General features: G+C 34.5%; 1 protein-coding gene across 2 annotated transcripts; it reads left to right on the forward strand.

Moving 5' to 3' along the window:
• Nucleotides 1-11,731: 11,731 nt before the first annotated feature.
• BCHE (butyrylcholinesterase) lies at nt 11,732-59,765 on the forward strand. Of its 2 annotated transcripts, XM_037002770.2 has the most exons (5): nt 11,748-11,860; nt 16,957-17,137; nt 17,548-19,069; nt 51,095-51,261; nt 59,380-59,765. In XM_037002770.2, the coding sequence occupies exons 3-5, from the start codon at nt 17,556-17,558 to the stop codon at nt 59,502-59,504; spliced, it is 1,806 nt and encodes a 601-aa protein (XP_036858665.2). In that variant the 5' UTR covers nt 11,748-11,860; nt 16,957-17,137; nt 17,548-17,555; the 3' UTR covers nt 59,505-59,765. The 2 variants fall into 2 exon arrangements, with proteins under 2 accessions (XP_017526660.3, XP_036858665.2); XM_017671171.3 differs by lacking the exon at nt 16,957-17,137 and having other exon boundaries at nt 11,732-11,860.
• The last annotated feature ends 12,324 nt before the right edge of the window (nt 59,766-72,089 follow it).

The following is a 72,089-nucleotide window of genomic DNA, read 5'->3' on the forward strand; positions in this document are numbered from 1 at the left end:
TTTAAAAACTGCAGCCCTAAATCTATTTAAAGTGCTTCTTCATTCAGGCCTGCAAACACAGCATTGTCTGTGTCGATTTGTCTGTTGTCCGTTCTGGTAGGTGACATTGTTCTTGAGTACTAATCAATTGATGTCTCTGTGCCATCTGGCATTCTGCTGCTAAGCACAGCTGTAACACTGTAAGGTGAAGTGTGAGTGGCAAGAAGCAGGGTCTGGTTCATCACGATGTCACAATCCAGAATACACAGTCAATAAATCCTTTGTATGCCACTCTGATTCTATTAGGTGAAGAAATGTCTTGGCAACGCATTGAAGAAAATATGATGCAGATTAATCACTCCAATGGGATTCTGAAGATCTCACTTTGTTTATAGAGTGACCTCTTAAGAGTATTGTTCTTTACTTTGATTGAATATATATGTTGTTAACAGCTGTATCATTACATAAAAATATTGTTACTGAAACTGTAAGTTAACATTTGTTCATCACTTATATGTGTATATTTCTCGTTGACTCATTTTCACCTATCAGTAGGGGCCTATATAATTTGTCTTTAAGTTTCCAAAAGGGAAAGCAGCATTATTAATAATTATGTATAGAAAACAGGTATATAACTGAAGTATCCCAGACAAATACAGTACAATCTGCAATTGGAGACAGCTGAGTCCCATTATATATTGGGTAATTCAAGTAAAAACTTAAGTTCTCATTAGAATGTTCTCAAAATATTACTAGTGGTTTGCGTTCAAAACATCATAAATGATCAGTTATTGTTAAGCTTGGATATGGTGAAATTCTATACAAGTCGTCCTCAAAAGCAAGAGTAGCAAATTGTTGATTTCAGTTACAGTTATTAATGCATAAGAGCTATAATCACGGTGTACCTATGCATTCCAAGAAGTCTCTCTTTGCCACTGTATCTCACGACTACCACAGTCAGCATAACCCACCTTACAATGTGCATGACTAGTTCAAGAGTTTCATCTGGAATTTGATATTCCAGATCTTCTATTACATTCCTTAGACAAAAGAGGCATGTCTAACCTTCAAGTAAATTGCTTCACTGAGTGTATCCAGCTGGAATCAAATTGGTCCTGAAAACACCTTGGGGAAATGCACTGACAAATCCCTGTAGTAGACAATCACCTCTAACAGATGAATGGTTTCAAAAGCTATCCCCAGTCATAAGAAATATTTCTTATTTTTTAAAAAAGGGTACTTTCTCTTTTTCAAAATGAAACTCTTAGAGAAACAGGTACAGTGTACATTCAAAACAGTGGTGAGAAAAATGATCTTTATGTTTTATACATTCATTTATACACTGAATCATTTACCAAATTTTTGTACAGTATCTACTATGTGTCAGGGAATTTACAAGGCTGTGAATAGAAAGATAAACAAAATGACTTACATTTTATAAACTCAGATACAAGAGGGTAACACAAGAAAGTTAATACTTCAGGAACTATGGTAAGGTGTTCATGCTAAAGTCACCCCATCTCTTTTATCTCCACTTAGCCTAGTGTATTCACAGGCTTAAACTGAAGTAATCACTGAGTACAACACTCACTTAAAAATGACTATGTGAATGATGCAGATCAAAAGGAGGAGAAATAGAAACAGGGCTGGCCATCCATCCTTCTGTTTTCAAATCCTTGCTTCAAAAGTAATGCATTCTTCTGATAGGGCCATCCTTCCTCAGGATTGCTGTCAGTGCCCCAACAGTGCTTTTGTTTACTCTTGTACGGTGACATTGCTCCTTTTAAAAATCCTCCACTGACAGGCTGTTATAGCAGAAGCAGGGGCATTTGTCACTTTAAGACCAAGTGAGAAGAAATGGGAGCCTAATCATTATTGCACTACAATTTATTGTGCTTTGGGAAACATATCAAAATATTTCCTGGTTATTTAAAAACTATAAAATAGAGCTACATTAAGAATAAGATACTTTATTACATGCTTTTCCATATATTAATTCAGGTGATTTTTCCCAAAATTTAATAAAGTACACAACATAGAAATACATATTCTCTCTAGAGGGCCCTTCATGTTTTTTCTATGTCTGCTGATACAGATGTACATACAGTTCTATATCCATAGTTTTAACAATTACTGTATCTAAAAAATTAGATTACATATTATCTATTTGTAGAAGAATACTTTGTAAGGTCTACAGATAGATCATCCTTTCAAGTCATGTGTCTTGGAATTTGTAGCACTAATCTACATCTTATGTCATGTTGCTCATTTAAACAGAGCCAGAAAACTGACATCAGAAGATTGAGTATACAGGAAAGGATTAAAGTACCATCTGATGTGTTTAAGGAGGAAGTCAAAGGTAGAACCATTACTTGGAGGCAGCAAATTATCATAATATAAGGTTTCTCACAGTCATCAAAATAAACTTCTCCATATTTCAAAATATGCTCTGAATAAATTTTCTTTGGTTGGTAAAATCATTCTGTGAATGTAATCACCAAATATGAACAAGCTAAAAAACTGTATTGAGATACAGACTGTACTAAGACCCAGCAAGATTAATTAATAGGTTCCTGATTATATTTAGTAAGTGCAGTAATGCACCAGGAATCCAATGCTTAGCTAAATGTCAGACTATTTTGGCATTACATTTGTGTTCCAGTTGCAAAACAGAGATGAATCTCAGCAGTTCATAATTTTTGTATTGTAGTTTTTAACTCTATTTCTCCCTTCTCTCCCCAGAAATAAGATTTAAATGTTGGCATTTGCAAAGTCATCCTGATGTAATAAAAAGAAAGCTTCAAAGAAAAAGCAGACAAAGTGGTATTTGATAATATTGCAAAGAGGATAAAAGGAAAGAAGACCTGGATGACAGAAGATTGTTAAAGGTTGAAAAGATAAAAAGCTGTGGAGAGATTACTGTGGGAACAAAGTCAAGATCCTGCTGGGGAAAGTACCACTGGTTGCTCTTCTTAGCTCTTGTCTCAGAAGTAACTGTGTGACTCCAAAATGTAAATTAGAAAACTTTTCAAATCATAGAACAGAAAAAGAAAGATGTTACATTTTCCCACCTCACAAATACAGTAACATAACTATTTTATTTTATACTACATAAATGTACATATCTCTGACATTTTTTTCCCATCTTGGGCTGCATATTTTTGCAGCCAGTGTCTCTCTAACACACATGCACACACACACACACACACACTTGCTTCAGAATCATTGAAAACAGTGTAAATTGACCCAAAAAATGTCCTTTGTGATATTCAAACCCATTCATAGTCAGTATCATGCACTGCATAAGATTATGTCCCTTATATAATTTAGTTGTCCAGTTTTGCACAAAATTTTTCTTTGCTGACCAGGCCAGAATGTTCCACTTTCCAGAGTTGTCTGGTTACTTCATTGTGATAAAATTGAGCTTTTTCATTTGTTTTCTTTATTTCACAGAAAGTGTAAGTCATATCTTAAAGATTGATTGTAAAAGATTAAATTTAATTTTTTTCAGGTAGACTTTGTGCTGCTGTGTGCCTGATATTCCATCGATCTCCACCATCCACTATGCTAAATCTGACATTCTGCTTAAGTTATGAAATTCTCAATGCAATCTTATGGCATTTCAAGGGAATGTCAAATATTCAGTTCGCCATCAATTACATACCTAATGATTTTAATACCAATTATTAATTTTTATCTGACTCACTATTTTAATCAGGGTGAGAACTTTTTGTTTCAAATATTATTCCTTCAACATACATTAGTTGTCCTTTAGACAATAGCCCCTTGATAACAGGCTGTTTAGTTTTTTTAATTTATCAAACTTCTGATTGAAATAAGTGGTCAAATTCACTTATTTCTATAGCCAGAGAGAAGGTAGATTTCCATAATCTTATGGGAAGAGTGTTTCTGGTCAAAGGAGCATGTTGCCTGCAAGTAACACTAAAATAATTCAGAAAAGAAAAATAGGCAAATATAGGTACATACATATATGTTACCATATACACATATGCAAGGAAATAGAGAATAATATTGAAAATGGATCAAAATATTAACATGTGGTGAATCTGGGTAAAGGTATATGAGAGTTCTTTGCACTGGTTTGAAACTTTCTCATAAATTTGAAATTATATCTATAAAAGAAGTTACATTTCTAGAAACTAATACATGTAGGAAAATATGGTTGATCATAGTAATAATCAAATGAATTAAACATAAGGTCATATTTTATCAAGTGAAACAGAAAAATGGGAAATATATAATAATGAATTGTCTTTTTAGCATAAAGGAGACATTTCTTGGATTGTCAGTAGGGGTACATAAATTGTTAATACTTTGTGGAGGTGGTTGGTTATATGTGTCTTAGCCATAAAGGGTAAATTCCTTTTGAGCCATTCTGATTTAAGTAATTATTCTATGAAAAATAAATGTATACAGATATTTACAATTGTTATGTTCATTTTTATATTGCTATTCCTATGATAAATTTGAAACAATCTACTACAAAAGTCAGTTAGATAAATTATAGTACATGCATAAAAATGGTTAATATACAGGCAATAAAATAAAGCTGGAGAAAAATATTTGATAGCATCAGGTATATGAAAATAGATTACAAAATATTATACTTGACACATTTCCAGATTAGCTTAAAACTAAAAATGTAATAGCACACAAACAAATAGGAGAAAAGAGATAAACCATACACATGAAGGAAACGTTATCTGAGGAACCAGGACCAAGATACATAGTGTGGTGTGTGAGCGTCCCTGATCAATCTCACACCAGAGGTTAGTTTAAAACCTCCCACCCCAGGTTTACTACAGCCAAAGTCCAAGGATTTGGCTCAGGAACTAGATTTTAAAGTGCACTCAGACTGATTTGGTGGCATGTTAGTGTACTGTTTTCTAAAAGTAGACCTCCAAGATTAATCGCATGTTTGGTCAGAGTGAATTTAAGCCAGTTCACAAAGTCTGATTATAAACAAAGGAGGATGCTGCTTCTCTTGCTCTCTTTCTTCGTGTTTAAAAAAGTGAGTTTTTCTTTCTTTGCTCAAGTCCTGTGTAATTTAGCTTCAGAGTTTATTTCCTTACTTTGGTCCTGTATTTGCAGCTTTCATGAAAATTGACTTGAGACCACGTTTCCTTAGAAGCTGTGGCTTTGTCTTAATTTCAATCATCTTCTTAGAGTCTAGACTCTAACCACATTGTTGATGCCTGTAAACCTCTTTGCAGAACCTCTTCCCAGAAACTTCCTATATCCCCATATAAATAGCACAGGGATTTTTCAGCTCCCCATCACTCTCTCTCCCTTAATTCCAAAAGATATTTGTTTTACCTCTTATGATACCATAAGAAGTGTTATGCAGAAAGACAGATTTGAGCAGAATGAAAAGAGGGTAGGGCTCACCAAGAACTCAGGGAGTTAATCAGATAAGACCAGAAAGCCAGAGATTAACTCAGAGGATTGATTAAATGAAGTCACTGGGACCAAGAGTGACTTGAAGGGCTAAGGTACTGCCCAGATGACAAAAATTCCCCAGATAAAAATGTCAGAGAAGCCCATGTCTTCAATCCTCCAATTTTATCAAACCCCCAAGGCCTAAGAAAGTCTATCAAGGACTGCTCTACCTTGTCAAAAACCCCGTAGAAAAGAAACCTCACAGTAAGGAGCCTGCCTTTGTCTACCTTGTCTCTGGCCCACTCCTCCCTTGGAGTGTATTCAAATAAACCTGCCTTTATCTACCTTGACTAGACCACTCCTCCTTTAGTGTGTATTCAAATAAAACTTTCACCCTTCACTACTGTGTCTCTGCCTTCCAATTCTTTGTTGGGGTGGGGACAAGAACTTAGGAGAACAAACTCAGCCCCCAACAGAAGTCCCTGCAGACACATTATATCAGCTTCCACCATACTCTCAAAGAAGTGTAGTGCCTTCAAGTCTGGGCCCATTTCTAAAATCTGTCAAGAAATATACCTTTTCAACACATGGCACATCTAGGTATGAATGTCTAGTCTCAGCTCTAGAGACCTGTTCAGAGTTATTCTGATCAATAAATGTTGCTTCTTTGACAGAATTGTTGGAATCTAATTCTTATTCAATAGTCTATGGAGGGTTTCAAAAGATTGCCAAAAGAAAAGAAACTACTTTGTACTAGTCACATTCAATTGTACCACTTCTAGGAAGATAAATTAAGAAAATAAACAAAAGTGGCACATAAAAATCCATATAAAAAAATACCAATTGTAATAGTGTTTGTAAAAAAGCTATTAGAAAATATTTTTATTACTTTAGGCAAAAGTGTTTTCAAATGGTAGTTATTAGCTAAATTATTGTCATTATATAAACAACAAATGCTGTAATAAATTATGGTATAATCATTGATAATATAGCACTCAGTTATTAAAATATTTAATGAAAATTAATACCATGAAATGTAAAAAACAGAAACAAAATTAAAACAACCTATTCAACTATTGTTATATATAAATTTGTAACTGTAATAACTATGCATGTAGTGAAAAAACAACTTGAATACATCAAATGATGTTTTTTATCTCTGTGATATGTAAAAAATAGAAATATACTTTTTTGTAGTCCATGTTTTCTTTAGAGAAGACATTGCTCCTGTAAAAAAAGGTATTAATAAAAGGTTAGGGCATTTTTGTAGCATCAATATGCCTAAGGAATAATAATGTATAATATAGGATTACTGTGTCCCATTGTTTCAAATCTCCCTGAATGCTGCTGTCTAGAAAACAATTAGCCCAGTGGTAACTAAGTTATAATACACCTTTAAATCAAAAAGTCACTATGATAGGTTAACTGAAACTAGTCTTAGACAAGAGTCAAGACTAAGGTTGTCTTGCCCAAGATTCAGCATATATGGTTACAAAAAATGAGCAATATTAATACTGTGTCAAGTACCTTGTGACATTTCAGTGTCACTTACAGGACATACTCAACATTTAACATCATGATCATTAACCATCAAATATATGTCATGTAACAGGAAACAGGTACCTAATCCTGAAAAGCTCATTGTGTGAGCCCTACTGTTATGGGTTGCATTTGTTCTCCTTGGTTCTTTTCTCTTCCACAACAAAAAATTGAAAGGCAGTAGTGAAGAACAGTTTAAGTTTTATTTGAATACACTCCAAGGGCGGAGTGGGCCAGAGTTAAGGCAGACAAAGGCCGGGCCTATATATTACCACCTAGTTGAGAAGCACTTCCTTTGATTGATGGGGTAAGGTTATTTGATTGACAGCTCTAATACTACACCCATTCCTCTTGGTGCACGTATATTTTCCCAAAATGCACACTGAGAAGCCCATGAGGGCAGAGGGAGCAAAACCACAATTTTATTTTAATGAGATTATGAGGGGTTGTGGTTTGGGCAGTTTTTAGTTTTGTCCAATTGTGCCTGCTTTGGGACATGGTTGGGACCAGTTTGGCTTGTCTGGATAGGCATGAAGTTATCTCCCTGTAAAGCGTTTGTTGTCTTTATGTGGAACCCCCTATCTGGGCAGACATTAGGCAGTTTTTTTCCTTGAATGCCATCTTCCCCTTCCCCATCTGCTCATGTCTATCTTTCTATGTAACATTGCCATCCTCTCAGTGAATATATGTGAAAAAATGCTGACATCTGTTGAGTAAATGGAAATTTTCAACCAGAATTTCTCTCCTGGCCTTGATAGCAATATGCACATAAGGGCCTGTCTGCACATCAGTAGGATGTTCACCATAGCAGAGCTGCCAGTCCATCCACAGTAAGGGGTGTAGAGTAATGGCCATTCTCTCCTCGCCTCTGTTCCTGGTACATAATTGATCAGGCACCCACCAGTCACCAGGGACCTACCCATGGAGTTCCTCTCCGGGCAAGGAGCAGGGAGAAGTGGAGCACATGCCTTGGTGGAAGGGTCAGAATTTGAGGAGCAGAGCTAAGCTACAGGAGATGGAGAATACCCCACAGCTGGAGAGAGAGGACTTAGGAGCACGCCAAGAGCTGTGAGAAATAAAAACCCTTTCACCAAAATCTCACCCTTGTTTTCTTTCAGTCTCAGTGGATTCGTAGAGAGCTTGCCCTGGGCAGGGAATTGCCTTCCTGCTGGAGCCATAACATTACGGAAGTAGAACAGTGGCTGTATTTTGAGCCCCAAAAGAAGAAACCCTCAAATAAGACAGAAATAAGAAATGCACTGAAATAATGCATCAAATAATGTGGAATAGAAATGAGAGAAAATGATCTAAAGAGGCAAAAGCTAATGGTCATGCTTCACTGAAGCAAAAATACAGAGCAGAAGAAAAATTGCCAGGTTTTATAATCAGTTGAGGTTGCTAGTCAGCCAATTTAAATGTGCTAAAAACAAAAATCCTCTTGTAACTGATTATTTTATTGTTTAGCTTCCTGTCTAAAGATCTAAATGAAATGCATGTCTATATGTGATATATTTTACATAGTGGTGAGTGGCAATGAAGAGTATGCAAATGGTCTGTTGAATATGTTAACATCAAAAACATCCCTCAACAATAGCAGGGTTTGAGAATAAGACCAACCACATGGTGGCACAGAAAACAATGCAGTGAAACTATGGTGATGAGAAGAATTTTGACATTTTAATAAAACATCACATATGTTTAACCAGTGAAACCTCTTTCAAGTGGAATGATTAGATTTTAAATAGGAATGCCATTACTTTACAAACCATTGCAAAAATTTCCAGTGTACTTACCTTTTAAAAAGCCTTTTCTTTTGGGTTTTTTTTTTATTGATGTATAGTTGGTATACAACTTTATATTGATTTGAGGTATATGACCTAGTGATTCAACAAATTATGTGTATTATAAAATGCTCACCATGATAAGTGTGGTCACCATATGACATCACCACAATATTGTTGACTATATTCCCTTTGCTGTACTTTTCATCTCCATGACCTAATTTGTTTACAATTCAAAGTCTGCACATCTTTATTAGTACCTTCCACTTATTTCTCCCTTCCCTGACCCACTCCCCTAGAGCAACCACCAGTTTGTTCTCTGTATTTATTAGAATATTTCTACCTTTGTTAGGCAGGAAATAGATATTAACAAGTAGAGGGACAAAAAGACCAGTAAATCCTACTAAATGGGACTCAAAGAGTTAATCAGATAAAACCAGAGAACCAGAAAGGACTCAGAGTTAATGAGTCCTCCCTGGACCCAAGCCCTCTGCAATGTGAGTTCATTTCATATGCTCTGAATCTGGGCTGACCTTGAGAATTGTTCTAGCCAGTGGAACACAGGTGAGATAGGGCAGAGACATGGGACAAGTATCATAATTAATTTTCCTAAAACTGCCAAGATATAAATAGCATAGTAAGAACAGGAGGGACTTATCTTAAGGCTAAGATTACATTTTAAAAGCAGAGAGTTGGGAAGTTATATTCCTAACATATTCTTTGGTAATCAGCCAATAGCCTATCTTAAGGCAAGGCAAGCAGTCTTAACTGATAGGTTCCTGATGCTTCAGGGTAACTACTCTCTTGGAGAGGAACAAGATCAATAAACTCCTTGTGTTAAGCTTATCTTACAGAATTATCTGGAGGCCTGGCTACAGATGATGATACAGTGTCTCTCACTGAAGATAGGTATCATGAGACCACATGACAAGCCTACACCCTCCTGTCCCTGACTCTTTATCCCATTTTTGGAAGCCTTAAAAGACAGAATCCTAAGCCCTTAAGGGCACCTCCTCTCTGAGTTTGCCCGTAATCTCCTTTTTTGACTGGGCACCTTTTTGCCTTAAATAAACTTCTCACTGTTCACCTAATTATGTTTTATCTCTGTGCTCTTCCAGTGGTGTCTTTGTTACTTTGCTATGTCATTCTATTTTCCAGGCTTAAGCACAAGTCTTCACTCTGTATCCGTCCTACTTCAGATAAGTGAATGAGCTGCTGAGAGCTCTGATTTGGGCTGGCAAGTTCCCGTCGCCAGAGTGACCTGGGTTGAGCTGCAGCTATACGATCTTGCTCCTCAATAGCCTGCCTGAAAATCTCCTTTATTTGTTTTTCAAAGTTCTCAGAAGATAATCTCACTCCATCCAATGCTCTGCAGCTCTCCCAAATCCTGAGGTGGTAGGGACTTAGTTCCCACGCCATGCAGATCCAAGCAGACACTGGATTCCAGGTGACACTGTCCTCAGAAGTTGACAGGGGATGTGCCCTATGCTGAGTAGGCATTCAATGAGCTTTCCTTTTCTTTCTCTGTTTTTCCTTGCTCTCTGCTGCCTGCAAGGCAGCTGCCATTCCCTGCTCCTCTCACTTTAATGAATTCCTCCCTCATCTTGCACACTGATTTCCCTGCATCTATGAACCGAATTCCTCCCCAACACCTTTTTTGTTCATTTGTTTTCTTCCTTTTAGATAGACTATGTATTCTGTAACTTTTGTGTAACTAAGTTTTCATTACATAAGTTATTCTAAATACTTTACAAATCATTGTGAGGTTTATTACCTAATAAACAGGTTCTAAGTGGCAATTTTTACAGAAAAGATAATTTTGAAAGACCAAAATGGCTGTAATCTTGGAAATAATTGACATGAAATGACATCAGACAAATTTAGGTTGAAATTCAGATTCCCACAGCTGGTAATGAGAGTAAGTTTCTGATCTTTATTAAACCTTGGCTTCCTCATCTGGAGAAGTGGTTAATAATATTTAGCTCATGTATTTTTGCAATAAAATAATGTATGTGAATTGTCAACTATACTGACCGGCACAATGAAGTATCAATAACAAATAAAAGGTCTTACATGTGCATGTTTGAAATTTTAACACAATATTCAGAACAAAAGTGGGCTTACATATGATTACACACTTCTATAGCAAGCCTAATAGTGAGAGACTTACAAGTGAAAGTTCTCGTTTGCAAGAGATAAAGAATGTAATTGCATTGAGAAGCCTGGTATTAAGCAGTTCATTAAGGTGTTTTTTTTTCATTTTGCCAGTTACACATTTCAAGGACTATACTCTGAAAGACATAAACTTCCTCACACTCTTCCAGCTGACAAATGTGACTTTTCTATAGAGTTTGGTGAAGATTGTTTACTATATTTTCCTTGTTTTGACCAAAAAATTGTGACTTCTCATTACACTTAACTGCCTGTGGATCCTCTAAATAGGAAATTGCCAGCTTGAGGTTGGTATGACTTAGTATTGGAGTGTGGAGGTTAGACGGACGTATGTACAAAGCAGACATCTATTCAGTTAATATACTAACCCTTTGATTTGCAGAGCTTTACTTACAGAGTAATTGCATTGTTTCCTATTTTATCTTTTGCATTCCCTATTTACCTATTGCATCTTTGGCATTCCAATTTTTATCTTTATAACTACGTAACCGGCAGGATTGAAAGTATACAGTATTTCAACCACACTTCCTTAGAACAATGTGTACATCTTTAAGTCTTAAAATGAGTATATGAAATCTGTACATTCTATAAAAGAGGAAAAAAACTTAAATTTCTGGTAGTGTTAAAAAAAACGTGCATTATCTGTTCAATTTCAGCTTCTGTGAATTAAAGAAACTTCTTCATCCTTTTTCTTCATTGTTAAATGAGCGCCTGCAACCGTAAAGCATGAATCCAGTAATACTTTTGTAAATGAATCACTACCACATTCATACAATTAGCCTCTGAACAGATGTCAGAAAGTAAAGATTGGCTGCTTCTAGATCAAGTTGCTGCTGCCAACTCTCGCGAGCTTTGTCAGTAACAGTTGATTGTAATGTCAGTGCAGTCCAATTTACAGGCTGGAGCAGCCGCTGCTTACTGCATTTCCCTGAAGTATTACATTATTTCCACTCCTTGCAAACTTTATCATCTTTGTTGCCGTGAGTCCGGTAAGTTGTTCTCAATTTACATCTTCGTGTAGTGATGGAAGTTACTGTGAAGCTCATTCTGTGGGACTGTTATCCCTTCACTTGTTTGCTCTGCCCCTTGGGTGCTCTGTGGAGGACAGTTACAGCAAAAGGGAACGATGAAGCAAATGAGAGGGCACATGCATTAAATATGCCTATTATTCAGGGAACACAGGGTGAGTCCATTGAACTGCTGAGGATATAATGAATGCATTCAACTTTGTATAAAGGATCGTAGCACTTGTGGAATCACATGCGATGTATGTTCTTAGTGCCTTCCCTAAGGGAAAACATTCTATGCTGTTTTACTAAACGCATGGGTTAGTGAATCTTCGCTTAGAAGAAGAACAAAAATAGTCTTTGACTACTCTTACTCTATTTTTCTTTCCTTTTTTCTTTTTTTAAGTGCTGTGAAATAGTTCTCTTATTGTCTAGCTTGACAGGGTACTTTTCTTAATCAAACATTTTGTCGTCTGAAACTTTAACAATATCAATTGGCAAAGAATCAGGTCTAAGTTTCTTTTATCTAAAAGGAAATCTATTTCCTAATTTGATTAAAAAACTTTTTTCCTTTTTGCCTTGTTTGTCCCCTTTTAATATTCACTTGTGTTCAAATAATAGCAAAATATTTTATGTTTGCTGTTACTTTATTATTATAGAAACAATAAGCAAATACAGACTTCATGCTCATCCTATAATCTTGCAACCCTACCTTTATTTTGATATCAGCTCCTGTTTAACCAGAGGATTGAGCATTGAGTATAAAATGCATGAATGATTAAATGAAACTGAAATGCAAACAAAATTATTTCATTATTTATGATTTCAATCGTAATTATTTTTTAATTTTAAGGGTATGGCATCCAAATTTTTATGAATATTTTGCTTGATAATAAACTCAAGTAAGAGATACTATCACTAGTCTTTATAATGCCTTCCACAATATAAACTAACTCATACTTATGATAAATATGATTATTTCACTTATGTACATACTTAAGGAGATGTCTGAGCTCTTAAAGAGTTGCTTTATATTTTAAATGAAAATCTTTACAATTCTCTGTGAATTTGAAAGAACATGGCATTTGTTTGCCAAGTAAAATTTCTAATTGGATTTGCAAAGTTCTGTTTTATTCTCCTAAATTTGTTGGTTATTGTTAGTTTTTAATGTCCTGCTTTTTAAAGAACTATTTGGGATGCACCCCACAATTCAGGTTTTAAAACATGAGTAAATAGTATCTTACCAAGTCGTCGTATTTATAAGTTCAGTTTATGCTTTGATTCATTTCTTAGTAACAATTAATGATACATATTTAAATTGTATGTTGTCTTTAATGTTTTCATGCCAAAATCTGCTCACTCTTATCAAAACTGAACTGTCCCAAATGTTGGAGAATTATAAATGAATAAACATCAACCTAAGAACTGAGTCAACTTTCAAGGCCTAAGATATCCCTCTAATTTTAAATGTTAAATTATTCACACAATGAAAAATCTGTGGATATTCTTCCTGCTTGAGGAGAGACGGATCTTATGCTACTCGTACTTCATAATGTATATAGTGTCTTCCATCTGTACATATCCTTTTAGTGCCCAGTGGGCATCTGAAGGATCCCTGAAAAATAGTACTATAGTCTATTTATAAACAGACTTCCTCAATTCCCCACTTCACTTAGACTGCAACAAAAAAAGCATTTTAGGTTTGGTATAAAGGCTTAGTTGTTTAAGTTTGACCAAATACATTTTAGTGGCATTTGTTCTACACTGTATTGTCTAGATGGCTCTTTCCCCAACATTTTAAAAGACTTTATTTTTCCATAGAAATATTATGTTTCTTATAAATTTTTAAAAGACAGGAAAATTAATTCTACACTCAGAAAACACTATTAAGAATATTTGACCATCTTTAAGAAGTCCTTGGGTGGCCAATTATTTTGAAAATTTGGTTGATATCAAATTATGGCAAATATGTGTCAAGGAAATAGCTCTTTATATCAATCATTTAATTGCACTCATATCTTATAGAATAACATTACATATTCCTTAAAATTGGTCAAGAAATTTTGATACTACATTCAAAATTTAATTAAAAATACAAAATGAAGGAAATTTTTTTCCCTCTTTTTTTTAATTTTGAGAGTTATATTATTAAAAGTTTAGAGTATTTTCCAAAACTTGCCAGTAGATTTTGATTTTCTGGAGAAGAATTTGATAAACTTGGAACGTAATATTCTTTATCTCTCAGGTTTTTCACTTTCCCACTCCCATCATTCATTTTCTTTTGCATTTCCAAACAAAACCTAAACCTCCTGCTTTTATTTCAAATACTATGACAATAAATTAATTGATCTAAATTCACATACTCAGTTGTATTTGATATAAAAGTTTTCCTCATTCTTTATGATAAACATGTTATGTAGTCTCAGAATTTAAATTGTTTATTTAATGCAGTAGTAGCCAATTTGCACCAGAATTTATAGACGGAAAAACAATGAAGTTTTCTTGATTATTATAATTATTAATAAAGATTTAGAGATATAGACTAGTATTTTCTTAGTTTCTTGTGTTTCTCTTTTACTTGTTTAATCATGTGACAACATATCTTAAAAATGTAAACATCTCTTAATGGTACAACTACAGAGTACTATGTAGGATTAGAGAATAACAGGTCATGAAAAGAACAAAATAATGCTTGTTTAAATAAAATATTGCAGCTAAATATAAAAACACTAGCCTACACAAACAGAGAGTATGTGAGCAAATGCATATTTTTGCATTTAAGTTTTGCTTTAAATATGACATAGCATTAACCAACACGTAGCACGTTGGTGAGTTGGAATTATATTGCCATTTTTTGGGTGAATGCATGTTTATGATGATTTTTTTAAATGTTACTAATTGTGCTATTTACAAAGTGATGACTATAGGTTACTGATGAGAAAACAAAATTATTATTCCTTTAAGTCACACTGTATAACATTAATATAAAAACATTAATATAAAAAATAATTATGTAAATCAAACTGATATGGGAATGACATTACAACTTTTTAGGTGTTAATAGTAGCTATTTATTAACATATGCAATGAAAATTATTACATTTATGAATTACATAAGAAAACAAAATATTTTGGTAGTAATTATACTTGCTGTGCAATAAAATGAATAAATTGTAGAACAAAACTTTTAAAATTATCAGCAACAAACAATTATTAGGGTTTAGTGTTCAGTTTATGAAGACAAAATAATATTTACATAAAACCAAGAAAAAAGTAGATGATCTTTACATCTTAGACTCAGAAGAACATTGGCTGAGCTAGGCCAAAAGGGAGGATGAATACTGTCAGGGATTTGTGACCAATCTGCTAAAACACAGCTGAGAGTAAGCCAGCTTTTATCTTAATTCCTTTTTCCTTTCCAAAGCAGGTTTTTAAAAATGAAAAAAAATAAATAAATCACAACATTTTGTTCTTCTCCAAATGTCGAGCTCCAATTATTTACAAGAAAGGGATTAGAAATTATCAAAAAAAAATGTGTATTAGCACTGCTTTTAAAACTCCTTAAATTCAGAAATACTAAGTTTCATTAGTGTCAAGTCTATAGGACTCTTGACAGAATTATTAAATTTTGTTTGCTTATTAGTACCTATAACAAATTACATTTATTATGATTATAATAATACCCAAGCATCACAATAGTACAGAAATAGTATTAAAATATTATATGCTTCAGTACTATATTTTGTTGGTCTTAGTACAAATTCAATTGTATCACAATTGAGAACATTAAAAAATACCTAGTTTGCTTTTTTAGAATCTTATTCTTACAGCAATCATAATATATAGATGTATATATATATATATATATGTGTGTGTGTGTGTGGTATGTGTGTGTGTGTGTGTGTATATTATATATGCACATACCTATAGACATCAATAAAATTAGATATATATAGACATAGACACAGGCATAAACAAAAATAGAGACAGTGACAGAGAGGGAAATAGAGATACAACCGTAAGACTGCATACTGGACAAAATACTGTACACAATGGATTAGATTTTTCAGATATTTTGGGGGCATCAAAAAATACTTGTTGATCGCTAGCATATCATGAGCGGTGGTGACTAAAGCTGATTTAAAATCTGAGCGTCCTAGATGTCAGACAGCTATCAGGGTGGGGTCTTGTTCTCTAAGTTCTAAGACAATCTGAATTTCAAAGAATACAAACGTTCAGTGCTCACAGGATTAGCTCCTTGGATACATAGGTTGGATTTACAATTATAGTATCAACAAATAATAAAGGACAGACTTTGTACTTTTATGTACCTTTGTCATTACTGTGTAGATGAGAATCATTATTTATATTTAACTATTTTAATGTTTTCTTTCAATTGTTTAAAGATGTTCATTCATTTAAATGATACCTTCATTAAATTTTTCTGTCCCTCTATCACATGGAGTTTCAGAATCTGATTTTTAGATTTTTTTTAAAGAAACTCAGGTGTGCATTATAAATTTTTAATAAAATTTTAACCTCCCCAATTAGTCTCTTTATGTCATCAAATAAATATTATTTAATAAAATGTCAAGTAATTAAGATTTTGTAGGCCTCAAAGATTACTTTTCCTCCTTCATTTTTCCCAGTAATTTCCCAGCTTTTGTCCTCTTATTTCACCCAATTTTTCCACCTTCAAACTGCAAGTAAATCTGAGCATATTAACACTTAACTTCACTTGTGCTTATACTCGAATCAGTTATCAAATTAACAGATGTGCCTTGAGTAATCCCTCAGTGTGAAATTCTTCCAAATTCACTGTGTTCTTTCATATATCACATTATCAGCCACTGTTTCCCTCCACTGTCATTGTAATTCAGGAAGAGAAACCCTTCTTGATTATTCAATTTCAGAGAAATTATCAGATAGATATCTATAACCCTACCTTTCCAGTTTTTCCCAGAGGTCTTTATAGTGGTGGCAGATATGTTAGTTTTCATAATTTGTAGGATGAATGCACAACTACCATTTACTTAACATTCTGTGAATAGATTGTCCAAATTCTTTTCTGCCCAAAGACTAAGATCCAACAGAGGAACAAAGCACTAAGCAAAAAAGGACCACAGAAGGGACCATGGGAACAGAAAAAAGGCAGTAACAGAAGTCTAAAGATCCTTGAAGGTCCTTCACCTACTTCACAGCTCTGTCAAGAGCCAGTCAGCCATGAATAGAATGGTACATATTTTAGAGAATACGTGGGTATGTATTTCATTCTCTAACCAAAGAAGAAATTATATATGTGATAAGCTGACTACCACTGAATGCCACTTTTGGTGGAGCTATGTATGGTAGAGAAGTACATATATATACGCCTAGGAAAAACTTCCTCTTTAGAATACTGAATTTTCCTTTCAGAGACTCATTAATGAATCTTCCCAAACTGAAATAAGTGGAATTTCTATTTTTCCATTTCACTGATTTCTAAATTGAGTACTAAAATATCTCCATTTTCTGTTCTTTTTTTTTTACACACGCCTCTAAAGTGTTAGCAGATTTATTATTCATAATTTTTAGGATTAATAAAACTATATTTTAGTTAACTATCATGAATAAAATATAATACTAGATGCATGAGACTGTTAAAATTTCCTAACTTACCTCTCTTTCAGAAATCAATATGCAGAGCAAGGGCACAATCACATGCACCCAATTGCTCTTGCAGTTTCTTCTGCTCTGGGTGCTTAACGGGAAGTCACGCACTGAAGAGGACATCATAATCACAACCAAGAATGGAAAAGTCAGAGGGAAGAACTTGCCAGTTCTTGGTGGCACCGTAACAGCCTTTCTTGGAATTCCATATGCACAGCCACCTCTCGGTAGACTTCGATTCAAAAAGCCGCAATTCTTGACCAAGTGGTCTGATGTGTGGAATGCCACAAAATATGCGAATTCTTGCTATCAGAACATAGATCAAGGTTTCCCAGGCTTCCCTGGATCAGAGATGTGGAACCCAAATACTGATCTCAGTGAGGACTGTTTATATCTGAATGTGTGGATTCCAGCACCTAAACCAAAAAATGCTACAGTAATGATTTGGATCTATGGTGGTGGTTTTCAAACTGGAACATCATCTTTACCTGTTTATGACGGCAAGTTTCTGGCTCGAGTTGAAAAAGTTATTGTGGTTTCAATGAACTATAGAGTGGGTGCCCTAGGATTCTTAGCTTTACCAGGAAATCCTGAGGCACCAGGGAACATGGGCTTATTTGATCAACAGCTGGCACTTCAGTGGGTCCAAAAAAATATAGCAGCTTTTGGTGGAAATCCTAAAAGTGTGACTCTCTTTGGAGAAAGTGCAGGAGCCGCTTCAGTTAGCTTTCATTTGTTTTCTCCTAGAAGCTACCCATTGTTTACCAGAGCAATTCTGCAAAGCGGGTCCTCTAATGCCCCTTGGGCAGTAAAATCTCCTGATGAAGCTAGGAACAGAACATTGGTTTTAGCTAAATTTATTGGTTGCTCTAGAGAAAGTGAGACTGAGATAATCAAATGCCTTCGAAATAAAGATCCCCAGGAAATTCTTCAGAATGAAGTATTGGTTGTCCCTTCTGATACTCTCCTGTCCATCAACTTTGGTCCAACTGTGGATGGTGATTTTCTCACTGACATGCCAGACACACTACTCCAACTTGGACAGTTCAAAAAAACCCAGATCTTGGTGGGTGTCAATAAAGATGAAGGGACAGCGTTTTTAGTATATGGTGCTCCTGGTTTCAGCAAAGACAACAACAGTATCATAACTAGGAAAGAATTTCAAGAAGGTTTAAAAATGTTTTTTCCAGGAGTGAATGAATTTGGAAGGGAATCAATCCTTTTCTATTACATAGACTTATTAGATGATCAGAGAGCTGAAAACTACCGTGAGGCCTTGGATGATGTTCTTGGGGATCACAATATCATATGCCCTGCCTTGGAGTTCACCAAAAAGTTCTCAGAATTGGGAAATAATGCCTTTCTCTATTATTTTGAACACCAATCCTCCCAACTTCCTTGGCCAAAATGGATGGGAGTGATGCATGGTTATGAAATTGAATTTGTCTTTGGTTTACCTCTCGAAATACTTAATTACACAAAAGCTGAGGAGATTTTGAGTAGATCGATGATGAAACGCTGGGCAAACTTTGCAAAATATGGGTAAGTGTCAATTATTGTCATTGTTCTCTTTTGGTTTGGTTTAGTTTGGTTTTACTTAGCTTTGCTGTGTCTCTGGCATAGAATTCAGTGAGAACACACAAAGTCTCAACTATTTATTCTCTTTTTACCTTAAACTGGTTCTGTTTTTTATTATATAGTGAATTTCAATTCCTTGTGTGAGGGTACTTAAAAGCTATCATCAAATAACTTTAATGAAAAACATTTTCTGGTTTCCTTTCCAAAACACTGCAAAATACTTTAGCAGTGTTTGACAAAGTTTGTATGTCTGTAGATGTTTACCTTGAGACCCAAAATTACCATGACCACACATTTTTATCTTAAAATTATAGTGGTCACATGGTTAGTAAAGAGTAGGAATGTATCTTCTCATGCTTTTAAGCAATGGGACATGATACATGAAGAAACACGTGCCTGCTCAGGAAAATCGAAGGGCAAGATAGTGATGGAGTTGGCCCTCAGATTACCCAAAATAAAAAATTTTCCATTTTATCAATTTTTTTTTTAGCTAGTAAGTTTGTTCAGATCCTTCAGGTGACCAGTGTTGGACAGGAGGTGTAAGGATCTTCACGTAGCTAAACTGTTTTCCACTTGAGCAGTCATAGGGCTGATGTTGGGTAATCAGGGACATTATAAAATAACATTTTCTCTCATATTATATCATAATATGTTATAAATATTGTGATATTACACCAAGAATCAGAAGAAAAAATCTATTTGAATACATTCTCTAATCCATATATTTTCTAAATATACAAATTCATGTGTATAGAACATACATTTGGGGAACCCCAAAATGAATTTTATACATTGGAATAATTTGTATCAGTGAGAATAACAAAAGAAATAGAAATTTGAGAATCTATTTTTCAAGGGAGTTTTTAAAAAAACTCACAAATTGATTGATGCATTAACCCAATCAATCTCGTGTACTGTCTTTTATAATTGAAAAAATGTTATAGTGTTATTGTATTTCTGTTTGCCATTCTTCATTTAGAATTCCTGTAAATTCCATGTTACTGTATGTGTCTCTCTACAAGGTATTCATATGATATAATCTAAAAATGTTTGATATTTATCCACTGTGTATAAAGCCAAAATTCTTTCATCTGTCATTAAGAGGCATCGATAATCTTATTGTCACCTGTATTTCCCAACAACACCTGGCTGCTTGGTAGGCCAGTGATCTCATGAATACCAAAGATTTCAAGCTTTACTATGCATTAGAGCCTTGTTCTTGCTGTGTCTTGCTTTAGAACATCTACCCCTCTTTTTAATGACATAAGTGCTGCTATGTTTTTTAAGGTCCTGAGTACCTACATGTTTCATCTAGCATATTTTTAGTTCTTAGAGTTATAATTGCTTCAGACCTTTTTGTTACTCTCAAAAGAAGTTATTAACTGTAACTTGTATAAATGCTATCTTTCATTGTATGCTCATCCTCCTAAACTACACTAAGCTAGCTTCTTGACAGAGAAACTATGATTTTAAAGAATATTCATTAAAGTACTGACATGGGTATATATAATACTTAATAATAGTTAATGATTGAGAACAAATAGGGGTTAATTATGAGTAAAAATATATATTTTTTTCAAGATATGTAGGCTATTATATTATCTGTAGCTGTGCATTGCCTTATGCTTTCTCGACATCAACCTAAATTTCTACTGAAGGACGTCTTATTACCAAAGATGCACTAGAATTACTTATATCTCATTCTGTCCTCTCCCTAAAAGCCATATCCATATTACATAATTTGAATATGTTTTTAATTCTTTCTTATAATTCTGAAGATAATAAATAATTTAAGACAAAATATTTCATAAAGTTACTGTATTGATGACTCTAAGTTTTAAAGGACTTCATATTTTGTATGTTGAAATCATAAGGCAATTTCTATTTTCTTGTATCACTATTAGAATCCCCAATTTCCTGGGGATTCTAGTTTTCATCTGTTATTTACCTTCATGCTGAAGTCCTTTAGGCAAGATTGCCTTGTGCAGATTGGCAAGTTACAAATTCTGTTAGCCTTATTTTATCTGAAAATGCCTTTATTTTATTACAATTGAAGCATTTCTTTAAGTATATAGAATTCTGAGTAGTTCTTTTTCTTCTTCTTTCACCAGTTGAAAGATGTATTCCATTATTCTTCATCTCTTCTGTCCTGACGTGAAGTGAGCCTTTATTCGTATGATTTTCCCCCTGTATTGTGATATCTTTTTTCCCCATCTGATTGATTTCAGAATTTCCTCTTTATCTTTGGTTTGCAATAGTTTGTCCATAATGTTGCCAAGCATAATTTTTTTGTTCTTTGTTTCTGGGGGCATTTTTTGGGGTCTGAGTTTTACTAAGGTTCTTACTGATTTTTAGTGTCACAATTGAGATATTTGGGGTCAGTATTTCATCAAATATTCTTTCTGTCTCATTCACATTCTCAACTCCTTTTGAAATAAAATTATGCAGACACCAGGCTTTCACAATGGTTCCACAGGTCACTAATGTTCTGGTCCTTTTTCTTCAGTTTTGCTTCTATTTTTCAAATTAAACACTATGCATTAATTTCTCTACAATTTCATGAACTATTCTACCTTCTCCAATTTTTAGTTGAACCATCCAGTGATTTTTTATTTCACTTATTTTAGCTTTCATATCAAAAATTTCCTTTTCTAAATAGTTTCATTTCTTTGCTAAGAGTTCTTCCCTGTTCCCTATTTTAAAAAGTATTATTATCTAAGTTCTTGAACATATTAAAAATACCTTTGAGGTTTTGTTTGCTCACCCAATATCTGGTTCATGGGTTCAGTTTTTATTTTCCTACTTTTTTGCATTCCACTTCTTCCTAGACTTTGTGGATGTGCTGTGGACATCCCATACTATTTTATCATCCTCTGAAGAATGTATATTTCCACTGAATAATGTTTTTTTTAAAATTTTATCAGGAAGTTCAATTAAGGGATGTGTATAGACTTGAATTTGTCTCAAATGTGTAATAGGCTGTGTTTGATATTTTATTAGAGAGGATCCATGGATGGTCCATGGTACTTACTTTATAGACCTTCCAACTTGGCAGGACTTAAAGCACAGAAGTTTGTATTGTAAGGATTTGCAGGTACTTAGCTAAGAGTCTGTTAGGGCAGGATTATGCTAGATCTAATAGGATTCCTTACTTCTAATGTATGGTCTTCCAGGCTGCTGAACATTGAGTATTAAAGAGGTATTAATGAGATGGAAATAAATGAGGTGTTGACAATGTTATGAGAGTTATTCACTCCACCATTTCCCATCTCGTTTCTGCTCTCATCCCTGCAGCGTCTTCTCTCTAGTCGTCCTGTTACAGCATACCCTGCCTGTATTCAGCCCGAGCCTCAGCCAGAGATCTGTAGGCAACACCTGTAGAGAATTCTAGCCCACCTCCTTTGCCTACCTCTCTCCTGTCTGGACTCCTATCCCACAGGTCCCAGGTGCTCCTGTATCCCAGAACTCTTATTTCTGTCTCTTAACATCAGTGGAGCTACCCTACTCTGCTTAGGCTCAAACTCCCTGAATCTTAGACAAAAACTTATTCTCATGTGATCAACTATGGTAAAGGTGGACTCTGCCTTCTTCAAATGACACAGAATTGTGCTACTTACTATTCAGTTTCTAAAACTCTTTGCCTTGTTTGGTTCTTTGGTTGTTTGTTTTGGGAGGGCTTATTGTTGTTTTGGCTTTTTTGTCCAGTGTTCTAATTTTTTATGATGGGAAGGCTCTCCACTTTCATCCACTCCACCGTGAATGGAGATGAAAGTCCAACTTGTCCCCCCATCTGTATTTTAAGACAATTTTAACCTTTGTAGTTCTCATTCAATTACATGAAATTTATTCTTTCAGTTACTTTAAGACATCTTATCAATTTCCAAGATACACAAAATCCTTTTTAATTGGACATGTTGGCAAAAATAAAGGAAACATTATTTTGTGGTAATAAAAATTGTATTCAAATTGGTATCTTTAAATGCAGTGTTTGAGATTCCTTACAAAACAGAAACCACAGTATCATCTCAGCCTTTGCTAATTGGAATTACCACCTATAAATACTTTGCTTTCTCTTGTTTTTCCCTCAATCCCATCTCTAAAAAAGAACTTAAAAATCTTTTACAAATAGCACACAGGTCCATTTATGCATTACACCCATTATCTTACACTAATATATGTTGAAATATCAACACAACCTACATATATACCCATTGATCATTCATCCAAGCAGTAACTTGATAGCCAAGAAATTAAATAAGCAGCACTCCATGACATCCTTTCAGCACTACCTCATTGATACAGGAAATTGGTCAAATCAAACTTGATTTATCAGAGAGACCAGAACAGCTAAAGAAGGAAAATAAGCCAAAACACAATTAGTAGCACAATGTAAGATAGAGGAGGATCATTATTCCAGGACCCCTCTAGTTGCTTCCTATCCTTGCAGAGCATCTTCATTTACTATATTCTCTCTTGGTGCTATATTCAGAGATCCTCCAGTACATAAGGCAAGAGAGCCATTCATGATGTAGTTACACAGTTTTCTCAATTATATGCTACAGTCCTGCTCTGCCCAGCATTAATGCTTCTACAGATACTATGTATGTATAACATTAGGGAGGTAACTTAAAATTCCCTACTGTTTTTCCTTATCTGTAGAATGGAAATTCGAAAATACCTCCCTTCTCACATGGTGAAATATACATTATAATTGCATTCTTCTTTTCCATTAAAAAATAATAATTTTTCCCCAGCAGGCATAAATTACTTCAATCTATTCTTATCTGAGACTAAACTTGCTTCCCCCCAAAAATGTACAATTGTTTAACTTTCTGGTTCAACATTAATTAATCAATTAGGTTTTCAAAGAAATAAAGAGAAACTGCAAAATTTAAGCAAGTTACTTGCTTCTGTCTTTTCATTTATTTAAAGATCACTTATTCAAAGGTGCTGTAAAGCGGTTAACGTTCTTAATGCATGTTTCACCAGAAATACACATTCTGACTCAAGTCACTTTTCTTTTGTCCTATTTTGATATCATGAAGCCAAGAAATTTACTTAAAAAGTATTTGTAAGTAACTTCATAGCAGAATAACTGCTGCTATTCTCATGTATTCTATTTATTTATTATTTAGTCCCTCATGTTATAAGGAAGTTTATCACAAAAAGAACAATTTATTAAATGGGAAAAAATGTATTACTAAACTGCCAATCTCTTGGTTCACTATCTATAAAAAATAAATATGAATAGTTCCTGATTTTTGTACTGGGACTTAGGTGCAATTAAATTAAATGCTAAGCCAACCAAAGATTAACTGTGACTCAAGAATATTAACTTTCATTTCCTTGTATTATCCATTCACCAAGCTGCCTTCACCATGAATGACTGAAAGCAGTCATTAAATATGCTTAATAAATGCATTTGGTTGCAAACTTACAATTTTAACATGTTACCACCCTGATACCAGCCTGGTTAATGATACATGGGTAAGGACAGAAAACAGACTAAAATTAGACATCATGAGATATAGAGACATGTTTAAGTTTGTGAAATACTCTCATCTGGCCATCTAGTGCAATTACTATCAGGCTTATAATTAGGTTTTCTGACAGATAATAGTTCATGTGATTTCCAGAGTGAAGAAAAAAGTCCTTACCCTTTGATTCTATAATTATTTGTGGTACATTATCATAATTAACCTAACTGGAACATTTTGATGACATCACAAAAGGGTCAGGGTTCAAATCTCCTGGGATGTATTCTATTGCTATCATAATAACATCAATGTTTTATCACTTTGCATCTTTTTTCCCCTGGGGAATTAAATGAAGAATTACTTAGTAGAGAGTAAAACAGTGTTAGCTGCAGTGTTCCTGTAAAGTATCTTAAGTTTAACAGATACAATATAAATGTAGGTGAGAAAAATATACGCATTAGTGTAACAATGGAGGAACTATGTTATAGGATATTTTAAAGTGTACATAAGATCACTTACAAAACCATTTCAGAGTGCAGCAATATTTCACCATCAGTGACAGTGGAAGGAGAAGAAGAAACCAGATTCCCTGAAGGGCTACATCGATGAAGATAGCCATAAAACTTAAACATGTTTGAAAAGTGTTTTGAAATGCTTTATCACAGTCGAGTATGGGAAAACTAATGATTTTGTAGTATAAAGGGTCTCATTAAAACATGGAAAATCATATTTATAGGATCCATTTCCTTGGAAATAACATGTGATTTGTTCTCTCTCTTCAGCCAAATGTTTTGTGTATTTGGAAAAAGTATAACATTCCATCCATCTGTAAATCTTAAATTCAGTCTGAAATTAGACTTATTCAATAGTTTTTTAAAAACTAAAAATAATAATTTTAGTAATTTATGTATAAATGAAATATTTCAAAAGACTTGTCAGGTATACAAGAGCAGTTTAAATATCACAAAGTAACAATGCAGTAGCCACAATGTTATTTTAAAAACTTTAGTGAATGAAATACTATCTTTCTCCGATTGTGCCATAATCAGATATGACTGAAATGTGTTCGGTCACACTAAAAAGTTCCAAAAAATTATTCTTGCTCCAACTTTCCTTGCCAAACAATAATGCTCAAGATCAGAATGCTAAAAAACATAACTCCACCCTCTTTTATTTTCTCTTTGTTATTTTTTTTCCTGGACTCCTTCATATTAGCACAACAGGTACTATTAACCTGTTGGGATGATCTATAGATTTATTATAAATGAAATGTTAGTATTAACTTGTCAACAGTTTTCTGTTATATAAAGTAAGCAAGTCTTTATCTTATCTAAATTAATTAATTTCAGTGTATCAGTCTTTAAGAATTGATATCAAAATAATATTTGTTTTATGACTACATCTAAAATATTAATTATGAAAATGTGTTATACTTCATAAACCATTATAAACCAAAATAACAGCCCAATCATGTCAAGTGTTTGAATTTCATGTTTGCTTAAAACCCACTATGCAACATGCTTTTGCTAGTTTGATAATATTTCTGCAAGTATGAAAAATTACCTTGAAATAAAAATCTACACTTTTTAATAGACCACTAGCCAATCACAAGTTTAATTTTTTTGTAAGGTTGGGTAACATATTGCGGAGTATTATTTATTCATTCTTCCATTAGGTCATTCAATATATCTGAAAGCCTGGTTGCACCAAGAATAACGTAGGTGATGGGGATACAGAAGTAATCAACATATACACAGTAAAAGAGGAAAAAACAAAAGGAAAATAGTGGGGGAGAAAAAACATAGAGAAAATCTCTATCTTCAGGGGCCATATAATCTAATAGAAGGAAAAAGACAATAAACAAATATGTGATATGTCTTATAATGATCAGAGCTCTGACAAGATACTAAGCAAAATTAGTTAGCAGCACAGAGCAAGCCATGAGTGGAACGCGGTGTAATGCGTAGAGTGGCAGCCCCTGACAAAGTTGTATTAGAATGGAGTGAATCAGTCATGTGGATATCTAGGGGAGAGTTTTCTCAGAAAAGAAAGCAGCAAGGACCTAACTTGAGAGACAAGCTTTTAGGATATTGCAACTAGCAAGAAAGCTAGTGTAGCTGGAAGAATATATGTGAGGGGAAAGTAGTAGAAGGTAAAGTCAAAGAGTACAGAGGGTCAGATATTTAGAATCTGAAGCTTAGATAAGTCTTGGGAATTTAATCTGAATGAAATGCTAAAACATCTAAGAGTTGGGGCAGTTGAGTGACATAATTTGACTGATGCTTATAAACATCTCTCTAACTGGTAGGTAAATTAGGATGAAGAAGAGAGAAGAGCTAGGAAGTTATTACGGCAACCAAGCTAAAAAGTGATGGCATGTTGGATTAGGTGCACATTGAAAGAAATGGTCAGATTCAATATATACAGACGTACCTCAGAGACATTGCAGGTGCAGGTCTAGATCACTACAATAATGTATATATCACAATAAAGTAAGTCAAATGAATTTTTTTGTTTCCCAGTGAATACAAAATGTGTTATGTTTGCACTGCAGTGTAGCCTATTAAGTGTAAAATAACATTATGCCTACAAAAACAATGTGTATACCTTAATTTAAGTATACTTTACTGCTAAATAATGCTGATCACATCTCAGCTTACATTAAGTCATAGTCTTTTGCTGGTCGTAGGTCTTGTCTTGATGGGTGCTGACTGTTCAGGGTGGTAGTTGCTGAAGTTTGGGTGGCCGTGACAATTTCTGAAAACAACAATGAATTTGGTTGCATCAACTGACTCTTACTTGTACAGTTTCTCTGTAGCACATGATGCTGTTTGATAGCACTTGACCCACAGTAGAACTTCTTTCAAAATTGGAGTCAATCTTCTTAACCCTGCCACTACTTTGTCAACTGAGTTTATGTACTGTTCTAAATTTTTGGTTGTCATTTCAACAGCCTTCATAGCATCTTCACCAGGAGCAAAATCCATCTCAAGAAACCACTTTCTTTGCTCATTCATAAGAAAAAACTTCTCATCTGTTCAAGTTTTATCATGAGATTGCAATAATTCAATGACTACTTCAATTTTCAGGCTCTACTAACTCAAGGTTTCTTGCTGTTTCTACCACATCTGTAGTTACTTTCTGCAATAAAATCTTGAACCCCTCAAACTCACCCATAAGTTTGATCATGGATGATCATGAAGAAGCTTAGGATCAACGTCTTCAAAACTCTTATGAATATTGGTATTTTGACCTTTTCCCATGAATCATGAATGTTCATAATAGCATCTAGAATGGAGAATCCTTTCCAAAAGTTTCAATTTACTGTTCCCAGGTCCATCAGAGAAATCACTCCCTAGGGCAGCTATAGTCTCATGAAATGTATTTCTTAAATAAATAATAAGACTTGAAAGTAGATGTTTCCCCTTGATTCATGGATTGCAGTATAGATATTGTGTTTGCAGGCATGAAAACAACATTCATCTCATTGTACATCTCCTTCAGAGCTCTTGGGTGACCAGGCGCATTATCTGTGAGCATTATCTGTAATATTTTGAAAGAAATGTTCTCTGATCAGTAGGCCTCAGTAATAGGCTTAAAATATTCAGTAAACCATGTTACAAACAGATTTTCTGACATCAAGGCTTAGTTGTACTGATTGAGTACAGGAAGAGTAGACTGAAGATAACTTTGAAAGACCATAGCATTTTCAGATTGGTATATAACATTGGCTTCAACGTAAAGCCAGTAGCTGCATTAGCCCCTAACAAGAGTCACTCCACCCTCTGAAGCTTTGAAGCCAGGATTTTTCTCCTCCTCTCCAGGTTCCAGGAGGCATCTTCTTCCAATAGAAAACAGTTTTGTCAACATGGACAAATCTGTTGTTTAGTGTAGCTCTCCTCATTACTTATCTGAGCTAGATGTTCTGGATACTTTATTGCAGCATTTTGTAGCAAATGTAGCTGATGTAGAAACATCAGCATTTGCTGCTTCACTTTGCACTTTCATGTTACAGAGACAGCCTCTTTCTTCGAAACTCATGAGCCCACGTCTGCTAGCTTCCAATTTTCTGCTGCAGGGTCCTCACCTCTTTCAGTCTGCATGGAATTGAAGAGAATTAGGGTTTTCCTTGCTCTGAATTAGACTTCGGTTTAAGGAAATGTTGTGACTGGTTTGATCTCCTATCCAGCCCACTAAAACTTTCTCTCTATCAGCCATAAAGCTGTTTCACTTTCTTACGATTCCTGAGTCCACTGGAGTAGCGATTTTAATTTTAATTTCCTTCAAGAACTTTTCCTTTGCATTCACAGCTTAGCTAACTGTTTGGCACAAGAAGCCCAGTTTTCTGCCTATCTCAGCTTTTGAAAGCCTTCCCCCCTAAGCGTAATTGTTTTATCTTTGTATTTAAAGTGGAAATATCTGATTCTTCCTTTCACTTGAACATTTAAAGGCCATTGTAGGGCTATTAATTGGCCTAATTTCAGTATTGTTCTGTCTTAGGGAATAGGGAATGGAAATGGAGAGAGATAAGGGAATGGCTGGTCAGTGGAACAATTAGAATACATACACATTTACTGATTAAGTTTACTATCTTATATGGGTGTGGTTTTTGGTGCTCCAAAACAATTACAGTAGTAACATTAAAGATCACCATAGCAAATATAATAGTAATGAAAAAAGTTTGAAATATTGTGAGAAATACCAAAATGTGACAGAGATAGGAAGTAAGCAAATACTATTAGAAAAAAATGGTACCAGTAAACTTGCTCTATGTGGAATTGCTGCAAATCTTGAATTTGTTAAAAGTGAAGCTATCTGAGAAATGCAATAAAGTGAAGCATGATATAATGAGGTATGCCTGTACTTTGACAAAAAATCTGACAGTATTTGCTGAAAGATTCATGTGGAATATGAAAAATAAGTGAAGATAATACAAGGTTTTTGACCTGAGCCACTGCAGGAGTCACTGTGATCAGGGCAGGCTGACTGTGGGAGGATATGGCTGAGATTGTGTAATCAAATGTGCTATTCTAAACATTTTAAGTTTAAGGTACCTATTTTGCAGCCACCTGGAGCAATAAAATAGCTATTCTGATACTGAAATCTAGAAATCAAGGGAGAAGTAGTAGCTAGAGATACAAATTTGATATCTAACAGATGTATATGGCATTTAAAGCTGTGACACAGTGTATCACTTATGAAAACTGTAGACAAAGCAGATATCTGAGCACTTCTAGGTTAGAGATCAGGAGAAGGAAGAGCATCCAGCAGAAGGAGTGAGTAGCAAGGTTTAAAAGGGCAGCTAGGAGAACAAAAGCTCTCCCCAAGACCAAGAAGCCATTTCAAGGAGGGAATGAATATTTGCATCAAATATAGAATGAGTATAATGAAAACTATATGAAACTTTGTAGAAAGGTCTGTGTGTTTAGACATGTGAAGATTATTAGTAGCAAAAATAAGTGATGTTTTGATAAAATGGAGGGACCTAAAACCTTAATGGAATTTCAGAAGAGAATGGGAGGAGAGGAATTTGAAATTGCAATTTGCATCAGCTTTTTCAGACACCTTTACTGTGAGGTGGAGCAAGAAAATAAAATCAGGGGTTGTGGGAACAAAAGACAGCAGAAAGCTTTTTGACTGTGTGAACCTGAATACATACAAAGAGGCACAAAGAGAGGCAAACAAGCATTTATTTGGGGTTAAATAATTTCAATTTGGGGAGCACACACTCAGAAACCCAAATAATGTCCTGCTTTTAGAGTGAAAGCAAAGAGTTTTTATGAGGAAAAGGAAGGGGGCAATTTCATGAGCTGAAGGAAAGAAAAAAAGTTTTTCTATGGGTGCTAACAAAATAAGTTACTCTGGTTTATATATTAATTGACTGCTGGCTTTATCTTCAGAAAGTCCATGAGTATCAATCTTGTGACTAAGATTTCCATTCTCCTGTTGACTTCTCAAACATTTGCTTAAAACAAATGCAATTTTTGCCAGTTCTTTTTTTCCCAACGGTTTTTGCCCAGTTCAAACAAAAGCAGGTAGGGCAGTTTCTCTGCAGCAGCCATTCCAGCTCCCTTTAAAAATGGCTCCAGTCACATCAGTATTTCACATTTCCATTTTTGATCTAGATCATTCTCTGAGAGTATCGGTGGTCAACCATTGGAAACATTGCTGATCAGTCATTAAACATCGTTCATCCCTCATGGCAGGAAAGCTCATTCTCAGTGTGACATGTTCCATATTGGAGGGAAGGTGATTTCCTTAAGAGTCCTAGGTCACATTTGGACAACAAGAGCACCAGAGGGGAGAAAGGTTTTACCGTCAAGTCGCTTTAGGGCCAAATGCCTTCCATAGTTTCCAGAACTTCCTCATGTGCTGTCTCTCATAAGACTTAGAAGTCATTTCAAACTGCTCAGTGACCATTAGCTGAGTGGCATCTTTATAACATCAAGCTATATGTAAGAGAGAAAGTTTTGCAATGACTAAAATTCCAACGATAGTAAATGAAATGCCGAGTCCAAATTGGAGGATTGTCCTGAACGAGGAAGCAATTCCAGAGGGCAGCCAGCTACAAAGACCAAAGAACCATGGAGTGTCAGTGACACTGCATTTAACCACTTGGTTTGTGCTCAGATTTATCTAGTTCTGTTTCTACATCAGGAGAGAGGCATTTACTCAAGTACAACCAGAGGTGTTTATGGTAGAACAAATGCTCCCTTGTTCAGCTAGGAGGTAATCAAGAGCAAATCTGTTACCTAACACAACAGGTAAGGGAATCCAAATATTTTTCTTGGGTGGCAATTGCTTTACCTGCATATTTTGCCTTATCTCCCAGGATTTTAGATAGATTTCTAGTTAAGTATACATTTATGGCAGTACCTACTCAAAAAAGAAGTCATCCAAACTTGGCCGCTTGTCTAGGATTGGCACCCCAGGGTGCTGCACACCCTTGGCTATGTCCGCAACCAGTGCAACATGGTAAGTCTGTTAAATAAGTTTCAAGGTGGCCCAGTGCTAAGTGCCAGTGAAAGAGGTGTAACCACTAATCCAATCATACAATGGGCTTTATTTTGATAAGGATTTAATAGTATGATCCCCATTGGTATTTTTGCCAAATACAAGTGAAAAATATACCCTCAGGGAGCACAATTTATGAAGTCATTATAATAAAATCAATTAAACCAGAGGTTTGAGAGGTATGAGCAATTGAGAAAGTTATCTATAGGTAGACTATGACTAAACTGAGAAATATCAGGTAATCTTAAATTTCTTTTTTGCAAATATCATTCTTTAAATCTTTTGCTTGAGTGTTCAGGCAAGGAAACCTAGGAGAAGTCCAAGAAAGCCTCAGTCTATGTGAAGGTTCAACAATACAGCTAAAACAGAAAGTTAGGGGAAGAATGGAAGAAAGATTGGTGATTAAATGTACTAAAGGATCTCCAGAATCATGTATAGAGCAAGACCTCTGAAGAAAAATTCAACAATTTGTAGGTTCCCACCATGTACAAGGTGTTGGAATATGTAGAAAATGGAATTGTTCTTCCAGGCAAACATCAAGATGAAAAAGGGCACAATAATGATTATAGCAGGTGTTTGACTTCTAATTATTATTCAAGAGAGGATCAATATTCTGGGACAAACCAGAAAGGTTGAGTTACCAAGAATCGAAGTTTGTCACTGTTACAAGGTAGGTCAGAAAGATTAAGAGCAGAGTCAGAACAATGTTTCTAAGTATACAGCCCTGGTCCAGAGTCTTGGGAAAAGTTATTCATGTCAAACACTGTCTGCTACAGTTCCTAGCAATATTTAATTCTAAATCATTCTATTGGCTGGATGGTCCAGTTGGGAGCAGGGCACTTTCACTTTCTTTAAATGAGAAACAGGAATCCAAATGTCTATACCATTAAGGTGAGCAAGTGGATTTGTTAGGAGAACCTGATATGGTCCCTTCCACCCTGGTTGTAAAGAGTCCTTTTGAAAATGTCTTTTCCCTTTTCACCTGGTTGTAGATTATGGTGTTTAATGTCTTCGTCTTCCAAGAGCTTACTGTAGAAAGATTGTTCTATCAGGCTGTGATTTTTATCAATAGCTTTAGCTATTTACTTATAATATAAAAGCATGTCTCCTTTAGCCAGTTGGAAATCAAAGGCAGATAGAGCTAAATGCATAGGTCAACATGTAATTATTTCAAAGGATGAAAGCTTTATGTTTACCCAAAGGGACAGATCTCAGGTTCCAGAGGGCCAGAGGAAGCACCTATGGCCATGTTAGCTTTGCTTTCCACAGTTTCTGAGGATTGGCAGTGATAGGCACAATGGAATTGTTGTAGTATGTGCCATACCTCACATACTTATTTCATAGCATGACTGGTGAAGTGCATTTCTCAGTCACTTTGTAATTTAGAAGTTACATTCCACATAGGTATAAACTTTTCTAACTGTGTCTTAGCAGTGGCTGTGGTGGCAGATCAGCAAGGGAATGCCTCTCCCCCGTGAGAAAACATACAAATCAATACAACATATCTATAGCCTTGGGAAGGAGGCAACTGGATAAAACCCATTTGCCATACCTCAAAGGATCCAGTAGATTGATTAAAAAGACCAGGTGCTATCTGAACAGGGTTTCCGGAGTTGAATTATAGGCATATAGCACAATGGGGCTTTCTTAGTAGCCTGAGATACATTTCACCAACAATATTGTTTCACAAAATAAATTTGTCAGATGATTAGTGGGTCACCTGATGAATCATTTCAAGCAAGGTTTTTTGATTTTTTGTTTTTTTGTGTTTTCTTTTTCCCCTTAATTCTAATAGTATTGATTTGTTACTTGGGCCACACCAAATATTTGTAAATGGCATGAAAATACAACTGTTCTCAGTGCAAAAATTCTTTCCTGGTAAGGTGCTCTGTATTTCACAATTTGAACTCTGCCTTTGGAAGAAGCTCAAGGTCAGCAATAACATTTTCAGTTTTAACGGACCTTAGGTCCTTAGCTTTGTGCTGCGTGGTCAGCTAGATTGTTTCCTTTTGCCTCATCCAAGTGAAGTTTAGAATGCCTAAGGATTTTGATAATCACCAGGACAGATGGAAGTTGCATTGAATTTAGTAATTCTTTGACAAAGTTCCCATTTTTAATTTGGGATCTTCTGAACACCAGAAATCCTTCTTGTTTCCATAGCATACCAAAATCATGAACAACCCCAAAGGCTTACCAACTGTATAAATATTTGCATTTTTGTCTTTAGCTGAAATACAGACTCCAGTTAGAGCATGCAGTTTAGCTTGTAGGGCTGAAGGAGCTTTCCTCAGTGGTGCTGCCCTGACCACATCTAAAGGAATTGTATCAGCGTACCCAGAACCCTGCATTCCCTCATTATCTTTAAGAGCCATCAGTAAACCTTGAGCAAAAGGCATTCATGATAGGAGTTTTCTGTCAATCAGCTCTAGGAGTCAGTAGTTGGTCAAAGTTAATCAGTTATGAGGCGTTTTGTCAGAAGGAAAATGAAGAACTGCAGGATCAAGACTGTTAGAGTGAGTGAGAGTAAATGAGGGGAAATCAGAGGTAAGAGTTCATTGTTGACTGGCAGGAGATGCTGAGTACGGTGGGATTCTGCAGGACCTCTAGTGAGTAAGGAACACAGATACTAAGAGGTAAACCCAGGACTTTTCCTTTGGTGGATTTAGTGAAGGCTGCTGTAGCTGAGATTGCTCCCTTTTGCCAGTGGGTCTAACTGCTGGCTGTAATTGCCAAAAAGTCTATGTTATTCCCCATAGTTTTTGTGTAAGCACCCCAAGGCATTTCCTTTTCACTAATAAAGAGGAAAAAGGGCAGCTCATAATTAGGGTGCCAAAATGGGAATGAGCTAAGTCCTTTTAATTAACAAAAAGCCATATGGGCCAAGTCTATGAGGTTGGTTTTGTCAAGTTTTCATAGGTATACAGGGTCAGCATATCAGGGAGAAGTTTGGTATCTAGTTCCTACAATATCCTGCAAGGCCATGGAGTCTACGAAGTTGTCTTTTAGTTTGTGGCTTTGAAGAATTTAAAATGTCTTGAAGACTTTCAGGATCCAAGAGGAGTCCCTCATTTGAAATCAAATGTCCCAAGTACCTGGGTTGTGTCTGAACAAATTGAAGTTTTTCTTTAGATACCTAGCAGCCTTTGGTTGCTAATGGTTTAAGAAGGTGGACACTATCCTTTCATACGCTTCTCATGAGGAAAGAAAAGGAGGAAGTCATCTATATATTGTAAGAGCTGACCCATATGAAAAACCCGTGTGTGTAAACCTGGCCTTAAGATCGTGCAAAAAGTGGGAAGGGCTTTCAGAGTACCCTTGTGGCATGACAGTCCAAGTGCATTGTTACCTTCCCAAGTAAAGGCAAGGACAAATGACTTTCAGGATCTATGGGTATGCTAAGAAAATAAAGCACACAGAGATTAGTGACTGTAAAGAATTTACTCTTTTAGGAATAAAGGTCAGAAAAATATAGGGATTACAGACAACCGGGTGCTGGGGAATGACAATATTGTTTATGGCCCCAGGGTTCTGAACAAATCTACATCCTCATCCATGAGGTTTGTTTAGAGGAAAGATGAGTGTGTTGCAGCAAATCATAAGACCTTTAGCCTTATATTCCTTTGCAATTGGTCTAATTTGAGCAAGCTCTTCAGGATTTAAAGAGTGCTGCTTAGTGTTAAAGAGAGGCTGCTACCTGAATTTTTACTGGAGGAGCTGACTAGGTCTGTCCAATGTCTTTTGTGAATTTTGCCCAGATCTTGATAGTTTTCACTGAGAGGGCTGAGCACTCTGATTCCCTGTTAGTTCGTTTAAGAATAAAACAGAATTGTTGAAGGATTTTCAGTGCTCCTGGAGCTGGAGGCTGAATCAACGTCAAGGATTATTTTTCCCTTTTAAGAAAGGGAGATGACACATGATATTTTCCTAAGAAATCTATTTCCAGTAAATGAATGATCATCTGTAGTTAAAAAGTCAAGGGAAGAAATTTATAAACTGCTATAGAGTTATTAGAAACTTCCCTTTTTCGATTTTTCCTCTACTCTGAGGAAGGGGTTGTTTGCGTCTGGTGGGGCTGAGCACAGAAACAGTTGCCCTGGTGTCAACCAAAATAATGAGAGCTTCATTTCTGATTGTCATGGAGGTTTGTCCTAGATGGTTAAGAGAGAAGATTTAAAAAATAAAACAACAACAACAACCTTACTTTCCCTTGGAGCAGTCTCTCTGCATTGAAGGGGCTGAAGAGACAGTTACTGAAGCTGTAAATTCATAATTTTAGCTCTCCGAGAGCTGTGTCCGAGCTAAGTGTCAGCTAGGTTGATTAGGTCAGGAATAGAAGACGTCCTCATTTCATACCAGTTTTTTTAACAAGAAGGAAAAGGTGGCGGTTCAGGCTGTTTATAAACAGAATAGAAGGCAAACAACCTTTGTAGAGTCCATTCAAAGGAAGCTTAGAATGTTCCTTAAAAATAATATAGTAATCATGAAGAGGTTCATCAGGTTTTCAAATACAGGCCTGAACTTTATTTCAATCAATTTACTCAGGGAAGGCTTGGAGAATAATGTCATATAACCTTTTTGCTAATAGCTAGGCAGTGTTCATTTGTCAGGTGAAAGCAATGGGTTTTTATGAGGGAAAGGATGGGAACAATTGCATGAGCTGAAGGAAAGAAAAAAGTTTTCCTATAGGTGTTAGGCAGCTACCTCTGGGTGCTAAGAAGCTCAGCCACTCTGGGTTATACATGAACCGAATGCTGGCTTGACCCTCAGGAAGCCCACAGCTATCAGTCTCGCATCAGGATGTCGTCCTCCAGCTGACTTCTCACACACTTGCCTAAAGTGGTTGCTGCTTTGTCCAGTCGGTGTCAGCCCAGTTCAGACAAAGGCAGGGAAGGTAGTTTCTCTGAAGCAGCTGCTCCAGCTCCATTTTAAAACGGCTCCCGTATTGTCAATATTTCACAACTTATTTTTGTTGTTTTATTTGGCTTTTTTATGGGAAATACCACAACATGAATGTGTGCTGATGGGAATGATACAGTGATTAATATGACTAATTTGGTTTTGTTAGCCTCATAAAAATGAGTCTACCTCATTTTTACAAATAAAATGCGAGCCACTTGATTCGAAGTTAGACTGTCAGTAATTTGGATTTGGCAGAGAACAATCTATGGGAATCAAAACATGGGAAGCAAATGAAAAATTAGCAAAACCACCACCCAAATATTCTGATCCATCAAAAAAAGCTGTCATGAAGTATTTCTTTGATATTTATTTCATAGAAAAGGTCGTATTTCATCATTTGGAACCTGTTGGCTTGTAATGTGCCCTATATTCTATAGTAATTGCTCCTTTATTTTTAATATGAGAGACAAATTTGAAGCAGCAGTTTTCTGAGAGCTAAGCAGGAAGCAAGCAGCTTTACAACAGTCTAAGAGGTCCCAGACTAACAGCAAGACAAGCAGCTGGGAGGGAAACACCCTCTTGTGTGTGAGCTAGAATCAGTAGTGACACATATGGACCCAAAGATCATAGAACATACTATGTAGTGTCCTCTAGGTGTCTATTATCACTCGGGGGAATATTATGCAATGTCTGATGGAAAATTAATTTGTTAAAGTAAAAATGACTATGGTTATAAGAAAAATGTCTGAGCCCTTAAGGAATATGCTTTGCACATGACCTATAAGTAGTAATAGCCTTACCGGATGGTAAGAATATTCTTAAGAAAGTTCTGATCGAATAGCCTTTGGATTAATGACTTTAAGCCTATAGTATTGTCCATATTAATGACACCAATTGAAGTGTATTAACTGCTAATGTGCTAGCTGTCTCTCAGGACTTCACTTTCATTATGACAACCCTCTAAAGAAATATGATCATCACCAGCGGGTGGAGTGAAAAGGATATGGAAGCTTAGAGACTAAGCAGCTCAAAATTCCACAGGTATTAAAATAAACCAGACACATACTGTAAGTGGGGTTACCAGATAAATACAGGTTTAGGAGACATACACTAAAAAAAGGAAAATCAGCTGAACAGTTCAATGAATACTTTTATTTAGTGTATGTCCCATAAATATGCATGAGGTATACCTATACTAAAAAATTACTTGTTATTTAGCTGCAATTCATTTTTAACTGAGTTGTTTTGTTTTGTTTTGTTTGTTTTGTTTTTGCCAAATCTGGTATCCCTAACTGCATGTCAGCTGGCCTACAAACGCCGATGCTCCTAGGAGGAGCCGGGCTTGGCCAAAGCTAAGAAAGGACTCCAAGGAAAGTTCAGTAAAGGACCCGTATGTTAACAGGAAGAACACAAAGAAAAACTGGACACTGAAATGAGAACTAGATTGGGCAGCAGGGACCAGAGGATGGGAACTTTCCAGGGACACACTGATTACTATGTCCTGGCTGCAGCTGTCAAGATTGGCTCTGGGGCTGGCAGGGCTCAGTTTGCATGTTTAGGATTTACATTAGGTGTTAAGTGAGATGAGGAAGAGTAATGATTAACACAGTAAGGGCAAAAGTTGATGTAAATACTATCATTATAACAGAAATAAGGTTTCCTTCTCCCTTAGCTGGAATCCCTAAAGCTCTGAACATGCATTTGAGTTATTTTATTGTTTATCTTTGAATTTTTTCTTTTCTACTTAAGGAAGACAACCTCTGGGAAATGAATGTTTCATCGAATGTATTCATAAAGACTTTTGAGTTGTATTAATGAACCTGAAATAAAGAATGGGGAAAAAGTAACATAAACCAGAAAATGTATCTGTAGAATTTTTAAACTAATACTACTCATAACAAGAATTTGAAATCTCAGATTTTATTTTGAAATAATTTATTACCAAAAACACTATTACAATGCTCTCTTAACTTATCAATTTGAGTTATTAGAAAATAAATTATTCAGACCTTGTAATATAAAGTATTTTATCATGAAGTAACCATTGCAAAAGTCAAAGAAACTTAACAATTATAAAAATGATTAAAATTTAAGAATGTACAAGTCCTTATTTTGTCTTATCCATAAGCTTTGGGTTCAGATAGTCTATTAGTTACTCAGGCTTATGATAGACTATGTGTAAATTAAGATAGGTTTTTTTTGGTCTTTATCTAAATCATTATATAGAGCCACATTGGTTGTTTTATATCTTCTCTATTTAATTACTTTCTTTTTCTTCCATTAGTACAATGGAGATCATTTATATGTAATGAATAAGAACATTAAAGTGAGAAAAACTAATTTCTAAATATGAAATTAAACTTCTTTGCAATTGCCCTTTCTTAAATTGAAACCTTTATAGAAAATCGGATTAAAATTTACAAATTTATTTTAGTCTTCTCAATTGACAAAACTAAAACTTTAATAATGCTGAGTTTAATGTCCTTTATACGAGGGACAATGGTATTGGGGGAGCAAAGTGCATCACAAGCAATGGAGCACCTTCCCCAGGGATTTGGGGCAAGAGCAAGTTTTACAGGATGTTAGAAGTTGCAACACAGAGAGTTAGGACAAGGCTGGCCAGGGCTAATCTGACCTTACTGAGAAAATAAAATAGTTATCTTTTTGCTTTTATTATGGTACATCTGCCTTGGATGTAAGAAGTAAAATCCTGTGACTGACTTAGCTGCAATTAGCAAGTCATTTGGAAATCACATTCATCATTGTCACCTAAAAACAATCTGGAAGGAACTGCCTGCTCTCTATTTAGCATCTATGAGAACTGCAAAGACTGCTTTGTTCAACCTTCTCACATTTCTCTAAGTAAAAGCCAGAAAGCTGTAGCACAGAAATAATGTAAAAAGTAAGAATTCCTTTCAATACCTTTCAGTTTATCTCACAACTCTTGTCTATAAGTCAACAGCCAGTTATGAATTATGACATGCTTTTTAAAGATATTTGACTGTACCATTTGTCTTTCTTTATGAACAATATTATTACTTCAGTTTTTAATGTTGATTACTTTGTTTGTTGTCAGTATCCAGACTAAACTGATGAATCTGTGTTATTCAGGACCTTATCAGTTTCGATCACTGCTCTATACATTGCCCATACAGGACTTCCTGGCATGTACTAGGCAATAAAATTCAATGAATGAATAACAGCTTCCTCAAAAAAAATTTTGAACACAGTTTTTTATTTTATTGTGGATTAAAAAAAAAAATCAACAGAATACTGGCCCTCATGTGGTACAGCACCAGATAAGAATAACCTCATTGTCTCACAAATCGAAAGGTTATCATTAGTCTGAAGAACAAGAAAAGGTGTTCGTGTGGAGGGGTGAATGTATCTGGCTTTAAGTAAAACAAAAATCAAGTTGTAAAAGCAAATCTAGATAGATATAATGGGGGCACAAAGCAGAGAACCTTTGGGTAAAATTCATAGAGAGACTATTTTTAGCTTAGTATAGAAATTTCTCTTTAAGAAGGAATAAAAAATACCTCCAGTGTCTCTCAACTCCTAGTAGGGCCTGGGTAAAGGTCTGTCTTATCAACTGAAGTTAGTAATGAATAAAGTTGTCAGAGACTGAAATGATAGACATTGTGCAGATTGGGACACACATCCCATTATGGAACATTAAAAAACAGAGGAAAGAATAACGTCATGAAAATATTCTAGATAATCTGGATAGGAGATTAGACATTATTTTAAGAAAACTTAAACTTTACTTAAAAGGCATAATATTTATCTTTGAGTGAAAAAAAAATAAGTAATAGAAAAACTAGGAAAAATATCCAGAAAAGGATTAACAGGAACAGTTGAGAATAGAAAATCTTTGATTATAAAATACTTCCAACTACATGATAATAATATATGATACGTCAATGAGAAATAATTGAAGGTTGATATGGGACATCATCAAGTTTTAAGGAATGGAAAATATTTATAGGATAATTTTTAATTTACTAATTGTTGGTCATATAATTAATAGAATTATTGAAAAAAACAACATGATATTTTATATGGTAAGTAACTAATATATTTACTCTCATCTCTCCAATGTTAATATAGATTTAATATCACTTGTCAAAGGTTTTCAATAATTTGTTAAATTATATAAAATTGATCATTAAAATGAAATAAGATTATTTTGTATGTATAACCATTTCAATTATTAGAAATTCATTAGTGTTGGGTGCTCACTTTGGAAAATTCATTAAGCATGATTAGGGGCTCTATTCTCTAAATATGTGTATTGCAATAAAACTTACTTGAAATATATCTTGGGATGACAGGTTTCTCCAAAAATAGTGCATTGCTGTCCATGCACCTTAGCATGGTATCTTTGTTTCTTTTACTTTACTTTCCCTAAAAAGCAATGTCCTTTAGATGTACAAATAAAATCAAATATACAAAGATATTTTTAAAATTTTAGTTTCCAGTATATTCATAATATAACTTCAGTCTTTTCTTTGCACATTGGAGCTATTTATATATTTATATTTAAATTTTCACTAGGTTCCAATACAATCAATCTAATGGTTTACTCACTTAAGCAAACCCTTGGTAGGTAAAATCTTCACCAAGCAGCTTTTATTGAGCACTGATTGTGCTAGACTGTAGGAATGAACAGAACAGACATATTCTCTGCTTTCATTGAGCTTTCCAGTCTAATGGAGGTGATTACTCAAATACAGGGACCTCCAGTGTAGAGCAATATAAAGAAAATAATTTCAAATTCAAGAAGAATTATTTGATATACTCAAACTACCCATTAAAGAAAAAATCACAATAATTACAGTTTTGTATAATTTTCTTAGAGCATTTGATTTCCCAGATCTCTTCTAACACTCAAATGTTTCCTTAAAATCAAGATATTTTAAGGCTTGTATTACTACAAAACTAAGTTTCCAGGACTTTTTCTTGGCATTCCCTAGCTTTATTCCTGAAACTATGGGCTTGCTGCCATCAAATTTATGGCACAGACTAGAGCAAACCAACATGAAGAAGAGCAAAACAGATAGAATTTGGAAGATTTGAAGAGAAGCCAATTTGTTTCAAGTTTGGGATTATTTTCTTATCCATAATTAATGCTAAGTCTGCCCCTTAATAAAATAAATGCTTTAGTGCCATTATATGAAAGTGCATTTCAACTTTCTACAGACCCTGTGGGATTCAAATGATTGGTTCCAAATGACAGCAGTTGTTCTACTGTCACTAGAAAACAAAAATAGGTACAAATATAAAGCACTTCCACATTTAGAAATAGGCAAGATATCTGGATGCATTTGTTCAGCTACTAAAGCAAAGAAGGAAATAGTAAAGGTAAGGGGAGAAAGGGAGAGAAAGGAAGGAAAAAGGGTAGAAAGGGAAGCAGGGAAGGAAGACAGGTTCCTGTTTCCCTCTAAATCAATCTAGTATTCAGCCCAGTTCATTTTCTGGCTAACTGGAGGAGGCTGAACATTGCCTGTTATTCGTCATTGACTTTCCAGATAATTAAGCAAACTATTCTGTCCAAACAATGCTGAGGAAAGAAGAAAGAATAGTCTTCCAGACCATGAAAGCTTTGTTCATCCATCATACCAACAGTATAATAAAGATCTTAGAGATCCTTTGTCTGGCAACCTTTTGCCCTTTGGCTGATGAACAACCAAAGATGTGCAACACAACCTAACTGCTAAATGAGAACTGTGCTCTGGGAATCAGTTTGTTTGCACAACGCTATCCAACTACTTCAGTGAAGTATTTAGGAGAGTGAGTTAAGTAGAAAAACCTCTTCTAAATACTAATTAAGACCTAAATGTTCTTACAAAAAAATAGAAAGTGTGCTTTAAAGTGAGCACATGATTCCTAGTATTAAATTAAGGTAAAAAAAAATACATCTAGAAAAATGTGTTGGAAAATTAAAATTTGCATTAAAAGGTGAAACATGTTTGTGTTTCAGACATTTTTTTACTATTTTTTCTTTTTTTTCTTAATGATCATGTTCAACAACACTGATTGACACCCTGGGCTAGGGTCTTTCTGAGGTACTAGTAATACAAAAATTAAAATAAGTAGATGATTCAACAAGGTTCCTGACACCAGGGAGCACTCAAGAAATCTCACCTCATATGCAGTAATCTGCTGTATTTTCAAAACTCATCCTTTAGTTAGAAGATGATGTGCAGCTAAATATATCTCATCTTCCTAATAGTATTTATTTAATGGAAATGTAGTTTGTTCCTTTTTATTAATACTGAACGAAAATAAATCTTCCTCTCTTTCTTTTCCCCTTCCCTAGAAGATTTAGCACACTGGTGTGTTTTGCTTTTTGAGCAAAGTTGGTAACATGATCATACAGTTTGTATATTTCCTTTGGGATTCTTCTCTTTTCTTCCTTCCCCTGCCCCACCCTTTCGCTTGGCTGTCTTTTCTGCTCTGCTCTTCTTTCTCTCATAACTATCTGTGTTCCTATTCCTCTATGAAGTTGTGAATGTATCCCAAGCCACTAGTTAGGAATAATGAAATAATAAAAATTTAATAACCAACTAAACCATAGATTCTACTTACACAGTACGTTTAGATCCAAGAAGTCATTGTTAAGACAATTTCTGAATTACTACAAACTTCTACCATGTATTAATACAGTCCTGCCCCTCTAGATACCCAGATTCTTATCTAGAATAACAAACCCATTGAATTAAGAAGGAAACTTAACAAACCAATGAATCTAGGGAATTGTTCAATAATTACTTCCCTCATCTCCACAATTTACAATGGAAATGTCAGGAGATGGAAGGAAGCAAGTACCAAAAGTGAACTACATTTAGATATTTGCATTTCATACAATCTAAACTGTAAATAACCCACTTATAAATGTTCACTATGGACAACTATATCATTATACACCCTATACTGCTTTAGTAAGTAGTATTTTTTGCCCTTACTACATCCAAAGGGAAAAGTAGCACAATCGTAAAAAGATGCCCAACAACCAACAGTGAGTCTAGCTGGAGGCCATAAATGAGCTTTGGAAAAGAGTGACCATTTGTAAATAGGCTTAAGAGAAACTAGTACATATTGTGACTACTCATCAGCTGATGGAGGACTTCCAAGTCACATGTATTTTTGCTCTAGGCACTTAATCAATGTGAGATTTTAACTTTTTAATCTTTGAAGAGTAATATTTATGGGACTTCTTTTCATCTTAGCACATGAAAATAAAGCAAATTTCTCCTAATACTATGAAAATTAATATTTTATAAATTGATACTGAATCTAAAATATATCTAAAGTTCTGGAGGTTTTTCACTTGTCATTTCAACAAACATCTGTTGAACATACACTTTTTGTTAAGGCTAGTGAGACATATTGAGCATGAAAGAATAAATAAGGGGTGATTTGCTCTGAAGCTCAAAGTGTAGTGTAGTTCTTATTTACATAATTTGGCACCCTTACAGTGAGTTGCAACAGTATGATATATTATAAATTAATTTTTTATGTAAATGATATTTGTTTGATTGTTTTGGTAATATTCAAGTTGCAGAATATACACCACACACACATTCATCAGGAGTCAGATACACAAGAATGTGTGCATTTGTGTGTGTGTGTATATATTGTGTATATGTAAAGCAGAATTATTTAAATTATTCCTTATGTCTTTAAAGATTCATCTTGTGGATTTCATGTAGAAAACTATGAAGCCCAGTTTTAGAAGTTTTATAAAACTACTCAATCAACATAGGATATAACCTTGTAGATTAAAATGGAGTCAGTGTGAATTATTGGAAATACATTCATGAATTAATACTAAGTTGCTTTAATAGAATTCAGTGGGCATTAAACTCATTTTATTTGGTCATATGATTAAAAATAAATGCTACAATTAATTCGTTTATTTAATTTAAGAAGTACCTTTGGGTCACTTTTAAAGATTGCACAGATTTTACAACACTTAATTATACGAAATCAGTTATGGAAGTTGGTCAGATTTATAAATATACTACAGTCACAGAAAATTCCTCTAGAAGGTATCAGAAACTTCTTTTAGATGTATTTAATGTCTCCATTTATCCTAAGAAGTTTCCAGTATGCAAAATGAAGTGGAGAATACAGACTTGAGGGATACAGGATTTTATTTTTTGTTTGCAATTTATTAACACTACTGTTTCACATGTGTCTTCAAATTTTCCTAATTATGTTAGAAATTCAGGTTCATCATCATATACTTAAATATGAGGGGTAAATTCATTTACTATTTGAAGATTGCTTTGTTCTTTATACAAATATGTGAAAATAGCAGTAGCAACTTGTGAAATCTTTCATTCTTTGTTCCCACTACTAATCATGATACTGTCTCCTTTCAGTTTTCTTTTTGCTCAATTTTGCTCAATCAGTTCTAATTTTTTCTGAAGGCTCTGAATCCGCACATCTTACTTTTGAAATGAGGATCTGTTAGACACAGATATAGGCTATGTTATCAATTAATTTTTATTTAAATATGAAGCTATTTGGGGAAAAAATAGTTGACATGTATGTAAGTCACATGTTAAAACTGCCTGACAGTGTCTTATAGCCATATTAAAAACTTATTTGTAGCAGAATTTCATATTACTTGGCTCAGAATACTGAAATTGGAGAAACGGTCATCTGTGAATTTTAATTTTCTATGCAGCACTAGTTTTTAAATGTGAATATTTACTGTAATTAAAGGAAAGTGAGATAACTTGAACTATTAGTCATGCTGTTTCTCACTTATTCTAGTCATATTTCCAGCCTAACTACTGTGAGTCAGGCACAGTTCCAGGTTGTAAACAAAGCAATCAAATGATGGCCAGCATGGCACTTACCCGCTACATTCATCCATTCAGGTTGCTGTAACAAAACTACTTATGAACAGAAATTTCTTGCTAACAGTTCTGGAGGCTGAAAGCCCAATATTAAGGCACCACATAGTCACCTCCTGGCGAGGATCCTCTTCCTGATTCATAGTCAGCTCCTCTTACTGTGTGTTCTCATTGGGAAGGGGCAAGGAACCCATGTTGGGCCTCTTTTCTAAAGGCACTAACCCCATTCATGAGGACCCTGAGGCTCCTGGCCCTAATTTAACCATCACCTTATTTTAGGTTGACACAAATGTTCATATCATAGCACTCTCTAATGATAGAAGAGGAAAAAAAGCACAATTAAAAAATATTTTAAAATATGAGGAAATAGAGATTGGCTATTTTAATTGAGTCATAAAGGAAGATGTGTCTGAAGAGAAGACAGAATAAGCATAGGACAAGGAGGTACAATCCAGAAGGAGACATGTGGCTGTATATCCTATGAATTAATTTATTGCAGGATCTACATTTTAAATATCATTTCTTATTGAAATGTATAAAATGAGTTACATTTTTAGTGCTCCTAAGGGCATACTATATTAAAGAGTTTGTGAATCCATTAGGGATGCAAATTCCCTCAGTAAAATAAAGATTAACCATTAAATTTCAACTGCCTACTTACCATCTCTATTTGGATCTCAAATTTAACATGGGAAGAGCTGAATTCTTGATATTTTTCTTCAAACATACTCTTCCTGAAGCATTTACTCCTGAAGCATTTACTCCTCTGGTAGTAGCATCTCCACTCATCCATCCAATTTCCAAGGCCAGAATCCTTGGCGTCATTGTTGATAGCTCTCTTTCTCTCCATATTGAATCCAATGGCTAAGCCAATGGGGCTCTTTCTACCTTCAAAATATATTCAAGATCTGACCACTTATCTCAATTTCTACTACTACCTCTCTGGTTCACGCACCCAGCCTCTCTCACCTAAACTTTTCCAGTAGTCTTCTAACTGGTCTCCCTGTTCTGGCCTTAGATTTCTGCGGTCCATTCCCAGAACTGCCAGATCTTTTTAAATATTGAGCTCTTGTCCTTTCTTTGTGAAAAAACCTCTTGGACTTCTTCAAAGCTTACAAGAACCTACAGCTCACTAAATAATATGGGCCTCCTGTCACCTCTCTGACTTTACCTCAGACTACTCCCTCTGGTGTCTCCACTCTAGGCACACTCTCCTACTTGCTTTTTTTGCAAAACTACAGGCACACATTTGTATCATGGCCTTTGTTTTCTATTCCTTCTATTAAAATGTTGTTCCTCCAAAAACTGTGTGACTCCCTCCTGTTCTCCATCAAGTTCCTTACCCATCTCCTTAAAGTTCCTTTCCTATCAAGTATTGCAGTTTCTCCACCCAGAGTTAGCCAAAGTCAAGGTGAAGGGCTCAGTCCTTCATACTTCCAATTGACCCAAGATTTCTGACACCATTTGCAAGTTCAGGGTCATCAGGCCTACCTTCACTTGAGACTAGCTGGCTGCAGAGTCGGGATCTCCACAGGTTCCCTCAGATTTAATAATTCACCAGAATGACTCACAGAACTCAGGAAAATGTTTTACTTATAATTCTTTTTTTAATATAACAACAGAATATACATCAGAACCAGTCAAAGGAAAAGATACGTAAAACAGGATCTGGTACTGAGAGGATTCCAAAGGCACAGCTTCTGTATCCTCAGAGAGGCATTACCTTCATGGCATTAATTGTGGCAATGTGCACGTGGAGTTTTGCCAGCCCAGGAAGCTCACCTGAGCTTGTAGTCCAAGTTTTATTGAGGTTTCATTATACAGGCATGATTGACTTATTGGCCATGTGGTTGAACTCAGTCTTCTGCTTGCTCCCCTTCCTGGAAGTCAGGCTGATACCATACAGTTCAAAGTCCCAACCCTCTAGTCACAGGGTTTGTCTTTCTGGCATGGCCAATTCCTTCCCTGGGATTATTAGTGTGAGCAGCCTTACCCTGAGTCATGTCTTTAGCAAACACTATCAGGTGCCCACCATGAATCATGGCATAATCAGGTCAGTGTGAAAATCCAAAGACTTAGAGGTTACATCACAAGAATAGTGGACAAAGGCCAATAAATTAATTATTATACCTCCCACTGTCCCTTCTCATTTCCTGTTACCCCATCTCTGTTTTATTATCTCTAGTAGTGATTCCTATCTAACATATTCTATATGTGATTTGTATATCTTGATTATTATCTATCTTCCTTAAAGGATTAAAACTGCAAGAAGCAGGAATTTCTATTTTTATCTTTGTTGAATCTTCCATGATTTTAATAATCCTGATATAGTATGTATTCAATTAATATTATTTGAATGAATTAATTTTTTCTTTAAATTCAGATTTCCTAATAGTCCCTCCATTTGTTAAATTGAAAAAACCTTATCTAAATATGAATCCATGAATATTTGCATATGTGAGAAATTATCCAATATGAACTGTATCTTTTTAGCCCTCTTATAACAATGGAATATTTCAGATGGACTTTTAATTTACTAATACTAATGTGACCTCATTTTACTAGATTGTTAAGCACACTGAAATACGTTAACTTTAAATTCATCATACAGTTTTCTTAGATACACTGTCTTTGAAGTCTTTAAAGGAAACTTAATTCCGCGTCAGCATTAGGAGGTGATATTGGATTTATAACCCCAAGAAAGTGATGCATGAAGCTTTTTTAAAAAATCGATTCAGTGATTTTTATCAAATCTGTTTTCAAATATCAATGACAAACAGGTAATCTCCTGAAACATAGATATTAGGAAGATACTTTGTCTTTTTTGGTTAAATAAACTATGTCTTAAAACATTTCAAACTTGTATAAGAGGAAAGTGTAATGGATGATACTACTTTTATATACCACAGAGTAGAACAAGAATATGATGATAAAAATGAGCAGAGATTTCTCTAGTTCATGGAAAATTTTAGGTATTATCACTTTGAAGCCTATTTCTTGACACAAACAGAAAATAATTTTGAAAAATAGCAAAGCCAAGATATTTAAATGGATCTTATAATTGTGGATTAAATTGTGTGGTGTTTCAGAATTGTCTGTCTGAAAAAATATGTTGCATTCCACAAAGTTTCTAATTGCTACAGATAAGAAGAGAATTGTCTCTCGTAAGTTGTAAAGTCTTTGGAGATTTCTTCAAATTATAAAGTGAAATGTTCTGTCACTTCATAACTATTTCAATCACTTTTTGCAAAGTATATCTGCATCCATAGGCAAAAGAAATTTATTATCTCTGAATTGCAATTTGGACTGTCATGAGTTATTTCATATGACAAAGTTTGTCAAATCCACACTGGCAGTGCTGTTAGTGCTTTGCTCTTGAACTCAAGTACAAGACAGCTCTGTCTAAGTCACCATTTGCAGAAGTCAGACATGAATGTGCTGTTAAAGCAGTGCCATAAGTTAATTAGAGTGGGATTAGAAGGAAAGTGGGCAATTTAGGAATGTAAGAATTACTGTACCGAATCAGACCAATGGTTCTCCTGGCTTAGTATCCAGCCTCCAGCAGCTGTACTTGCTAATTTCTAAAGCTTAAAAAGAAAGGAATAAGACTACACAATTCACCTAGACAAATGTGCCATCTGTGATCTGGAAAGATTTTCTTCATGACCTCACTTAAATAATACCCAGAAGCAGGAGGTTTCAATCCTGTTATGATATTGCTTTCATTTGAATAGCTCTGGTTATTAATAATTCTTATTAAATCATCCATTCCTACATAGAATCAAGTAGTTCATCCATAAGCTATTTATCTCTAAAGCTCCTGAATTCATAGTTGAATATGTCTGTTTCTGTACACAAAATATGAATTTATAGTGTTTATTTGATACAAGTTCTTGAAGGTAAAATCTGCCTGTAGATAACTCCTGGATGACTGCCTGCTCCTCTGCCCCAAATTTACTGGGTTCACAGGCTTTTGGCCAAAAAATTCTTGAATCTATTGTCACTACTCCCAATTTTCTATCCATTAACAATTGACAGAGCTATTCAAATGATGAAGAATTTATGTGCTGAATTTTTAGAAATGTTCAACTGGAGTCTTTCTTACATGATTTTGCTTAACAATGTATTGAAGGAAGAAGAATGAATTACTTGCCCTTATAATTTTAGTCTTCTGTTTATGATAGAAGTATCTGTGACTATTTCATAGGTTTCTTGATTATTTTACATACCTCCTCAAGGTCAGTATTTGTGCTATGGTTACAAAAAGCCAGTTAGAGGAAAATCCCTCAAGAATAGTAAATGCTTACAAGCTGAAGTCTGAACCATTCTCTTAGGCTGTCAGATCTTAATGTGGTAACAGTAAAAAACTAAAGCTAAAGTCCTAATAGGATCTCCTCTATCCTAGAATCAGGAAAACTACTTTTTTCATTGTTATTCGCACTAAAATGAACATGCATTCTTTATGCCTGTGTTAATTCTGTTCCCTCTCTCTAGCTTTCCCAACTTTTCTTTGTGGCTCATTTCCTATTCCTACTCCTTACTTCAGCTAGAATCTCATTCCTTCAGGTAATTTCCTTTTAAACATGTATTGATTGCTCTCTCTTCTGACAACTGGGGCCCCTTTGTTTACACTTGGTTCTTGATTGTAAAGTCCCTGAGAGAAACTACGTCTCCCACTTTATTTGTAGTTGTAGATTTTAGGGCAGTGTCTGATTCATTCTTATAGAGTAAAAATATATTTAAAGGAAATCAATAAGAGTTGCTAGTGACTAACTATTTGGCTCCATTTCCAAAAGTTCACTCTACTACTGTTTGTATGACATAGGCAATAACATATTATTGAGTGCTATACAGGTGTAAATGAACCCAAAACTTTAAATTTCTAAAAAATCGAGGAAAGTATTATTGATTTAAAAATCACAATAAGAGGTATGGAAATATCAGCACAAAAAGAGAATATGAAGGTTCTCAATCCACTTAGACACATGATGTTGGGGACTGATGGGAATCCAAGCAGAAATAAAAGCAGAGGCAAGGCAAGGAAGTGAAATAGAAAAGGGAACTACTAAGGAACTATCCCTTATTCCTGCTGATTGGCTCATGAAGAGAATAGCTGAAAATAAACTCAGAAATGTGGGCAGTGCCTAGTTCATGAACCTTTATCTGAACCCAGTAGGGAATTACTGAAAGATTTTTCAGCGGTAAACATATCTGCAAAAATGTATGATCAACTTAAAAGTGAGACAAAAGACAGTTTCCTAAAGTAATATGGTTATTAAATAATGACATATGTAACCAGTCCCAAATTTAAGCAGCAGTAATAAAAACAAATAAAATGAAATAGATGCAAGAGATATTGAGTAGAAGACATTAATATTCATTGTGAAAAACTGGACTTGAGATAAGGAATAAAAATGAAACAAATTAACACTGCCCCTTTGAGCATGTTTAAATGTGAAGAAGACATTAGCATTATTGAAATAGAAGATACTTTTTTCTTCCTGTACATTAAGCAGAAATTTATGTAAAAAGTTCTTCAGTTTTAATTCTTATACTTTTAACATAGTACTTCCAGTCACTGAAAAATTCAACCTACTTCACTCACACCTGACATCATTAAGACAAATCTGTAATTCTTTCTGACCTTTTAAAAACTCTCAATTTTGAAAATATTCCTTTTATCAAACAGTGATTTCACTAGAATTATAATGTCTCTCTTTCATTTTTAGAAATCCAAATGGGACCCAGAACAATAGCACAAGATGGCCTGCCTTCGAAAGCACTGAACAAAAATATTTTACTTTGAATACAGAGACACCAAGAATATACACTAAACTACGTGCTCAACAATGCCGATTCTGGACATTGTTTTTTCCCAGAGTCTTGGAAATGACAGGTGTGTGTTTTTTAGTATTTGGTTAAATGACTGGTTGTGGATTATGTAAAAGGAGGGTAAGGTAGACTATCCAATACACGCTGATGATGTTATTCTGGGACTTTTTAAAATGACTTGACTCTAATGTGCTCGGTATTTTAATAATTTTCTTGTAGCAAGTTTTGCTACATTTGAGGGCTTACAATATAAGGAGCAAGTCAGCACTAAAATAAAGAAAATTAAATAGAAATTTTCTCCTAGAGAAATGTAAAACGTAGTAGTGGAACTAAAATAGAGGACTACTTGATATTCAGCCAATCTTTGGAGAATTATTTATTGAATCAATGGACAAATCTATAAATATATAAAATAAACAATTTATAGAACTAAAAAGTAGAATAGGAAGGAGAACCAAGATGGCGGCGTGAGTAGAGCAGCGGAAATCTCCCCCCAAAAGCAAATATATTTCTGAAAATACAACAAATACAACTAATCCTAAAAGAGAGACCAGAAGACACAGGACAATAGCCAGACTACATCCACACCCATGAGAACCCAGTGCCTCACGAAGTGGGTAAGATACAAGCTGTGGCCCGGCGGGACCTGAGCGCTGCTCACCCAAGCTCCTGGTGAGAGGAGAGGAGTAGGAGTGGGGAGGGAGAGGGAGCCCAGGACTGCTGAAGACCCATCTCCAGCCATCCAGACCAGAGAGCAGACACAGTGCATGTGTGGGGTCCTGGATACTAGGGAAACAGGACAGTAAGACCTGTGAGCGGGTCCCCGCAGCCAGTGCACCCAGGACAAAGAAAAGCGAGTGCTTTTTGAAAGTCTTAAAGGGACAGGGACCCCACAGCTGGACGGAAGTGCCCTGGGACACTTAGCCCAGCAGCTCTGGGTGCCCGAACCCCTGCAGCACAGCTCGGAGGCCCCTCACCACGATAAATAGCCTCCCGCCTGTTCCCCCTCCAATGCGGCTCTGCCATATTGGACCAGCAGCCTTAGGCTGGCTACTCCCACAGCAACTGCAGAGCTAAATAAACTCCATAGTGGCTGGACAAGATCAGAAGCCCCATCTGTATGCAGCTGCCCAGCACAAGCCGCTAGAGGCCACTGTTCTCCCAGGAGAGGAAGGCCATAAACTTGCAAGAAGGGACTTTCTCTTACCCAACACATGCTCCAGCTCCCCACAAATATATCTATCGCCATGAAAAGGCAGAAGAAATTGATACAGACCAAGGTCACAGAGGCAAACCCTGAGAAGGAGATAGACCTAACCAGTCTTCCTGAAAAAGAATTAAAAATAAAGCTCATAACCATGCTGATGAAGATGCAGAAAAATATGCAAGAGCTAAGGGATGAAGTCCGGAGGGAGATTACAGATGTCCGGAGGGAGATTACAGAAATGAAACAATCTCTGGAAGGATTTATAAACAGAATGGATAAGATGCAAGAGGACATTGATGGAATAGAAACCAGAGAACAGGAACACATAGAAGCTGATGCAGAGAGAGATAAAAGGATCTTCAGGAATGAAACAATATTAAGAGAACTGTGTGACCAATCCAAAAGGAACAATATCCGCATTATAGGGGTACCAGAAGAAGAAGAGAGAGAAAAAGGAATAGAAAGAGTATTTGAAGAAATAATTGCTGAAAACTTCCCCAAACTGGGGGAGGAAATAATCGATCAGACCATGGAAGTGTACAGAACTCCCAACAGAAAGGATCCAAGGAGGACAACACCAAGACACATAATAATTAAAATGGCAAAGATCAAGAACAAGGACAGAGTTTTAAAGGCAGCTAGAGAGAGGGCAAAGGTCACCTACAAAGGAAAACGCATCAGGCTATCACCAGACTTCTCAACAGAAACCTTAAAGGCCAGAAGAGAATGGCATGATATACTTAATGCAATGAAACAGAAGGGCCTTGAACCAAGAATACTGTATCCAGCACGATTATCACTTAAATATGAAGGAGGGATTAAACAATTCCTAGACAAGCAAAAGTTAAGGGAATTTGCCTCCCACAAACCACCTCTACAGGGTATTGTAGAGGGCTCTAGATGGGAGCACTTCTAAAACCAAATAGATGTCACCAGAGAAAATAAAATCACAGCAAAGAAAGCAGACCAACCAAATACTAACTAAAGGAAAAAAATAAAATCAACTACCCAAAGAAGCAGTTAAAGGAAGCACAAAAGAGCACAGAATAAAACAACCAACATATAAAGAACAGAGGAGGAGGAATAAGAAAGGAGAAAAATAAAGAATGACCAGTGTCTAAAATAGCTCAATAAGTGAGTTAAGTTAGACGGTAAGATACTAAAGCTAACGTTGAACCTTTGGTAACCATGAATCTAAAACCTGCAATGGCAATAAGTACATATCTTTCAATAGTCACCCAAAATATAAATGGACTGAATACACCAATCAAAAGACACAGAGAAATAGAATGGATAAAAGAGCAAGACCCATCTATATGCTGCTTATAAGAGACTCACCTCAAACCCAAAGACTATAGGAACAAAGAAAGACTGAAGGAACAAAACAGCAGCAGAATCATAGAACCTAAGAATGGAGTAACAGTTACCAAAAGGAAAGGGACTGGGGAGGATGGGTGGGAAGAGAGGGATAAGGGTGGAGAAGAAGAAAGGGAACATTATGATTAGCATGTATAATGTGGGGATGGCATGGGGAGGGCTGTGCAACACAGAGAAGACAAGTAGTGATTCTACAGCATCTTACTACGCTGATGGACAGTACTGTAATGGGGTTTGTGGGGGGATTTGGTGAAGGGGGGACCCTAGTAAACATAATATTCTTCATTTAATTATAGATTAATGACAACAAAATAATCAATCAATTAATTTAAAAATAAAAAAAGTAGAATAGGACCAAATATAATTTGTACTAAAAAGAGGTCAAAATAAGTTAATTGATAGGTAGTAGAAGCCTTGATTCCTAAGAGGGAAAATAACTCCAGAATTTACATATTTAAAAACACCAAATATTTTTAAATATTCTGAGCCCCAAGATATTTACCTAAGAACACGTACACATATTGCATAATAGAATAAACCGATAGTAAGTTAACAACTCTTCAGGAAATGATTACTTAGACTTATATAAAGCAATAGTAGGAAAACTTATTCAGATGAGCATATTATTTCAAAATTCATTAGTAAGAAAATATTTAAATCAAATTGAATGATAACATCTTCTGTGAGAAAAATAAGAGATATATCCAATTCACTACTGAGATTTAAAATGCCCAGCTGTTTCTACCCATGTGGCTCAAGTCTTTTATTACCTTTATTTTTCAAATAAAAATAATTGATTTTCAACTATCAGACATATTATTGACCATTTCCTTTAACCTTTCCCATTCTGCTCATCACCAGATTTTACAATTTTTAGGCTGTGTATTAGAGATCTCCACAGGGTAGATGTTTTTAGTTTCTTGTTTAAAGATGTTGGGGGTTAGTTTCAGGCAAATGCAGGCACCTCAGAGCTGGATTTGATTGTTTAATGTGCCTTTTGATTATCAGACATTACTCACCAAAATTACAATTGTGCACTCCATCTGTTTGGGAGATGTTCCTGATATACCAGTGCATCACCAAATGTTCTGCAACATAATATATATCCAGAGATGGGCTTTTGCTTCCCTTGGCAGAGCTACTGTGATCTGCCCTGGTGTCCTCTGGGTGTGAATAACAATGAGGCAACACGGTTAATCTGCCAAAGAGACCTGGAGAGGTACCATTTAACATACCGCAGACTACACATTCTTAATCTTTACTTGAAATATTTTTAAATGATAGGTCCGTAATTGAGTGACAGTAAGAGGGGGTGGAGAAGATTTTAAATGACTGATTTATTATAAACCAAAGTAAGCCATTCTGATTCAAGCACATGTGGTCTATTGTGATTTACGTGTTGATAAAATAAATATCAATTATCTCTATCTCTAGATACTCGACTGACATAAAGCAGGTTGAATAAACAAACTCCTAACTCACTTTTTCCCTACTTGCAGCTCAACTAGTTGAGCTGTGTGAACTACCCTTGCTCTGCGTTAGTGCCATGTTCTAGAAGGGTTCCAGTGTGTCTTGAAAACATTATTTTATATTTTACCTTTTTATTTCAGAATATACTTCCCCAAAAGTTATATTAAATATATTTAATAAATTTTAAAGTTAATGCATATATGATTATTATAACAATTTAATTCATTGTTCTTTATAATTCATATTATCACATATCAACAATTAATTCATTATCCTTTATATATTTAATTCTTCATTAATCAGATTTTTTTACATTTAAACAATGAAACCAATTTGAAGTTGCATGTTTTTAAGGTTTATGAATAAATAATAGAGGATTACAAAGATTGAGAACAATGTTTTTACCATATTTTACATTTTTCAATTCCCAAAGCTTTAAACATTTTTCTTTAATGCAAATAATGAAAATAGGGGTTATTCAGATAACCTGAAAATCAGGATTATTCAGATAACCTGGGTTGAAATTTTTATGGAATATTTTTTCAAAGCAGCTCTGTAAGGAAAATTTCAAAGAATAACTACCAACTGGATTTCTTGACAGAAGTGTTTACCTCACTTAAAATCGAAGCCCAATAAGCTTTATAAATGCTACTTCAGCAGCAGTTTACATTTTAGCAATAAACAGTCTCAAATAAAATGATCCTTAAGACTTGTTTAAACACATGAATTTCAGCACTTAACTGTTACTATACTTCAGCACATGCCTATGCTGTTATAGCATGCACCAACAAGAGATAAAATGTCCAATGTTTGTTGAAATGTTATCAAATTCAGATTTTTCGCTAAATGTCTTAACTTCATCATATCTCGTGATTATTTGAAAAAGAAAGAAAAGAAAATAGAGAAATGACCCATTCCATGTCAAGAGATGTCATTTTTCACTAAAAGTGGTAGAGTAAATTTAAAGGAAAAAAAGTCTTTAAACTTCACTTCTTCCCAATAAAGAAAATCATTAAGTCCAGTGGTTTCTCCTTTGGCCTTGAGTAAATTATGAAACATTGTTCCTTGACATAACTAAAGAAGACTACATATACATTTAGGAGTGGAGTTGCCACATGGATTGGTTACTTCAGAGAATCATTAGTGCTATTTGCTCATCAGTCATCAAGACTGGACACCAGAGATGAGAGAGTAATGGTGGTTTGGAGAAAAAATCAAACTGTTTTATTGTTTTCATGTGACTGAATTTTTCATTCCTCATTAAAAGCAAAGCAAGCAAAAAAATAATGTAGATTTAGGTAACTTGTTAATCAAATTACCCTTTTGTTTTACTTTAAAAGTACCTGAAGCCCTCACAAAGCCTGGCCTGAGTTTATATTAGTTTACTCTACTGTGTCACACCATACTTAAAATTATAACAGGACAACAAATTTTTTTTTATCTACTTCAGAAAAAATTATATTTCTTGGTAATTTTAATAATTGTTTGACAAACAGGGAAATAAGCCAGTAATGAGGACAGAGTTTCAACATTCAAATTACATGAAATTTTCTTTTTATTATAATCCTAAACACAATTCAATACCAATTAAATCTCTTCTTTTAACTTCATCTCCATTAAGAATTTTGGGTTGACTCACCCCTCCTGTGTTCTCTCTTAATTCTTCAGACTTGACTAAATACACTCAGCTCTGGTAAAATTATTGGTCACTCTTTTTTAATTGACATGACAAAAAATTACTGCTTTTTCTATGGGGAAGAAAGCCTGACTTTTTTTTCCCCCCAAATGAGACAACAGTGTGGGCAAAACAAAGATCACAGAAGTCCTGACAAAGTTGTGTCAATATGCTTATGAACTATTGATATTGATCTAGGTATACATGAATTCAATGAAGAACAAATTTAGGAATACATTTTTGTAACAAGGGCAGCAAGTTCCTCTTAGTGGCACTCCTGATAGATGCATATATCTAATGTACAAACCATCTGATTTTCCCTTCATTGTAAACATGGCGAAACAGGGTTTACCAACACCATGTACAGTTGGAAACTAATTTGAAAAGTTCAAAATATTTTCTATGTCACTAGTATAGTAAGTGCTCAAGCTGGAATTACAGCCCATATCACTCCTATTCTGACGTTCTTTGTTTCACACTGCAGTGCTTTGTTAACTACAAAACAAATCTACATCTCACAGATAATAAATCTCTTTTCACTTCAATTTTCCAGTTCTGTAGAAGTAGGTGAAAGGAAAAAACTTCTAGATTTGGTTTGATTTATGTCATAGAATTCCAAATTTTTATCATCTTTTTATTATGGTTATTCAGTTCTTCTGGATTTTGTTAGAAAATAATCAAATAATGTTTCATATTTTATTGTCTCAATCAATGTTCAGTACTTTTAAAGGGAAAATGTACCCAGGTTTACAAAACATTTGTATATTGAAAAGTAAGTATTTCAATACACTAAATTGTATAGATATTTGATTATTACACATAAGGAAATCCACATTTATGTGAATCAAGGATTTGGTATCATTTCAGGCATAAGAAGAGAAAATCAGATCTAGGACCTTTTCTCTAAATTTTAAAATTTATTATCTAAATGCTAAATTACTAATCATTGACTTGTTATAGCAAGCATTTTGTTCTTTCTGAACTTTAGGACCCTTATTTTGCATAAGTAACATTTAAACAGCATTTAATTATTAAAAAAAACACAAGAGTAGATCATATGGTATGATCTTTCGGTAATGTCTTTTTTCCACGACTCATTTTTTTGACTCTAGAAAAGTTCTATTATTCACAAAATAATTATAGTCATTGACCTTTTAAAAGCCATTTTTACATAAAAATGAGGCATTTTTATGTATATCCTTAAATATTTGTCCAATGTCCAAGCATTGTAAACATTTCAAACCTAAATATATCCTAAATTGCAGGGGATATTTTAATGGCTGTGCAAATGTCTGAAATACTTTGATTTTCATATAAATTGAAAATGAATCATTGAATATGCTCCATTGTTAGTAGTATGAATGTAAAGGAGACACTTCATATATATTATAACATGGTATGAGATCACATGAACTTCAAATTAATATCTTACAAAGTTATAATTAATTTTAAAAATTCTTAATTGTAAAGTATATATTTAAAATGTTGTCAGTCCTTCCCTATTTTCAGGATAGTTGAAATAAGTTAAATTTTTGTTTTTAATTCAATAACTATAGCTCTGCATACTAAAAGGTTAAGAAGTAAGAGAATTACAAATTTTTTAAATACTTGTAGACTTAAATAATTTAAACCATCTTCTAGCCCTATCATATAGGTCTTTATATTAGGAACATAAATATATGATTTTAATGTTTAAAATGCTAAAGTGTCTATTGCTCACAAACTTTATATTTTAATGTAATATGATTCCAAATAAATAAAGATTTCAAGGTCTGTGTAGTACATAAAACTTTTTGGTATATTGACTCACATTATTTCTGGCATAAATACTCCTCTCCCCTGACACATATACTTTGCAAACTACAGAAAAGCAGAGATTGTCTTAGTCATCTTTTTAATTGGCTAGTAATTAATAACCTGATTGCACATAGTAGTTTTAATAAACTTTTTAATGACTAGACATTGTTTGGAATTAAGATATACTGATGTAGGAAAAATGTGAAATCTATATAGAATGCAAATTATAAGGTTATCCTTATGCATTAACAACATTTTCATCAGAAATAATCATCTGCTATAAAATTATATATGTACGTGCAATTCATTAAATGAAATTTTTGTTATATGTAGGGAGATCAAGAAAAGAGAATAATATCTATATATCTTCTTAGAAACTAAAACAAATATATGTAATACAATTTGGCATAATATATAAACTCTTCTGCATTTTGTTATATAACATTGTATATATAATATCTATAAATTTCACATAATGCATAAAATTTTATTAAAAGTTTTTCAGATAGTAGTAAAGCTGATAATGAATAATGAAGATTAAAAAACTGATATGCAATATACTTGGATAAAATGGCATCTGCATTCAAAATTATTTTTCAATCATTGTAAACATAGATTAAAATTTACATTAATACAAATTATCTCATGTTTTACAGGAAGTATTGATGAAGCAGAAAGGGAATGGAAAGCAGGATTCCATCGCTGGAACAATTACTTGATGGACTGGAAAAATCAATTTAATGATTATACTAGCAAGAAAGAAAGCTGTGCAGGTCTCTAATTAATGCATTCAACCTTTATAGAATGTTTGTTTTCCTATAGATCAAGGCAAAAATATCAGTAGCTCTCTTACACACCTAGTAAGAAAGCTATTATATAGCTGAAACAAAAATGCCAGAAGGATATCGATTCCTCATATTTTTCATTTAGTATTGTACCTAGCATTTCAAAACCCAAATGGCTAAAACATGTTTAATGAAATTTCACAATATAAAGTTTGACAATTAATTATATGCATAATAAAATGATTTGCAACTTCAAACTCTCTTTTCTGATAACTTGAATAATTTTTCTCCTAACAAGTATTTGTACTTTGTTTTTAGTTGCATAATGCATTATCATTACCACTTATAAAAAAGGTATCTTCTTTAAATGAATTATGTCTTGACACATGGGACACTATAATTTACAACACTATCTCCACTTATTAATATTAATTTAATGTCATAGGTGATATTAAACCAAACACAAATAATTTGTTTAATTTTTATAGGATGGTAAGAATGAATCTTAAAGGGGGTTGGTCACTTAGAAACACCTAATGAATGAAACAAAATGTTGTTTCCAAGACATAGTACATAAAAGACTGTAATTATTTCTATTCAGTATTTTCAAAAATATGTATGCTTAGAATCTTCACATTATATTCTTGTGTCTTTTAACCCTTGCCCTTCCTCACCTCCCCAATCTCTGACTCTCCCCAAAGATGTACATATGTAAATTGCTCTTCCTGTAACTCACTAAAAAAGTGGTTGAGTGAAAGTCTAAAGTCAGAAGTCATGTACCATTTGGCATAGGGAAACACTAGGCTGGACACAGAAATAGAACTTTAATAGGGACATTGTTCAGTTCCAGGACAGAAATGGTTATACTTTCTGCATACAAGTGATATTATTTTATAATTAAAAAATTACAAAGCTGCATTTACTAACTTTCTTGGTAAAGGAACATGTGTCCATTGAAAAATTCCCTGAGTAGTTCACTAAAGGGGTGAAATCAGAGGATTATAATTCCCAGAAAAGGACAGTGCATGTTGACTATGGTAGTTAAGCATTGAAAACTAGCACCCAGGATAGAATAAAGTGCAGATAGGTCTGTGGATTGCTGGTTCAGTCATATCCCTTTGTTCACTGGTCATAAGTGTGTCTATAGTTAGACCCACTATGGGTTGTCATTCTCACTCAAAAAGTTTCTCAAAGTTCCTGCTACTTTATCAGCTTCTGCTGGTTTGACAGAGTTGTTATACAAACTGAGTCAGTTTTGATATCATTTTAGTGGTTCTGTAAATGGACATTTTTGGTTTACAGTTCTTCCCTCATCCTGGGAAGCAGCAAGAAGTGTTACCCACCATGTAAAAAACCTCCATGTTTGTTCAATAAATAAATAACCTAGCAGGAATCCACTGTGTCCAACACTATTGCAGAAATTCAGGTTAAGGCTTTTAAAAAAAACTTGTATAACAGAGTCTGTACAGTTTCATTTACTATGATTGCCATTTAAAGGGCAATTTCTGTGCAGAATTCTAATTCAGGGTCCCCAGGCCAAGGGAGAAACTGTTGAATAAAGAAAAATGGGAAGGAGAATCTCTGAATACCTATTTATAATATCTTTTAGAGTTTTGTATTTCAGCAGGCTTATGGATGAAAAGTTTAGTTGTTTGAGATACTAAGAGTTGTGTAAGTATTAAAACCTCAAAATGTAAAAACCCTTCCTAGAGAGCAGAGTACAGGGAGATATTATCTTAGTATAAATGTACAAAGCCATGGAGGCTGTCCCTAATTCTGGTAAAATTTTTAGATGAATTTCTCAAAAGTGTGAGGGACTAGTATGTCTAAGGTTACAACAGAGCAAGTGTAATTCATCTAGCCAGTGTCATGACACTTAGCTTGATCAATTATTTAAGTGAAAACACGTTATCATGTTGTGCCACTCTCTGCAAGACATTACAGTATGTGACCTTACTGAAAATTGATTACCCATGTAATATTTATAAGGATTAAGGTAACAAGTCACATACCTTTAAAAATTTTTAAAACCATTATAACTAAATTTGTTTTTCTAAAAAAAATTGGCTGCTGAATATTATCAGCATGAAGGGTATAAATTTTAAAGATATGGCAATTTCTGGGCTATCAGAAATTAAATCTTACGGATAAATCTTAACATAATTGTAGCCATAACATTTTAGCAGAATATCTTAAGAAATGGAACCTTCCCAACATCGCTGGAGAAGTATGACACACTCAACAGTCAGTAAGATTTCCTGTTGCACCTGTGGTCTTACTGAACTCAGCAGAAATATTCTCTTTATAAAGTTGTTTTTTAAATTAGGATGGTAAGAAAAATAAGACACATAATTTTTTTTTACTAAATGTACTTCATGTAAATGTAAACCAGTAGTGCTGTTCATCAACACAATCTTGGTGGAAGTTCCAGATGTCAAAGAAATAAGCAGATTTAAAAATATACACAGAGGGGAATGCACACATACATACATTTACACATACAAGGGTATATTAATGTCCAACAAGAGATCACGGTAAAGAATTCACTGAACACTTCCAAGAAGGAGGGAAAAACGAGGGTTTTGGGGTAGAGACAGTCCCCAGACAGTCCCCAACTTATGATGGTTTGACTTACAAGCAATGTAAGCTAAAATCATGGAAGCTGGGGTCTAAGTGAGGACAGAATTTTCTTCCTTCCTCCCTTTCTCCCTTTTTCCCTCCCTTCTTCCTTCCTTCATTCCTTCCTTTTTTCAATTTCTTTCTTTCTTTTCAGGAAAATTGGAATTTTAGATGTTCACATTTGGATATAGTATTAGACTTATGGCCTGCCTATAGAAAGATTTTGCCTTTTCTGTCACTTGCTAACTATGCCGTGGGATACAAGGATAACCACACAACCAACACACTTATAACCATTCTGTACCTATACAACCACTTTTTTTTTCATTTTCAGTCCAGTATTCAATAAATTACATAAAATATTCAACACTTTATTATAAAATAGGTTTTGTGTTATATGATTTTGCTCAATTATAGGCTAATGTATGTGTTCTAAACATATTTAAGCTATGATATTTGGTAGGTTAGCTGTATTAAATGCATTTTTGACTTATGATATTTTCAACTTACAGGATGAGTTTATTGGGATGTAACCCCAATGTCAGTCAAGAAAGACCTGCATTAGAAAGGATAGTGTATGATGATCCTATGATAGTCATCTAATCACACGTTAAATACTAATGCAAGACATAAAATATATTTTATAATATAAATATATATTTATTGTGCATAAATATATAACTTGAAAAATATTTATCATATATAACAACATACATTAGGACCAATTGTGATAAAACACAGTAGTCATTTTGACATCTAATTGGCAAGAGCTGTTGTAATTGGAAGCATTTTACTTACAAGTTGATTGAAGAGAAAGATAATAGACTGATTTTGTTGTCAGTTACTGAATGAAGAAATATTGTCAGTCAAAATATGAAGAAGGCATTACAAGTTTTCAGGGCACAGAAAAAGCAAAATCTTTCTATAGCCAGGCCACAAGTATAATACTATATCCAAATATGAACATCTAAAATTCCAATTTTCTTGAAAAGAAAGAGAAAGAAAAAGAAAAGGAAGGAAGGAAGGAAGGAAGAAAAGAAAGAACATAGGAAGGAAGAAAATTCTGTCCTCAATTAGACCCCAGTTTCCATGAGTTTAGCTTATACCACTCTGTCTATCCCTGATCCAATATCTCACCATTAGAATTACTAATTGATGAGATAATAAGCCAATAGAAGGGACATAGTAATTTTGAGGTGAATGAAAACACAAATAACTATACACACACAAAACAAAATACATTTATCTGACCCGGTTTCTTCTCCAGACATGGCATATTTTAAGCCTAGTTTAATCCTTCATGTACCTTGAAAGGTGTAAAAAAAAACTACCTTGAATTTTTCAAGGGAATTTAACAGTCAGTGTCTTGAGATTTTGAGATTCACCTCTGGATTCCCAGCTAGGAACTGCTTACACCATGTTACCACACTTTGTATGGTGCTTGTTGATTGACTGAGTGAGAGGATAAGATACAGCAGAAGTTAGTTCCAGTATGAAGGAGCAAAATTGCATTGAGAGTCTTTGGATAGCAGAGGAAGCATGAAAACAAATTTGGAGGAAGAAAAAAAGAAGGAGGGGCAGGAAGAGAAGGAGATAGGGGAGGAAAAGAAGAGGCACTACTGTCACCGTTTGGAACTGAATTTATCCAAATGGACTGTCTAGGCTCTTAGAGTTTCAGGACAGAAGAGGTGATGAGATATAGGAAATTAGAGATACATATATCATAGGTAATTTCACATTAATATATGGGATATTTAACTCAGTAATTCTCATTGACTTCACACTAGAATCCCTGGGGTTAGCTGGGGCCTGTGTACCCCAACCCAATAAATTAGAATCTTTGAGAGTATAACCCAGACATCAGGATATTGTTAAAGTTTCTCAGGTGATTTTGATTTCATCAAGTTGAGATGCGCTGATTTATTTTTCTATGATAACATTGTTTGTCTTGACAGGTTAAAGGACAGTGCTTTCTCTACAGAAGAAATTATAGGTCAGTAATTTCCAAACTGTTACATATTTGAATGTCCTGAGAAGTTATTAAAGATCCCAATATCCATGTCACACCCCATACCAATAAGATCACAATATAAGGGTGGGAGCCAGGCATCAATATTTCCTAATCATCTCTGATTTGTTCTAATGTACAGCAAATATTGGAAATGAATTATCCATTGTAGATGGTTAATTTAAAGAACTGGGAGGCTATTCACATTGTTTTAACACTCAAAAGCAGAGTGTGAGAAGGAAATATACTTGTTATTGATATCTGAGAAACTAACAGCTTTCCTCTGAACAAGGAACTGTAACAGATTACTGAATGTATAGAATAAATTTGGGGTGCACATTTTTTTCTAGGACTTCTACAATAGATATCATTTTACCAATAAATGTATGCTCTGGAAAAAGGTATGTTTGAAAAATAAAGAGAAAATGAAATCTATTTAATATTTTACAGTGGTTTATGTAATAGCAGTTATTTCAGAAGATCATTTTTTGTTTTGAGCTAACTCAAAGTTTGCTACCAATAACTGGTAACAGTAACTCAGTTTCAAGTTAAGAAATCAGATTTTGATTCTCATTTTTCAGTGTTCTTTTCATGTAAAAAGGTATCAACTGTCATGTGAACTCTCAAAAACCCAAGTAATCATTCTTGCCAAGCTCATAAAGAGATGGTGTTAGGATTAATTACTTAATGATTATTAAACTAGGTAAGTGAGTCCCAAGAGTTGCTTTTCATCTCAGAAGAATTAGCAGAAGTCTTTGGCTTGAAGCAATTATTGTATAATCTTATTTGTTTGAAGTGAAACCTTCTATTCTTTTTTAATTGTTTTGATTCCCTTCAACAGTTCAGATAGAACAAGGAAAAGAGAAGCTTATCAAAAAAGTCTGTGGAATAAGCTATAGTAACAATAAGCTATAATAATGTACTTGATAATAGTAGGTGTTTCAAAATCCTTGAAAATGAATATGCCAAGAAAATGATCTATCTAATCTGTCTAATCTCTATCTATCTATCTATCTATCTATCTATCTATCTATCTATCTATCTATCATCATCTCTCTGTCATCTGTATATCTATCATCTATCTAGGACAGCCAATCCAAATTATAGCTAAAGTGTTGAGGAGGGAGGGAAACCAGAGGAATGTTATTAATATATCTAATCCAACCTGGACTACAAATTCAAAGTCATTGCTAAAACCAAGATAGACTTATAAAGTTCTTTTTTTTTCATTTTTAGCGTTTCTTAATGTTCTAGAGTATTTTTTTTTTCGTCCCTTCTATACCAAATTTAAGCTTTCATGGTCATACTGTTTTCCTGGTAGAATGGCTGTGAAAAAATGGGGGATAAGCTTTCTTTTCTTTTCATTTTCTCTCTTCTCTTTCCTCTGTCCTTTTTCCCTTTTTCACTAATGCAAAGGCATAGATACAAAACTTTATGTGTGGTCCAGTAGTCACTATAAAGAATTACATTTGCATCTGTAATGCAAATTTCCATTATACTGTTAGGCCTTTGGAAATAGACCCTAAAAAATAACATTTTTCCCAGAAAAATATTTATCATGAAACAAATACAACTTAAACTTCAAAAATCCTTACTTGCAAGAATACTTCCAAATACCTTGGAAGATACTATTGTAATTTTGCTATTTTTCTTAAAGAGGTTTCCCAGAAAGACACTAGTTTCAAGAGAAACAGTACTTGGTTTAGCTGTTGTTTTTCCTGCAGGAACAGAAAAGAGCCTTTGGTCTATAGCCCCAGGCACAAAACAACATTTTTAGTCCAAGAGGACTTTTCCTCCCCCACTGTTCTTAGACATTTCCCTGCTTTTCTTTAGATGAAATGTGCTATTTTTGTTTCACAACATTGTAATATCTAATTTGAAGTTACTATCTTTGTACAAGGTAATAAGTGAGTGAAAAACTCAAATGCTAACATCTGCTGTGGCATTTCAATTTTAAACCAAATGTGTATATAATATTCTCTTCAGTAAGTGAATTAACATTTTCATATAACCATGAAAGATAACATTTTAATCATCTCCCTTGGAGATGTCTCTTTGAAGTCACGGGCAAAATATTGTTAGAATCTAACAGAACATTTTACTTACTTCTTTTAAGATTTTTGAAGCTTTCAAAGATAGTGAGTACATGTACTCTCTCTCAGTTCACCTGGTAATACAGTCAGTTGAGAGGCAGCTGTCCGTCTCTCAGAGTAGTTAAAGGCTATCAACAAGTATGTCAAGTTCTAGAGCATCATGCTTCTTGGTCATTGGCTGCACTGCTATGTGGAATTCCATCATTTCATACACATTTTTTAGTGCCTGAAAACATTTTAAATTGTTCCACAGTGTCCTTTAATTATCTTTTCAAACTTTTTTTAACTGTCATTTTCCTTTAGAACAAAAATTTTAATTATTACATGCTAATGTCCTAATGAAAAGTATTTGATTTTTCAAATTAGTATTATGAGTCCAATACATAGGAAGTCAGTTTTAGTAAAGTGAGTCTGGTTTGGATCCTATTTAAAGAAATTCAGTGGTAAAATATCTTGGGACATTTTCCCATTTGAGGTGGTCCTACTAAACAGATTTTGAAGGCAGTTTTACAGGAGGACTCTTGACCAAATGAGAGGACAGGTACCTGAGACCCGCCATCTTCAAAACAATTTGATTGTTTTATCCATATCCCAATTAATTAATCTTTTTTTGTTCTTTATTTGTAAAAAAAAAAAAGTTAATAGTACATGTCCTAATTTTTAAAGTATGTGTTCACTGTAAAAAGATCTTAGAAAATATGAAAAAGAAAATATCCCAAAGATAACCTCTTTTTTTGGTGTGTTTCCATATATATATATTAATGAATTTCTGTATATTATAAAAACATATGCTTATATAACATATATACTTCAAAAGTTATCTCAGGATATACTGGGGTAAATTTTCATTTATGATTTATTATTCATTAAATGTGTTTATTCAAACATATTAATTGAGCAGCCATTAATGTGACTTACGTGTCATGTATACTTGCAGGCACTGGGGAAGTTCAAAGAGGAAAAGCCTCTACACTCATGAAGCTTCAATTCTTGTGGTGTGGGATGCACAATTACATGATGCATGTATTACATAAATGAATAATTACATGATGTCAGAGCCTTGAATAAAATGTGGCAAGGTAAGGATACAGATTTACAGTGGGACAAAGCCTGTCTGGTAACAGAGGATATATGAGACAAACCCAAACTGCTGGAGGAACTAAGTAAGGGAGGGTGGTAGGAGAGGAGGTCAGGAAATACAGTCATTCCTCTTAGGTGAATTATTTTTCCACAGGTCTATGCTAACACAGTAATGTAATAGAAATGTGGAAATAAATTTTGGCAGAAATAAGTGAGAATTCCTGATCTAATCCTTCAAACACAGGCAAAGGAAGAGGGAGCAGATTATATTTAATGTAACTTTAATTTATCAACCAGATATCCAATATCTGGTAGGGTCTAAGAGGAAATTCTAGTGGAGGTCCCTGCCATGGCAGGATATTTATCTGGATTCCAGAGAGTTTTTTCTGCAACATAGGTAGAATAGGAAGAAAATTGCCTTAGCAATGTCCCATTTCTGTTTATTTTTCATTTTACTTGTTTATTTTTATTTCATATTATTTCAGCCTTGCATGACCCTGAGCTACACCAGGATTTACCTTCAGGGGTCTGTTTGCTCTGTGCTTGGCTCAGTTTTCAGTATTAGAAATACAATTAGTCTAAATGATAGCATCCAAGTGCTGACCTACAGGAGAAAATATTTTAAAGATCCTGGGAAGGTAAAGGTGTGTAGGTTGAATTATGTGTGATACCAGTGAAGAAATTCCAGTGCTGGAAAAAGAAGAAAAAAACTACATCTTCAGCACCGTAGGTAAATCAGTGTGTCAGAAACCTTTCATCAGCATCTCAAAGAGGTATATGGCCCAAGAAAAAGTAACTAACTCAGGTATAGTGTTATGGACTTGTAGTCCCAATGCTGGTATTAGTTGCTCTATAGAAAAAGACAACCAAAAATGTATGTCAACACTACCAGATAATAGAGATAACCAACAGATAATAAGAGCTATAAAATTATTTTTACTGAATCACAGCATTATAATTTTCAGTTTGAGTAGCATTATCTACCAATGATTTTATTTTTGTAATAGTTGCAAGCACTCTCAGACATACTTTATATAATATGCATATATGTCCAGTAGTATTTAAAGACTCCTTTTATTTTTTATCGAGGTGTCTTTCTCAATAGAGCCAAGAGGCATGGTGCTGCTAACCCTGAGTTGTCATAAATCAATTCTTGCTGCTCAGGCATATTTAATGCCTCTTCTTTGCATTGTTTTAAGATAACTCTGGATGATGAAGGTCAAGATGAACTGGGACTACAAAACTATTTTAATAAAAATTCCATAATTAAATATCAAAATTAATTTTGAGTATAATAATTTATAACTAATAAAGGAAATAGTGTCACAATTCAATAATGTCCTAAGGAAAATTCCTGCCTTATATAAAATTCCTACAAATTATTGGTCCCAGAACTCAAAAAATAAATTAAGAATCCAGCACAAGATTTACATGAAAGTGCTTGAATAAGAAGGAAGATAACAGGAAAATAAAGGATGGATAAAAAACACTTACTGGGGAAAAACCTTGTTTCATGGAACAGACAAAAACTGGAATCAAATATCTTGCCATTAAATAAAAAATATCTTAACAATAAACCATGAAATGACATAACCAATACTTCAAAATATACATGTAAGAATTAAGGAAAGATGTGGTAGATAACAGAGAAAGTCATCACATGAGTTAGCAAAGTCCAGGAAAGAAGTAAGAGGAAAAAAAAAAATGTCAGGTATGAAGTCCACATTAGGAGCAACTCAAAAAAGAACTATTTTGGTTGAAAACACAGTGAAATTATTATAAAATTGAAAAGCAAATAAAATAATAAAAGTAAAACAAGACAAAGATAAATAAAAAAGATTAAAAAAGGAGATTCAATGCAATCAACTTGCTAAGCATGGAAATTGTAATAAAAAAGAATTGATGTAATTCAAGAAAAACTGTGTTCAACACAACTTTCTGTCTATAAATTAAAAAATGACATTATTTCTCAGGGAAAAAAAGGGTTAGAGTAGTACATATATTCTAGAAATTTTACAAGACTTTTTAAAAATTATTTTTTATTAGGAAGATTAGAAACAACATAAATGTCCACTAATAGGAAAGTATCAAAGAGAACTTGGTATATTCATAATATGGAATACTATGCAGCAGTTAGATGAGGTAACTCTTTACGTGCTGATACAGAAAAACCTCCAAGATTTTTAATTTGAAGAAATCAATGTATATAATGGTATGCATGCACAATTATTTTTTATTTAAAAACAGTATGCATGCTAATATATGCTTGAATATACAGATTATTTCTATAAGCCCATTTAAGAAGTATAATAGTGAATGTCTTTGAGGAAGGAACTAGATGGCAGTAATATAAATGTGGGACTGAATAATTTTTCATGTTGTCCTCAAGCGCCTTCTTTGTAGTATGTGCATATATTACCTAGTCAAAACAAATAATAGCATGTAATTTTAAAAAGGCAGCTAAACCTCTTTAATTATTCTCAGGGAAACACACACAAAAAATATTCATACTGTTGCTTTTCGCAGGTATTGTTCAGCAATATAATGGATGATGCTAAATAATTTTATCCAACATGTTAATCTCTTCAACTACTTGGAGCAGCATTCAGCTGCTAACTAAACCTAGAGGGTCCATGAAGGCAGTGCTATTCAAAATTTTACATTTGGCAAGGGATTTACTAAAGTTCCTTAGTGCGTATAGGTAGCTGGTAATAACTGCCCCTTACATTTCCAAGCCAAAATGGCCATTCCACACTCTGTGGGGCAGAACTCTGGGATCTCAACCAAGCACTGATTATTTTACAGGAAAAAAAAAATAGCCAGAAGAACTTCTTACATGAAAATACAATTTATAGTTTTTAATTTCCATAATGGAATGGTAAAATGGGCATTTACAATTTACTTTAATCAATACCAGAATATATCTATACCCTAGGTTGCTGGAATAGATAAAATGGATGAGCGGACCTGCCTAGTTCAGGCCCTTTCCCATTTTCATAAGATAAAATAACACTGACATTTTATCATAACCACACTCAGACAGAATTTCTTTACCCTTTATGGGACCCATACAACTTTCTTCCTCCCTTTTTTCTGTAGATAGATGTAAGAGGAGGGTAACAAAGGACAAAAAGTCAGAACTTCAGGCCCAGACAGGTCCTTTCTGTTTTTCAATCAGATCTGTTTTTGGATCAAAATAAAGCTACTTCTTCCTAGAGTTTCCACCATACTGGCATCTGTAGTTTCTGAGTAAAGCAAGTATGACTTTACACATAAAATACTATGATTGACATTTTTTTGTTACACAACAAAACTTTCTTGATAAAGAAAGAAGTACATTGTTTTATGTTTGTTGCAAGAGTCTGTAACTCTGGGGAGAAAGGAAGTTCCCAGCTCAGGTCAAATTACCTTTGAAACTGGAATCAGTCAAAGGGAGAAATAAAGTGTGAGAAACTTGTTTATTGCTTACAATCAGTCGTCCACTTCTGCTCTCCCATGTCTCTCATGACCTATCTGCCAAAAGGGACCCCACCCAACCTCTCCAGTCCAGATACACCCTCACACCCCCATGTGATCAACTACTGCTGTGGACATGGACTACTTCTCTCTACCCCTTGGAAACACTTAATCCATATGTGGATATGGAGATACACTGAGGCTTGGCAAGAGATTCTGGAAATATTGTAATTTTACCTATAGTGTCATATTTCCATTTCTAACTACTCAGAAAGCCTTACTTAGAAGGTCACTATGATAGTGGATGCCTACAGGATGACATAGGTTGAGTTGTCATAAATGGTCTCCCAACTCAGTGATACCTAAATCTGAGGTGAATATAACAAGAATGAGACTGTCATACAGATATCTGAGAAGAAAGAACATTCTAGACTAGTGCAAAGACTACAAAGCAAAAATAGCTTCTTGTGTTTGAGGAAAAGAATTTAGAAAGGCTAGAATAAGCCTCAAGAGAAAAAAATTGCAACTTGTAGTGTCTTATAAGAGCCTTAGGACTTCGCATTTAATTCTAAATTGGATGGATTGTCCTCTAAATGAGGAGGGTAATAAACTTGGAAATGACATGCTCTTATTAGGATTTAAAAGATCATTCTGACTGCTATTAGACAAATGGATTCCTGGGGAAGGTAGTCCAAGTGAAAGCAGAAAGACCAATAGGAGGGTATTAAAAGTCTAAATGGAAAATGGCTGCGGCTTGAGAGTGAATAAAAGTGTAGGTTCAGATAAGAAGATGGAATATTTCTTGAAGTCATCAAGACTTTTAAATGGATTGACCTGAGAATGATTGTTAAGATTTTGGGGGTTGATTAACTCAGTGTACTTTGGTGCCGTGAGATGGGGCAGCTGGGATGAGGAAACTCACAGTGGAACAAGTTTATTAGTTGAGGGTATAATTCAAATATTCTGTTCATTACCTATATTTAAGTAAACCCCATACTCCTTAGGATAAATTATTAGATGTATATTTCTAATCCAAGACTAACTCTCCAATCACATCTCTAGTTAATCCTAACATATGTAAATCCCACTATCCAAAACAAACCTTCTCTTCCATTTCCCTTTGAACTACCTACATCTGCATGCTTTCCTAATGAAGTACTTCACGTTTTACAATTTTTAAGTATATGTCAGTTTCTTCCTATTGTTTTCCTTGATCCTTATTAGATACAATTGCCTCTTCCCCAGAAGTTATCACCACTTTATTCATACATTTTAGTAGAATGTGTGACACTAAATTTCTCAACTCTACTAAGTTCCTCAAGGGT

This window comes from Manis javanica, chromosome 3 (genome assembly GCF_040802235.1).
Source record: "Manis javanica isolate MJ-LG chromosome 3, MJ_LKY, whole genome shotgun sequence".
Classification (NCBI taxonomy): Eukaryota; Metazoa; Chordata; class Mammalia; order Pholidota; family Manidae; genus Manis; species Manis javanica.

Coding starts and splice junctions, on each gene's coding strand:
- BCHE (XM_017671171.3), top strand. CDS start 11,746: ATGTCAGTGCAGTCCAATTTACAGGCTGGAGCAGCCGCTGCTTACTGC. Junction 11,861..17,547: donor TCTTTGTTGCCGTGAGTCCG/GTAAGTTGTTCT, acceptor CCTCTCTTTCAG/AAATCAATATGCAGAGCAAG. Junction 19,070..51,094: donor GCAAACTTTGCAAAATATGG/GTAAGTGTCAAT, acceptor TTTCATTTTTAG/AAATCCAAATGGGACCCAGA.